This window comes from Homalodisca vitripennis, chromosome 3 (genome assembly GCF_021130785.1).
Source record: "Homalodisca vitripennis isolate AUS2020 chromosome 3, UT_GWSS_2.1, whole genome shotgun sequence".
Lineage (NCBI taxonomy): Eukaryota > Metazoa > Arthropoda > Insecta > Hemiptera > Cicadellidae > Homalodisca > Homalodisca vitripennis.
Window position 1 is genome coordinate 107,664,884 of NC_060209.1, and position 72,089 is coordinate 107,736,972.

Here is a 72,089-nt window from a genome sequence, read left to right on the forward strand (position 1 = left end):
GTATCGGGTAAAGTATAACTTGAGGATGGTAAGGGATTAGATGGGTAGGGTAGGCTAAGTGAGCCTAATATTCAAAAACTACAGACCTATTATGGCCTGGCCATAAGGCGAAATGTGCAGAATGTTGAAGAGATGAAGAAGGCAATATGGGCAGTGTACTTTCACACGATGTCATCAAATGATAAACCTACTCATCAGCTATGCCCTAAAGACAATGAGACATGGTGTAAATATAACCTGAGTTTACTGACCAATGAAATGTATGACCATGATAAACATTTTAACATCCCTGAGTGTTATGAGTTTTATAAAACCCATATTCAAAGGCCTTTCAGAAACCAAACTGTTGGAGCGATGTTTGAAAGGGAAAACTCAAAACCAAAATGAGTCATTGAATAGTGTCATTTGGTCCCTAATACAAAAAAGAACTTTTGTAACTCTGCCTACCCTTACATTTGGTGTTTACTCTGCAGTTTGTAGCTTTAATGACGGCTTTTCTAGTAAATTACAAGTTTTGGAAGCATTAAACCTACGTCCAGGGAAAAATTTTGTAAAAGCGACGCAGCGCCTAGAAATAGTGCAAGTAAAGGAAGCGGACAAGAAAGTTCAAGAATTAGAAAAGAAAATATGGAACAAGAGAGTTTTGAAAAGAAAACGCCTTGAAGACATGTTTACACAAAGTGAAGACCCAGATAATCCATCCTACAGCTAAGGAAACTACTAGGCTATGGTAGTTAAAGATATTTTCTTCGACTCCTGTAAGTTGGTTTTTTTATATTTAGATGCAAGTTTTCTCAGCCATTTATGAACTTAGACCTCTCAAATTTTTACCACTTGTACTTTGTACTATAATCTAGGTGCTGACTAAAGGGTTTTACAAAATAAAAAGTATTATCTTAGAAATATATTTTGTGATTTTTTTAGTTTTAAAAAGGTGAATTTTTAAAAATTAGTTTTCTAATACTAAAATATGATAAAATGTAATTTTGGTTGGTCACGAACTATAAAAAGGTGTGCTTTAAAAGACAAACAAAAAATTAAAGCTCTATCATGACTCATTATTTTAGAAACCTGCATTAAGTTTATATGGACTAAGATAGGCGGTAACAGTCCCCTTAAGCCTCAATCTGTCCGTCCTCATGGGAGGATCTTGCGAGGATCTTATAAAACAGAATAAGGGGGAGAGTCATACAGTACGAGGTTGATGGTACTGATAAAAAAATGCAATGGTCACAGACAGGATTTTAACCTGCGCTATCTCTAACTCAGACCCAAAATTCAACGACTTAGACCGCTCGGCCATCGGCACTCCCATAATATTATACTTGTATTTTTACAGGACACAGGAAAACATTTTCAATATATTAGGACATGATAGTGCTCATGGAAAAAAAATTAAAATATACCGTCTGTAACATACTAGATTCTATACTCATAAATAGACTTTATTATTCATTCTACATTCACAAAGCTTATTTTCGATATCTAAAGACGCATTGAAATGTTAAACAATGAAGAACTCACGGCCGCGATAGGCAGCAAGTTAGTGATCCGGGTTCAAGTCCCAGTGCACGGAGGTTCAGAGAGCGGAGAATCAGGAAATAACTCTTTGTGTCTAACAATAGTCTTAATACTGAAAAGTATAGGATTGTTTCCTCTGACCATTTTCTTTCTAAACTGAAATAAAGAATTGCCGCATCAAGAGAATTAGTAGTTTTATGATATAACTGAAAGTAGTGTAAAGTCTAATATACTAAATTCTTCTTTGCTGTATAGTTATTTGGTCATAAATAACTCCTTGCATAAACACCATGAAGAATTTATTCTTGTTAAAAAGAAAGTTTTCTAGCTATGCCAAATAATAGATATTAATAAAAGAAAAAAATTTAAACAATATGGAGAGTATCATACTTTAGTGATCTTTTTGCGCATATCATACTAAAAAACTTTAATAATAATTTATGGTTGTCTTATACGTAAAATAAAGATTAATATTCGTTAGTATCAAGAACATCAAGTATCCGTAATCCATGACCGTACAAAATATGTTAAATGTGTATATTTACCTTACTATTATAATACATACATATATGTGGGCATAATTCCTTATTGAAATTGCTCTTAATAAAAATTTACTTCTAATTATTCCTTAGTGATTTATAATTATGTGAATTATTATTTTGTAACAAGTAATACACAAAAGTGAATTGAATGAAACAGCACAGATGATGCATGTTCAAACTAAATATAAAAATTAATACTTTTAAAATTAAAATTCATAATTTGATACGCATGTAGGCTACCTACATATGTAAAAAACATATTTTGATAAATAATAATTTCAACAAATAAAATTGACACGTACATTTAAAATTATTCATATAAAATAATTGAAGATGTCTATGGTGGTTGTAATATGAACCTTAGAACTAGACTTCTAAAAAATCGAATTTACAGTTATCTCCAAAGAACTAATACATCCTTGTAAGAAAGTGAATACAATAAAATGCTTAAAAATCACAAATTTAACATAAGGTTTTTTTATTACATACATAGAAAACATTCAGACACCATAATATTATACATAAGAAACAAAGATTAAAAACATATATATTACATATATTACACTACAAAACGCTAATTCAAATTATATTTTGATCTTCCTATATCACCTGCATTTTTGTAATTTTCACAAATTTAATACTATTCCAATACCATTACTATTCCAATACTATTTGAAGTAGCATTATTATACCGAAATTTATTTTTGCTTGAGCATATAAATTTTTACGAGAATATTTACAAACATCGCAACATTTTTATTATTTATCTTTATTTAAATAACCTTGCAAAATCGTATGCTTTCTTATCGTATCCAGTTAACTATATTTTCGGTTTCACTTAAAATTGACCTTTAAATTAATATTGAAAACTTGTTATAAATATAGTTTTTGCATAAGGTTTAAAAGGGGATCGGTCTGTCCTTAAAAAAAAAATTACAGTGTCATAAGGACTATACAAATTTCACAGGTCCATAGATAGTTGCTATAAAAGACAATACAATGATTAATTGGCACACGTGGTATTATATCACGGCAAGCCATGGCAGACAAAAAACAAATATAAAGATAAAGCCAGGCTAAGAGGAAGAAAGTGTAGTTAAATAAGATTTAAATACTAAAGAAGAGAAAAATGGTCAACTTTGTTACTCAATGTTTTCTTTATCGTACAACACAATAACATTTAAGGTGCACCTTAACTCTTCAAAGATTTTTTACGAAAATTAAAGAAAATACAAGAAAAAAAAATTATGGTTGCCTGTAAAGTCGGTTTTACGGGCGAAGATTTTACGTGACAACGTCTTTTTCTCAGTTGAATATTTATTGATATGAATATTATTAAATTGCACAATAGGAACAAGGAATTGAATGAAAATAAGAATTGCACAAATTTTAACTATAGAAATATATTTTGTTTACTAAAACATTGTACATAATTTGAAATTAATAAAAATTTGTTATTGTAAATGGTAAAGTTGAATAAAACATTTACTAAAATTGGAATTTGAAATTCTTGCTAAACACAGTTAAATTCTAACTCCGCGCGTGGTGATTGGTCGGTTTAGTTCGTTTGTTTGGTCGCACTGTTATGACAGGTTAGAGGTTATAATTTGTTATTTTAAATGTTTGATTAGCAATACGCGCTGTTTCTTCTCAATCGACTGAATTACGATTGATTGCAGAGTGATTTAAACTAATAATTTACTTAACACTATCAACATTTGTCAATAGTATGACATAACCTATAAACTCAGTTTCTCAACTTTTGTGTCAATCTAACAATTAATCAATCAATCATAGTTTACGATAATGAAATATCAGTGTACAATTATTTACCTTTATTGTTGTAGTTGTTGTAAATGACGAATCTAAGCACTCCACATTTTCACGAATAAACATAGTTATCTGCTTTATCCCGTGCGGCGGACCCACAGTTATCTGCTTTATCCCGTGCGGATCCCGTGCGGCGGACCCACTGGACGGGCATCGTAACGTTACCGGGCGTTACACTTTTTCATGAGTGACTCCGAGCCGCAACCTAATTTAAGACGTTGTCACGTCAAAATACTGCTATATTTATTTAGACAGCTTTAAAGCAAGGATTCCAGAAGTTTTACTATTTATTTCCTTCATTGCTTGAATAATTAATGGAAATATGAATCTTAAGTATGTTTGAAACTGTTAAAAATGATATTTATATTATTTATTAAGATTATTTGAAAACTAATCTAGACTTTTCTAACCGTAGGCAATAGTTTGAAGGTCACATAACGAAATACGAGTATCACACATAAAATGATGGAACAAAATTTAACTACTTAACTAAAGTAAGCTTTCCAATAGTTTACTTTTAATTTCATACGATATTACTTGAGAAAATAACTAAAACAAGAACATTGAAAGTGTAGGAAGTGCCAACAGCGATAACGATGACGTAAGGTTTAGCCTTTGATCTTTAGAGAACAGCTGTATCCCGGGGCGATTGTGTCTACAAAGCAATATCTACGCCCAGCCCCGTGCTAACATGGATGTATAGCGAGCTTTGTCAGATAGTCTGTTGCGGGAAGACTCAACGAGGTTTTTTGCTTGATACTATAATACGCGTTAGAGTAACGTAACGGGATTTAGGACATTTGCCATCGTTATATGTTACACAGTGTAAAACAAAACGTCGATGATTGAAATATATTCTCTTCGACGGGTGTGGTAGGGTGTTAATACATACGCTATAAAGAACAGAAATAAGGAAGGAATGGAAAGGAAAGGGTTCAAAAACAATATTTTGAGATCTTTGTGCCATTTTTGGATTTGGTTTTTACGAGTAATTGTCTAAGGGTCTTTTGTGTTTTAAATTGGTTCTTACATTATATTTTCTACCTACTCCTCTACTTTGCTCCGATAATTTTGGCACATAAGTGATCGACATGTACGTAAATGTATCTTTGTTTTAATTCTCTGAAACATGGATTTTTCTATGGTTTCTTTTGCACTTATTTCTGACTCAGTATTCTATTTTTTTTAGATTCGGTTCAACTTTTATTATTTCTTTTTATAAATAATTTTCACATCGATCAATGGATGCAGAAGTCAGTGATGTAGTCCTTGGGAAATGTAATAAGTAATGACGCTTTCCAGATAGAGTCTGTACAATGTAAATTTTTTATCATATCCTAATAATACAATCATTTTCGCAATCACAAAATATTCCTTAGGCTAAGTCATAAGAAATGAAGACTAAGTCTCTCACAACTGACATCAATCTTTTCTTATATTGTTATAGAGTAATGGATACAAACCACTGACACATATTGGAACGGCCGTTATCATTCAAATTGTTATTAATTCAAACTGTTCTACCTATTAGTAGTACCATATCTGTGCAAAAGTAAATTTTGATGAATTAGAAAATGTTGCAATTAACGCATTCTTCCCTGTTTCCGTGCTTTTATTTTATAGTTCTGAAATTGATGTACATGCTCTATCTTAAAAGAAACAATATTGTTTAAGAACAAAAACAGTGTTCTAAAACTTTATTCCGCTTTTAATATGCCTAATCAATAAGATATAACCAGATTTTAGATAATTTACGACTGAAAAATTTAATTTAAAATAAAAAACTTAAAATAATTTCTAAAAATGAAAAATCCTTTTTAATTTTTATGAGTTCCAAACGTGATACAGCAACTCGGAACAATCCGGTGTAGTGTCTGCATACTTATCATTAATTATATCATTAATCAGGCCGTTTTATTAAACTTACGGAGGGACTTAAATAATGTATGTGGGTAGAAGAAAATGGTAGAAACCTAATATTCAAATATATGTACATATCTGTTAAAAAAAATTCTAAGAATTTTATTTTCCATAGTATCCTTAGAAGCCAAATTCCAAAACTAATTTGACTAATGATTAGCAATATAACAGCCACTATTGCCTTAGCAGGATTATTTTAAGTGCAAGTTCCTAGAATTTATACTGACGACTACAGTGATATAAGAGAGGGAAAAAGCAGTGTCTAATTGTAATGAAACTATTTTGCATTACTCACATACTCAGCAAGTAATATCTTATCTATTATTTCAAACATGGTTAGTAACTATAAACTAAATCATACGCTCAGTTATGTTCTAAGAATGTTTAGCGAATTCTTCTTTAAACACATTTCAAACGAAAACTACGCAAGTGGTTAATTTAATACGACGGCAAAATAATATTAAATTTCTCTTCAAATGATTTTAGTAACTACAATATTTCGCAAGCTTCCAACATATAGTGATCATTGCATATTTAATATTCTTAACATTATCTCTTTTCCAATCTTAAATAGAAATAAAAACCTTTAATGGTTATGTGATTTTAAAATGATAGAATTTAAACCATATTTATTTTGTTAAAAGATCTGTTTCCATATATTTGGAAGTTTTCCTCAAAATTTAACTTTGAGAGGAATTCACACCTATATCTCCTAACACACCATTATATCTCCTATTAAAACTTTAGAACAATATAAAGGGGGGAGGTCCTAATAATTATCTATTCATGCTCTATATTACCATGGAAAATTTGGAATGACCAAGTATTCTTGACGTCACATATGTAATTAGATGATTTGACTAAGCGTTTTTTCATGAAAAATAATTGAAATACTTGAAAAATAAGAAAATATTCCAAATATAACACAACATGAGCATAGATTCAGAAGGGCTGTAGAAATAAATGCCTGGAAGTGACTACCGGATAACGGACTTGTAGACATCGTTGACGTAGAGGCAAAGACGAAACTTCAGGATAGCCACCATTTTTATGCCCTCACAATAATATTGCAGGTCACAGCTTGTCTGATTTCTTGTAAGTTTTTATTCGATCCTAATTTATGCTTCGGTTAATATTTATGTCAAGTGGTTATAAACAAAACAAACAATATTTATGTGTGCTCTCATGTTTGCTCTTCCTCGAGACTCAATTATATTCTAGCCCTATTTCTATCCACGTTATAAGGTCATTATTTAATGGAGATCCTAATTATCAATTCAGTATCAATACATCACTAAATGGAAATTCCAGCTATTGTAAAACACAAGTAAATGGTCCTTGTAAAATATTATTTATACTTACATCAACCTAGTGCATCTTCCTATATAAAGAGGGTAGGAGGCTGGTTCAGCTTTCCCGGCACGTTCACGAAGGGTGTGCTGCAGTGTATAAATTGTATCAAGATCTTTTCTGCTCTTTTCCTGCAACACTGATTGTATCAATGATGTTCTGAGGTAAGGCAGTGTGATAGTTAACGCAATATGGATACTGGTTAGCGACATTTAGTAATACAGTTGAATAAATAAATGTAAAACTTAAAAATAAGGTTTAGCGTAAAGTTAAATAGATAGAACGAATACAAAAATACTGAGATATAAAATTTAAATATTTGTAATGCTCACGGAATATTAATTTTTCTACTTGACAATAAACTTGATTTTATATATACATTTTTTTATTAATATTTTCATAATTTCTGTAAAGGAATACACATTACTTTTAGTATGTATTTAAAAGTTTTCAAGTGACGCTATAACTTATTGTGTTTTTTATTTATACTTATATTTCTTTACTTTGTTCCTTTTTGACGACAAATAACATTCTAAACATCAAAGAATTTTTTTATAACTAAGGAATATATACAGGGTGTTCACCAGTGGGTTTGACAAACTTATGTGTCTGGTATAAATCACAATTTAAAATAAGAAATGTAATATAAACATGAAGCGAGAAATGTCTTATCTAGCCTCTATCCGCTGTTTTATATATTTTATACGTAATTACTTGTAAACATATTTAAGCTAAAAAATTTAATTTAGCTAATAGCTTTGTATGGAAAAGATAAATATTTAAAACAAAAATTGTATTATTTTTTAATATTAAAAAAATGGCGTCAGTTTTATTTGGAAGGTTGAATAACAAAATAAAACAGTATAGTTATAAAACAAGTACTAGACATCAACCAGTTTCATTAAAATTTCAAGGCACTTGTTTCAACGAAATCTGCATAGTAGCGAGAACGACAACTTTAAAGGCACGATTGCACAAGCGGGGAGCAGCTAATACTTTGTTTTTGATAAGCATTAGATTTTTTACATAGGTCATACAAGTATTACAAGATACTAACTAGTATCTAATTCGTTTAAAAATTCAACGGTAATTTTACAACGAAATCCTTGAACGCATAAGCTAACACTTTAAATATATGCACAAACTGGGAGCGATTAAAAATCGGGTTCTATAAACATGACACAAACTCATTTATATGTCTTTTGGATTGTTCAATAGGAATCCTCATTTGTAAGAATATGCAAGTTTTCAACCTTTCTCATAGTAAATAAATACGTGTGTACTTAATTTTTATATTTATCTATAACGGTTTCTGAGTCTTTACGCAAGGGGAAAACATACTCAATTATATCACCTACTGATTAATATACTACTGAGCAACAAACCGAGCTGTATAAGGAAATATGTTAAAGCTATCTGAGGTAAATATTCATTTCATATCATTGAGAATAAATTAAAATCTCCGTTAAATAAAGATAACATCTTTGAACCCGGTCAGTTTTCAAAGAATATAATTACTTACCGAGGCTTACCTAAACTCCCATCCTCCATCATTCCGTGAATTATTATTTCAAAATGTAATCATTCGGCTAATCCGGTTAATTGAATTCTAACGCTTATAAAATTAAGTTTTATATTTCTCTTTTAAATTAATTACCAGTGCACAGTTTTTTTGCTATCCAATTATTCGTTGGTATTTATTTTACAATGTATTTCTACTAATTACATAGCAATGTTTCAACTGTATTAAGTAAAACTTTATGTGTTACTAATTATTTTATTTGGTATTCAATTTGTATTACTCGTAATTTCAAATTTCCTTAATATTTAAATATTTGAAAATACTATTCAAAATATTTTTAATAATATACTATTGTGAGGAAAGCCCTAATCACGGATGCGACGATATTGTTTATTCCGATTGAAGGACATTCCAAAATCATCATACTCTGAAAAGATTTGTTATTAAATAATAGAGAATATAAAATACTATCTCTTCTACATTTTATATTTGGCAACGTAAAGATAATCATCATTTAAATTAAAACTAATGATCACTTAATGTAACTGTTCTGGTTTGGATTTCCTAATATTTATTTACACTTTCAGAAACTCCATGTAAATGAGTTAACAATGTTATAATACATGAAAGTACAAAGTCTGCGCTTTTAACTCCCTAGTTTGTATATATATATATATATCTAAAGATTTCGTGATACCTTCAAAAACTCTTATATTCCGTTTTAGAATATTGAAATTACTTGAGGATACAGACGCTCATGTCTCATTAATGCCATATCATAATGCCAGTCAATAAGTTATGTAAGACAATTTTGAGATAATAGAAACACTTTCGCTTATTATTCAATACTAGTAGTAAGGTTGTCTACATGTGGAGGAACAGCAAATTCTTAAGTAAGCTAAAGACGCATACATCTATTCAGTTTTGGCAAGATTATGAAGATGAAAGTGTCTGTAGGAGTCGATCTGCTATCAATTCAACGTCGTATTAATCAAATGTGACAATCGAAAAGTGTCAGTATACACTACACCATCCGAAAGAATAAACATTACGACATGATCAACTAAGACTTAAAATAAATAAAATATATTAGAAAAACCAACAGCAACAACAAACTTCTATTATATATTTTATTTTATTATTAAATTAAATTTGTTGGCCTCCATTTAATAGAACACTAACATTTTGCTCATGTTAGAAACAAGTTAACTTTACGGAAATACCAAATTTATTAAAACGTGTTTTACCTTGCTGGATGCATAAACGCAAATGAAGGGAAGAAGGAGAAACAATCAGGGGTGACATATAATAAGGTAGGTAACCCTTAGTAACCACTGATTCTATTTAATTTATCCGACCCCAACACTTTGAATCGGTGAGTGAACAATATAACAACCTTTAAAAGCTGCTGCAGATCTGTGGTTATCTTACGTTTTCACCTGAAACAATTTATGAAATTATTTGCTAAATATTTCAGATACATTAAACAGTTTTGCTTATGACATAATAAGAAAATTACTAAATTATTGAGCAAGTTTTATTCGTAAGTTAAATACAGATGTACGAGTATATATCTAATTTAGCTTCTGACCGTAGTTTATGAAATTATAATTGATGACAAGAATGTAACTACACGTATATTATCTAGTTTCTCTCCATTCACAACGACTACTATTCGTTTCACAAATATCCTATCACTCCGGAAACAAGAGCAGTTTAAGAAAAAGAGCAGTAATGTTAGTACTAAGTGTCATGAGAAATTTCTCACCTTCTTGTTCTAAGAGAAATACTATATTTCATTTGTGTCAGATTACATGCTTAACAATCAAAAATATTAAATCCTTTTGAGTTATCACTATCCACTATTCACAATAGCAAACAAAATTCTGTCAGGTTATATTACAGCTGTATTTATACTGATATTTGCTTTGCATGTATCAATAAAAATGTACACTGAATGTACGTTATGAATTTTAGTGATGTTACAGTGCTGGGTGCCAACTACCTCCAATCTAGAAAGTAGTAGATTCGTTTATCAAATGGGTTTGTTTAAGTCCATAAGTGGACCATTATGTCCAAGTATGTCCAGTGTATTGGATATTTCTTGTTATTGGGTTGAAAATATATAAATTTATACATTTTTAGTTTTTGCTTTGGCTAGATCAGAGCAACTAGTAAATCTAAAAACGTTGTCATTGTTGTACACATGTGTTATCCCTTTTATATTAAAGACTATAATAAAGGAAACTGTGAAAATTATAATTTTTCATTCAACAATAGTAATAACTATTAAACAGAGGTTGTAATATTAGCAAAGAAGTGATGCATATGCTCACTATGTACAGATTACTAGTAGAAAATGTTTTCATAAAAATGACATAAAGCATTTATTAACATGGGAGTAAGAATTTGCATGTTAATGTTCGGAACGGAAAACTATAACCATAAAAATAATTGTATTGAATACTCCCAACGAACCCCATGACTATAACAGTGCTAAAAATATTACTTTGATTCTCAAATAATTATCTAATTATTTCTCAATATTCTTCTACATAATTTGCTGAAGTAAATTACCTAATTAATGTTTTGTGTATTTTGAGCACCAGGATAATTAACTAGCAAACAATAATTAGCTGATGGATGAAATTGTTATCCTTCATCAACACATGTTTTATCGTGTTCATTTTGTTAACTCATGCTCCATGACACTGTAAGATGTTAATATTTGTTATTTAGGTTTGTAACACTCTTAAGGAAACATTTACTATATTTCATATCGTAATAACACAGTGCAGTAGTTGTGTATTGATTTTTTTATTTTCAGCAATATAGCTGGTCAGTTCCAGACAACTTATTGAACTATGATATAAACAGTCCGATGTTTCGTGGGAATTCGTGGGTTCATATTAATCCTGTTTTAATAAAAGACACACACTACATGTATACAAGAGTAAATTACGAGAGGGAAGTAGTTAGAAGTTGCGAAGATGTAAAAGAAATTTGGAACAGCTTTGTCAGAAACTTATTAGAAATTAATTACTGCAGTGCAATTAGGCTTCATTACAATTTCCTAAATACATTAAAAATCATTTTATTAATAGTAACGCCTATCTTTGTATACATACAACATGGCCTTTAAGTTTATATTTATTTATTTAGTGTTTTTTTTTATTTTATTTAGTGTAGATCATAAAAACCTCTTTTAAATAAAAAACTGTTTGAAGTAAACTATAATTTGGGTTTTATTTGAAGATGCCTTCAGTTACTACTTTAAATCCCTATAAATTCTCTTGAAACAATTAAAATATTCAAATTTAGTTTTTTGCCTTCAAAAAACGTTTGTGGAGCGTTTACCTACCTACAAAAAGTTAAAATATATCCCAACCAAAAACTATTTACACCACCTTGAACGTTTCTGTATTTTTAATAAATTATACCAATAATGGGAAATAAATAAGCAGTGGCAGAGTTTACTAGGTTACTCAGATAGGCACGTGGTATAAGAGTAAATATGTGTTCATTTTCGATTTCAACAAAATAAAATAAGTAAAACATTTACATATAAATGTCGTGAGAAAGAAATCTCCAAGCAAAGATCCAATCCAAATACTCTTGCCAACGAAATCTACCTCAGTATAGCGTTAAATCACGCCTTTTAAAATGGCTGGAGCAGGCATCCGTTTATGACGCGTGTCATCTTTTGACAGATGACTTTACATTCACCAATTCTATGGGTATAATCTTTTGGTAATCATAAAGATGGAAAATATAAATATGCAGTCAAAATATATTGAGTATCGAGGTTTGGATTTTAATCACATAAAACACGGACTTTCAACGCAAAGTGTGGTATAGCGTTGATATTTACTAAGAAAACCGAGTTGCGCCTTCAATAATGCAATAGTGACACAACCACTCTACAAGTAGCTTACCTTCTCACATCCGTTCAGTCTTGTTCCCGCCTAGTGGTTTATATCCATAACTTATGGGTTGTTAAATATAGCAAATTAAAGCTATTTTAAATTTGAACATGTTGTCGTATGAATAATCTAAAAAACAAGGGTTTATTCTGTCTTGGAATTGTTGAAACATTTACCTTGTAATTTCATAATAATTTACCAATTCAAATTTAGTTTTTACTCTGTTGTGGTCTTATACTCGAAGCACATCAAAAGCTTAAAACAGCAATATCTTATAATAGCAATGGATGATATAAACAAAACAAACCAAAGGTGTTCATTTATTAGTAGGTAAGTCTTAATCTGAACAGAAAATAAGTGTTTATAATACATGAATTTTTATCATGGACAAAACTTATCACTGAACTAGTAATATACATACAGAATTAACGTCTTCTTTCTACATTCAAATTTTATTTAAATTATAAAAGCTTTAATATTCTTAAATTGTGCATTAATAAATATTATATTAGAATGTTATTGATTATTTAAACAGAACTCTACAAGAGGTCAAGCGATGATTGGATGACCGATAATTTAATTAATACAAAAGGGCTTATTATTTATGAAAGAGGTTTAAATATCTGTAATCGATAAATTCTCTCGTCAATATATTTAAACTTACTGTGGAATCAACAAACTTTTTCATTATCTTAAGAGTTTGATCCATAGTTACAACCGTTAGTATACATAGATCTGTCAAGATTGTCATCTGCATTGTTCTCAAACCAATAAATTTGGTTTTATTCACTTATATTAAATTAAATTCTATAATTTATCTTATACTTCTAAAGTTTTTAAACATGTCATACATTTTAACCTTAAACTTTATACTACGTATTTTTTACTGGTGAATGTTTACGTCACCACATTTAATATGCACCCCTATTAGCAAAGAAATTATAGAAAATCAACATTGTATCTGGTGGCAGTTAAAATTTTCACAGTGGTTCATTAGTTATATTAGCCACGTAATATAATGTAGTTTTAAATAATTCTGTCATAATTTGCTTGATCTCATAATGTAATACTCCTACGCTGCACATATATCTCCGTTGTGCATGAATGTTATGTTTCAGTAATTAATTTGCTTTAAAATACTTTTTTGACATCGAAACGTTTAAAATAACTTCTCTGACAACACCAGAATCATCCCACAAACGTGCAAGGGTTGGTATCGTTAAAATAGAGAGGCTCATAACTATAAATTTGAAATAATGCAGGTTCTTGTAAAAGTTTGCTATCTAAACTTTATTTTTTTCGAGCTACAGATGCAGTACAGTCACTTTATTGGATTTGTTCAAACTGAATCAGTTTTTAATGTAAAATTTATTACCATACTAATATCTTCAACTTGAAACTTGAAAGTACGTTCTATAACTATTACTTCCACAAAGTCGTAAATAAAATTTTGGGAGTGAAATAAAAAAGGTTGTTCTTTAAAGTTTGTTTTTACGATGGAAAAACCGTGTAGGTAACATAATTTTTGGACATTTCCCTTCATTTAGTGATAGAAGAAATCTGTAAAATTATGTTTCAATATCTGCAATATGATATCTTCCTCGGGTGGATTATTAACCCATCTCATAATGTTATTTCTATAATTACGATGTTATTTAAGGATCACTTGTTATTTTAAGATTTCATTCAACTGCTATTACCTGTAGAGTAGCAAGTTAAATATTTTCAGTTCTAGGTCAGTAGTGTAATTCAGAAATCAAACACAAAGTTACTATCTAACATTTATTATACATTTAAAAATAAAACCTATGTTATAATACCTATGTCTGTGGGCTTTTGACAGAAGTAGCTCTTAAGTTCTTTCTATGTATATAGATTTCTTTGATAGGCATGGTAAAATCAATATGCATGGCATGGTTTCTTTCTGAACATGTTAAATTTAATTCACGAACAAAAAACATTTATATTCCGGCACAATACATTGTTCTCTTGTTTTTACGTTATACGAGACAGTACAGTGTAATATCTATATATTATGCCATTATAAACCAGCACAAAACACAGTTATTTCGTTAAAAACTATCAACTATCAGAAATCGGCAACATTTTTCACAAAAGCGGTGTCATCGGATTGTATTGACAAGCACTTCCCACTAGAGACGTCACAGATTGGCCCAACAACCCAGCCAACGTCAAGCTGACATAAATTTGATGGATTGTAATTTCTGTCAGTGTTGCACACTGTTTCCACTCCTCTGTGTATAACCTCAGTTGCTTTAATAAATACATTATGCGTTACGCACCAAATAAATAAGTAATATAGTTTAATTTTGTGCTATAATCATAATATTAAATAAACTAATTTTTATTTTTATTTTAAAAGATGTAGTTTATATGTATAATAGCCAATAAATTCCCTGCACAATAATTTAGGGATGTAATATTATACTACAAATTTATTAAACCTCTACACAAAGTAAGGAAAAATAGATTTTTGAAACCTTAAGTTTCATTAAAACATATTTGATCTATGTAGATATAAATCAGGTGACAAGTGAAATCACCGTCAGCCATATACTAAACAAATAGACCACCGGCCTTCTCAGATCTGATTATTAGTTTTTTTATTTTTTTTTATTATTATTATAGTAAAAATATGTGAGATATCCAGTTATTGACTAGTACTATCAACAACACGCATTTACACTTGTGAATAATACAACTAAAATGTATTATATAAGGAGATGGTTTATGTGCATAAACATAAAAGTATATATTTAAATAATATTTTAAAAGTTTCTGTTGTTATTTTGAGGTAAATAAACTGTAGTTACGACCTAAACGTATATACGATTTGAATTAGTTGAGCACACAAAACAAGTTTGCTCCTAAATGGAGTTGGATTCTAAATTACCCTCCGAAGTGAAAGCAAAGCTTTACCTTTAAAATTGTTTCCGGTAGATTAAGCTCACTGCGCGATAATTTATTGATAAACTGCTCTACACGCAGGCACCACTTTAACTTTAAATACAGTGTTTTGTTAGGAATATAACCAAAGCATAGTTAATACTGTTTTTATGTAAAAACTGAGACATTAATTAAAGTTATCAGAGTCATGACTAATGCCTTTTAAAGATTAATTAAAAAAGTATATTTTTTTCGACTATACAAATTTAGTAATACCAAAAATGTTTTGCCTTTATTAAAACATGTGTATAAAAGACAGTGTCTCGTTTTAACAAAACTTTGTAAAAAGGCTTTCCCCAATTTAAAACTGGAGGAGTACGCCACATCGCGTTTTGTGTACCAGGTTTCGCAGAGGCTAAATCCAAAACGTCTAGTTTATATACCTCATTTCATTAATGACAGATATTTTACATCTAAATAAAACGAAACGGAAATAGTGTGACTCTATATGTGGGTATATATATATATATATATATATATATATATATATATATATATATATATATAAATGTAGTTGATATATCCCCACGAGTGATAGGATTCACTTAAGCTAAGCCAATTAGGATTAAATTGTTAATTTCATTAAAATTCAAGACTCTCAAAAGTTTATTCTATTATAATAATTGCATTTAAGTGAAATAAAGGTTTTAATAATACATGTTTTGCAATTGTTGTATTTTTTAAGGCCAGAATACGGGTTTTACACACTAAAGATTTTTTGAAAATAATAATGATGTAGTAATCTGCATTCTGTTCATTGTAGTTTTGTTTGTTTCGTTCTTCCGCGGTTCTGGTTAGAAATATGAAACAGCTGCCCTTTTACCAAAGTCAATGGGTTGTAAGAATGAAATATTTTGTGAAACTAATTAGACCAATCACGGTGCAGCAGTTATGTTTTCTATAATTAAATCAAAATTCATTTGCTGTTTAAATGACCATACTAACCCATTTGTTGTAAGAGGAGCATTAAGACAAACAACATCCCAGATGATGGGTGGGTAACAAGATGTCTCCAAGACGACTCCAATAAAAGTACGGTCATATTTATAGCTTGTAGAAACTGAAATTCCCAGTAGAGTCTGCTTTATTTGTAGGTCTTTCAGTATTTCATGACGACTTATGTGGTCTCTTAGATGTTAAAAATCGGTCCTACCAAATTTTCACTTTTCATTATTAAATTTAATACCAGCTTCTTATTTTGTCATCAACGGAACTTATTTTGTCTTTTTAGTTGTTTATCGAAATAATTCCTAACACTATGATGAAGTTCATATTTGTTAGCGTTTTAGGTTCTAGTCGGGTCTTGTATTAGTGTTACGTAAACACTGTAAACTTTACATTTTAATAAAAGATGATACCTGAAACTTGAACCTGATTTCTGAATCATAGCCGTTATTGGACTATTCAATGGAGTTAAAAATCACTTAAAAGTACACATTATGAATTCGAATTGTGAAATACTTTGCTCTTGGTTATAATAACAGCTTTCGATAAATTAGTTTTAAATAAAAATGTCGATATTTGGAGGTCTCGGCAGTTACTTAAAGTAGTACTGTTGTTAAACCAGATGGCATTAAATATATAATAAACATACATATTACACAGTTATAGTGAAGACGCCGCAGAAAGCAGTTGTGCACAGGCTGCTCTACTTTGTGTTTAACTGTGTGTTGACTGCTGTTATGCCAGTGAGTTTTTAATGTTTAAATTTATATATGGTTGTTTATCTATCCATGGTGAATATATTCATTGAGAAAAATAAGAATGGTACGTCCATTATTGCCATATTATATTAAACCTAACCTTAACATAAACTCGCTTAGTATATTTACTTTGTTGGGAAAATGGCCTTAGAATATAGTAAATGGCTAAAACTAATTAATAATAAAACTAATGGAATATAGAAATCAATTTAGAATATAATGGTCGTAATATATAGCTTCCCAATAAACGTTTTAGTATGAGGGCTGAAGATATTTAAAGTCTGAGTGGCCATGATAGAGTTTGGCGATGTGAGCCGTGTTCACTGTTCATCTACTCGAAGAAAGAGCATGATGTTAGAATCGACTCAAAAAATGGTAACTATGATAATAGTCTTAAATTGTTTTATGAGCTTAAGTCAGATTTTAAAGAGGTGTTATAAATGAAGTACCAAGTAAGAAGTGGTAATATAACATAGAGAATGAAAGAGTGTATTATTGTTGAGGTACTTACTTTCAATAAGGCCCGGAAAAACATGCAGTGTGTGTAGATAAAAAAGAGGAGGGTCGCTTGGAAGAACGTCCACTATGAATGTGTGAGAAATAACAGTTGAACGGATAAATTTACTCAGCAGTCAGTGATGTAGTCGAAGGGAAATGTAATGAAAACTGACTCTGTTCACAAGCAAAGTTACAGTTCTAATATAATACTCATGTCCTAATAAAACAGTAATTTAAAACAATATTATTTTAACACAGTCAGTAAACAGTAACATTTTATGTAAGACCATTTTATCGAAACGTCAATATGAGTGTGCGTAAATATTTTCAAAGTTTAATTTATAAAAATTAATGGTATGCTAATAGTTTGCATTTAAATAAACTCATATAATTTAAATAGTTAGTATAATTAAATTAAATTAGTATAATTAAATAGTATAATTTAAATATAATAGGAACTTCATTCTATTGAAAGCATATGAGCATACAAATTGGTTTCTATATTCGTAAAATTGAGTTGGTTGTAATGATTTAGACATTATGTTTGTTGACTCATTAAATGATTTTATTTTATTTTTTTCAGAACTTTTTAGAACCAATATCTTAAACGTACAAGATATTAAATAATTGTCAATGTTTCATACGATGGTTGATGAATGTGAATTAACAAATAATTTTGCAATGAATTCGAAGTACCCCATATTGAAACCTTATCTCTTTTCAAGAAATGTGTGAGTATAAAATTTACTCTTATAACCCGAGAATAGTTAAAGAACCGGATAGATCCATGAAAAAACACCAACTCTGAACATTAGTTTAATTTCAAAAAGTTAAAATTACGGCAATTTTCGTGTTCTCCACTCCTTTTGTGTAGATATTTGATACTTATGCTGTGAATGGCCACTATCATAAAACCTTACAAGGTGTATCAAAACATTTAAGAAGAATCACTGTTGTGAGCAATAGTTCTTAATAATTATGCTATTCGGTTTTGTTCTACTTTGTATAATAAGGAATATATATATATATATAGATAAGTAGATATGAATGTGAGGGTTCTAGCTCACTTTTGGGACAGTCAGAAAAATCAACGTAAAATACTGTTTAAAGGACAATATAAACTAATCTGTAACTCACGAATGAAAAATTAACCGAATCTATAGCTGTTTTACTGTTCATTGTAGGCTTCTAATTTCTAAGCTGTTTTAATGAAAAAATCCAGAAATCTCAATGAAAAATCTATAAACGGAAATAATGAAATTTGCTAACATTCGCTCAACAGAAAATAAGACGATTTTTACTGAATTTCTCTAATATCGTTCTTAATCACATCATAGGCTAAAAATTTCTCAGAAACAACCACAACCACATAACAAATCGCGTTTTGTAACAGCTTTTTGAAAATCCATATTGATAATTATATCGTTCTTTGAACTAGAAATATTTGTCAAACTCTTTGTTGTATATCAATGACATAAATGGTCTATTTGCTATAAATTCTTTGGGGTTGTAATACATTTCCATATTTTTGTAGTAAACTTTCTTTAAAATCTTGATACATCTGATACATGATTCTGAAAAAGACCTCCGGAAATGTTTAAATTTTGTAATTCATCTGGATAATAAGAACCGTTCAATTTTACTCTGATATTTTTTACATCCAAACTATCAAACTTTGAAGGATTTTTTTCTTGATTATTCTGTCTATCTGTTTTGAAAACCGATGATAACGAACTTGGGATTGAAGATATTTCTATAAATATTTGTGATATCGAACGAATAAGTTGTTCCGGAAATACCTTTTTGTTCCAATACATTGCCAATCTAGAAAATTAAACATAATGTTTTGAGATTTTATAATTTCATCAATCAACTGAATTTTACTCGTGGTTTTGTAATCAATCATCGAACTCTAATGAAAAACTCGTTAATTGTAATTTTGCCATCAACAGGCATAACATTTCCAGTTGCAGTCTTCAGAATCACATCATCGTCTTCAGCTCTTATGAAACTAATGTAAAATCCACCTTTTATAGATTGGAAAAATTTACATTTTCAAAGAATCCTAAGCCGAAATGTGCTAAATCACCGACCGCTTCAAATTGTCCAAATTTAAAAGTTGATTCAAAACTGTTTGAAAATACATCACTTTTGGAATAACAAATAGTTCCTTTAATTGTGCTTAATTGGCCACAGTTTTCGACTTCTTCTATCAATTTATTGTGTTTTCTTACTTCAATCTTAGAAAATAAAAACGGTATAAAATTATCGATTAATCTAACATTATCAGTTCCAAGATATGCTTGACCATCTTGTTTTGTTAAAGTTCCAGAAATATAAAACTGGAAGTTAGACGAGCAAAAGTTATCTCCAAAATCAATATTAAACTCAGTTCTTTTATTCGGTTCATTCAAATGTTGTTTACTAATTGGATAGAAATTTTTAAACTCCGCCCTTTCAATATCACTAGCATATTTTCTGTAGTCCGCCATTTAATAAGAGAAAATTTAGAAATTTTTAAACATCGTGTATCATTTTTTCATCGATCTAATGTACGTTTTTATAAGAAAAGATATAAATTTTAGTAAAATAATTAAAAAGATTAGAGTCATTTTTAATGATCTACTTCGTCATATTCGGGATTCTCTTCCTTAAACTTTGCGATCTCGGTCACATATTTCAATAAAATTTGCACAGGATAGTAACCGCTATCTATAATATTGTTCCAATCAACTGTATCTTTATTTTCATCCAAAAACTTTATACTCAAGTGTTGATAGAGACAAAGAACAGACATATGATCTTTTTAATTGATAATGTATATTTTCTTGAATGAACTCTGGGGACAGATTTTGATATTTTAGCAATGTTATACCAATTCAATTTGTTTACGTATAATCTCATCATATCTTCGGATAATTCATATTTTTGAGAAATATCATCCCAATGTTCTTTTTTCAAATCTCTTTCGTGTTGCATTATAAAAAGATCGAAAGCACTGTAATGTCCCGCCATCTCTATTTATTAAGAAAAAATTTCAAGTTTTTATAAATTGGCTCTTTTTTTGCGTTACATCAGCACATTTTCCAGAAATTCTTTTAAACTCCATTGATATTTGCGTAATATTTTATATCATTTGTTGCAGTTTTTTCCTTACACCTCACACAATATATGAGCGCCATTTATAAAGGAGAAATTTTGTCATCATAGCCGCCTAATCCATTAAATCTGATGTCGATGGCTCTAAAACTTATAACAACATCTTCTTTAAATTTATTAAAGTTTTCTTCTAATTTTTTGAAATTTGACAGCATAAGAATCATTGTATTCAACAAATTTATAACCAATATTCTCAAAAGTTTTCGTAGCATCTAAACTAAACTTATCAAAAGACTCTTAAATTTAGTAAGTTTTTCATTAATTTCCCCAACTTCGTCTTACTGATCTTTTACTTCTTTCATCAAGTTTTTCATAGACTTCTGTTGTAAAATCTTTAACATGCTGTTATGATTCTCATAATTTTGTTTTTAGTTCATTAAACATTTTAATAGGATCTTCTAATTGAATCATTACAACAACATCAAATGGATTAATTCCTTTACTAACACCGCTAATTCTTTTTCCTTTAAAATCTTAAGCATTTTTAACATTCGGATCATGTAAATCAACAATATCGATGTTTTCTGATAATTTTAGAGGTTTTTAAAATTTGTTCTTTAACAACAACATCATGTTTGTCAATACCAGGTCGAACACCGACAATTCTTTTTTTATTAGCTAAACTAACATAATTCTTTTCAACTTTGATCGCTTCAGTAATTTTATCAGCTTTTTCGATATGAGACATTAAATTGGTAAATAATTTTTTTACACCATCATCAACTTCTTTTTCCAATGTTTTTATTTTATCAGCAACTTCATTTGAACTCATGAAATTTGCAAGTTTGTTATCATATTCTGCTTTAAAATCTTCAATCTCGACAGCAAACATATCTGAATCTGGAAGGTTTTGTAATAAATTTTCTAACTTGTTATCAAACTCATTTCTCAAACTATCAAAATTCAAAACTATTATCTACATTTTGAATAATTTGTGTTCCAAATACGTCAAAAATATTTTTGTGAATCCATATTTATTAAGCAATAATTTGTTAACAACTTCTTTAAAATCTTTACCATTACTCAGTTCATTCAAAACAAAAAACACATAAATGACCACAAATTGGGGGATCTTTATAGTCTTGAATCTGAGAATCATTGTAGTAGACGCGCTTGATTTTTTCAAATATTTAATCAATTCTATATAGGTGGTTTGACCTCAATTCTTCCATACGAATCAAAATAACATGTATTCTTATCATTTTTTATAATAACAAACCCAATGCGTTCCACTTCCCATAATCGAGTCTAAATTCACAATTCCACATTCAAATTTCTTAACTTTTTCAGGTAATGTATCGCGCATAAAAATTCCTCTAAAATGTTTAATATTTTTGCAGATTTCTTCCAATTCTCGAATGTTAAGGGTTCAAATTTTTTTCCGATGTTTGATTTCACGTAATTCAAAGTTTTTTCATCTAATCCAGATCCTGTAACATCTTCCAACTCTTTATCTAACCAATTTAAAATGTTTCGAACAATAGGAAATCACATCCTTTTTAACGATTGGAGCAGCTTTACGAACACATAAGGAACAACATTTTTAACAACTGGAATATTTTCTCCAAAATCTAATAAATCTTTCAAAAGTCCACCATTTTTAAGTTCTTTCAACTGATTATAAGAAAATTCTATTCTGGGTTCCTTTATTGTTTTTCTTATGTTTTTCGAGTTTATTGTATTGTCTATTTGTTAAAAATATCTTATCTTCGCCATTTTTTAGTTGATCTATTTTAAATTGAATACTAACGGGTATTTTCTTCTTAAAAGCGGATTTTATTTTTTCTTTCTGATTTTTGCTGAAATTTACATTCACCTCCATTTATATAGTTAAAATTTCAAGTTCTCTTCGATTCCCATTCCTAGTTTTCTCTTCAAAAACATTGCCTCCTGCTGTTGGAAGCGCAACAAATCTTTCACCTAAACTAGTATCTTTTGATAAAAATTCTATCCATTGCCTTATCTTGCAAAACTTTATCTGCGATATGTCTGGAATTTGTGTCTCTATGTTTTGCATAAAAAATATCGTGTTCCATAGCAGCTTGATCTAAATTTATTTATACCAGGATCTCCTCTTTTTAGTCTTTTTTCGAGTTTTGTGCCAGGCCCCCCAGATACTGATAAGTTGGTACGTGTAATTCAAAAAGGTAAATTGTTGATAAAATCATTCAAAAGTCCACTACCCTCAATCATAGATGAACTTATTGCCGGCAAAACTCGTTTTAAATATTTAATTCCATCAGGTTTTTCAATCATTTCGTCAAGTTTGTTCGAAATAAAATCTTTAATCGCTTTCTTTTCGTTCAAAAAATTGTTGTTTCCAGCCTTTTCTTGAGCATAAATATAATTAATAATTCCATCGAGTTTTGTCAAATCGTCGATATAATCTGTACTCAATCTTATTATCACTGTATTTTTCATATACCAGATCCTTCGATTCGTTTTTCCCAAATTGGTTTAATCAAATTGAGATATTTTTTTACCTTTACTTGACTTAGGCTTCTTAGTAGATGGATCATTATTTTTTGTAAATTGGAATCAGATTTCCATAAAATTTCAGTATACTTTTTCAAGTCTTCTTAGAATATAATACCGTCTTTTGGAACATCAGTGCCTGTTAATAATCTCCATAAAACCTTGAGTTCCCTTCATATGTTTTTTCATTAATAATGATATCATTATGCTCAAAATTCACGGGCCAAATTTCCAATCATAAAACTTTTCTTTTTTCTGTCCCAATACAAACCAAATTTATCATCCTTTGCTCTAGGAAGAAATTTTTTACCAATTTCACCAATTATTATATCCGTTGTTCCAGGACTTATTTGGGTTCAACTATGGTAGAGTCTTCAATGATTCGAGGTCTAAATGGTGTTGAAGATGGTAATTTTGGCAATTCAAACTCAGATTCTGGTATCGAAATATCAGCAAATTGTCGTACAACTGGAACCAAATTCATCAAATTTTGATTATCGCTTAAAAAATTTTCAATTTTGCCCTCAACATTTTTTATTGCAGATGTTACAGGTTGATTAATTTTTTGAATAAATTCTTGTTCTTTTTCATCAATTCGAATCTGTTCTTTAAATTCTTTGATTAATTTCTTTTCTATTTGATCAAGTTTTTTTGCTTCTTCTGAAGTTACGTTCGCCATTTATTTAGGAAAATTTTGAAACGTAAACGTGGAACGTGGAAACGTGAACACGAAACGTGAACACGGAACGTTAAAACGTGGAAACGTGAACACGAAACGTGAACACGGAACGTAAAACGTGAACGTGAAACACGAACGTGAAACACGAACGTGAAACGTAAACACGAACGTAAAACATGAACGTGAAACACGAACGTGAAACATGAACGTGAAACATGAACGTGAAAACATGAACGTGAACGTGGAACGTGAACGTGGAACGTGAACAGATTTACCGTTTTTTCTGTTATTTTCATAATGGTAAATAAAAGTAAAGATAATGTTAAAAATAATTGTAACAAATATTTTATCGAGACCACTGAGCAGCATTTATGTTAGAAAATTATATTCAAATATTTTCCATTTTTAGGCTTCAAAGTTAGATTAATAGTTAAAAATCCATAGTCTTCTTTCCAAATTTTATCACACAATTCATTAAAGTGGTTTAAAACTCATATCAGATCCAACATAATTGTTGTAAATCTTTCTCGAATAGTGATCGTCTTGCTTAAAAACACACAACAATATTCCAGGTTATTTCTTATAACTTGTTTATCAACCTTTGAAAAGCATTGAGAAAGATAGATACAAGATATGTTTTTGTGACGAGACATTACGAAATATTCCTTAATAACGTCCTGATTTTCCAAAATACAATCATCAAAAAACGATTAACGAATTGGGTTTACATTCGCTTAACGGAACTATGTCCTCTCAGAAGCATTATAAAAATGTGATATTTTTTTGTTTAAGTTTTTCTCAATATTTTCAAATCTTTCTTGTAATTTTTTATAGGCGTCTTGTTCTAAAGATTTACTAAAGACGTACAAATTGGAATAAGGAATCAACCTATTGTAGAATAAAATTCAATAATAAAGTTGTTTTTCCACATCCACTTGAACCAACAATTAACAATTCTGATTGGTTGATCTTTCTTATTTTCTTCAAACGTTTGAAGTTTTATCTGATCTTTTTGCTTTAAAAAATTTCTCCATTTAAATAGAAGATTTTCATCTTGAAGCAACGCTTGCGAAAATGAAGCTGTTCAAGTTGACTTCAGAAAGCTCTAAATTAGTTTTAAACTTGGAACATCCTATACAACTTAGAGGAAGAATCAAATTATTTTTATCGGTTTAAGCGGCTTTTATTCTGATAATTTTGTAATAAATATTAGTGAAAAGTTCTCCTTATTGCATAGGATTTAGTGAGAAGAACATAACAAAAATACTATGGTTTAAACAAAGGATATTATACTTTCGATCAAATAAAAAATTCCCTTAAAAATTATCTGAAAACATTCAAACAGTCAGATAAATCTTTAAACTTTGACGAAAACAAGTTTGAAATGCAAAACAATTATCTCTCTAATAAAATTCAAATAAAATCACCAGTAAGAATAATGTTTTCAGCAATTATTGTAGATTTATTAGGGTTTTGTTCAAGAAACTATTGAGCCAAATCAGGTATATTTAGGAAATAAAACGCCAAAATTTAGACCGTTCGATGTAATTGAAGTACATTGTAATCTCGTTGAACCTAGTTTTGAAAAAATCATACCGAACATCTTCACAAAGAATCTGAAATTTTGTACACTTTTTTCCCAAATGTTGCTTATGGATCAAAAAATCAGTGAAAAACCAAATGAAATCGATTATATTCCAATTAGAAAAAATATTAAAAGAATTCAAAAAATCGTTCTGACTATTCAAGACTCTGAAGGAAATCTATTAAATAATGAGAGTAAAACAACAATATATTTAAGATTGTCGAAAGAATGATGAATCAAGGGGGGGAACGAATCGTTCTTACCTTCAAATTTTCAAGAAAACAACTTTTGAATGTATAAATTACAAGAGTCTATCCCATAGACCCCTTAACAATCTTCATCCTGACCCTGTTTTTATCAATGACTCTGGACTTTATACTGAAATAAAAAATTACTAGTTAAATTTTATTTCTATCTAAATGGAGTCAGGTTGTAGTAGACCTACTCAATAATCAACTAAAATTCAATAACAAACATATCTTTACGATTGTTGACGAAAACAATGTGATCTGGTTTAAGGCTAAAGACGTAAGCAAAAATTCTAGAATATGAAAATACTATGCAAACGATCAGAATAAACGTTGACGAAGATGATAAAAACTTCTATTTTAATCTAAATATAAGGGGGGCTATAAATAGCTTACCTTCAAACTTCCAAAAATAACACTGTTTTCGTTAATGAATCTGGACTTTATTCTTTAATTTTGAGATCGCATAAACCAGAAGCGAAATTGTTTTAAAAATTGGGTTACGAAAGAAGTATTACCTTCCATTAGAAAATATGGTGAGTACAAACTCAAAAACGAAAATAAGCAGTTAAAAGATGAAATAAAACAGTTACAAATTTCAGGTCAAATGAAAATCCTTGAAAATAGAGAATCAAGAATTGCGAATGGAATTAATGAAGAGAGATATGGTATGTAAAGATTTTGATAAGAAAAAAACACCATGTTTTTGTGTTAATTAAGAAGAATCACATGTGGGAATATCCTTATTACGTTATCAGAGCTCAGAAACGAGAAATACCAAACCGATTAAAACATCTAAAAATAAAATATCCTGAATTAGAGATTTTGTTCATTGATGACGAACCAAATTCTATCAATCTGTATAACCAAATGAAAGAATCTTTGAATATTTTATACAACGGAAATCATTTTACTACAAATATGGCAGAATCTCGACTGATTTATAGAATATTCTAAATTACACGATGAAAATGTTAATAATTTTATTAAACTCTCGAATTATTGATATTTTGTTTGTAAATGTTTTTTGAAGATAAGGTAACCATTGAATGATTCGGTCCACACTCGCAAAGAGTCGGTTTCTTTTGACTTTCTCGTTTAATTCTTCTAGCACAATCTCCACAAAAAGCCTTCTTGTTATCTTTACTATAATGCCAAATCGTATAAATTTGGAAATATCCTTAATTTTCTTTACAAACCAACAACATTTTTTCTCTTCTAACGTTTATTTTTCTAATTTATCGTATAATTTCTCTTGCATATTTTTTTATGACAATCCTTACAATAATAGTATAATCCATCTTTGGTAATTCTTATTTTTATGAAAAGCTTCAAAATCTTTAAATTCTTTGCACCTTGAACATTTCTTTTGAGCCTCCATTTATATAGAAAAAATCTTTGACTTTCTCAATTCATATTCATAAAACTTTCCGGTTATTTCTTCATTATTTAAATCTTTTATACTATAAGTTACAGGATCTGTGTTATTAATTTGATAAATCACAAAGATTTCTCTTGACCAATTGTTCTTATATTTGTTCTAAATGTTTGTTTTTTACTAACAATTCTTTCATGATCATTGACTTTAAAATTTTAGTTTTCGTGTGAATTTCAGGTGGAACATACTTGAAACGGTCTCTAATAACTCCTTTTCTGCATCCTTATCTACGTCTTTCGGTTTCATTTTGATTGTGCTGTGAACTGTATCGTTATAATTTGTTTACGATTTTTGAAGAATATCGATCCATTTAAAGTTTTTATTATTCTCAAAAATTACTTTCATTCTCTCATTTTGAGTTCTTGTTATATCTCTCTACAATACTTGATTTCTCTTCGTTTTCAGTATGATAAATCTTAATGTTGTATTTCCCCAAAACATCGTTAAATTCTTTATTTTTAAACTCTAAACCCTTATCTGTATGAAGTAGGTTAGGAGGTTTTGTGATTGATCCTTATGGGCATCTTTTACTATATCTTCGAAAGCTTTTGAAATATCCTTGCCGTTTTTTCTTTTGATAGCTCTTGACCAAGCATATTTTTGAGAAAGTATCAATAACATTTAACATATACTTAAATCCATCATTTTGATCTGAATAGTTAGACATTATAACTAAATCTGCTGCCCATAAATCGTCAATTCCTAATGTTATAATTTTTCTCTTTTTTAAACTTTTTTCGTACTGGTGCATGAATTTCTCGAGCTTCAATCTCTATCTCAATCTTTAGTCTTCAATTCTTGCTTAACAGGTTTTTTGGATTTGGATTCTTTATAAACTTACTCTTGTTTGTCTTACATTTTGAACATTTGCAGCAATTCTATACAATCCATTTGAGTTTGAACGATTTTTGAATCTATATTTTTCGTTTTCTTTTTACACTTGTGACAGTGAATTAAATCATCTTCCATTTACATATCAAAGTTTCCAAGTTTATTTAATTCGTCTAATATATCAGATGTTTGCTTCATTTTTATAGCCATACGGTACTGTTATCGATCTTATTTTCTAGGACAATTCTCTTATCATCTTTAGCGTTCAGTGCCAGCTTGTTTAATTGGTAACAGTGTACAAACTCATGTTTATAACTTTTGATGGCTGTCATCTCCCTAAATTCTTTTTATCTTCGAACAAACATCTCTTCAAGTTTTCGATATTTATTGTTTTATTTTACAACGCTTCTCTTAATTCCTTTACACCTAAACTGGGTTTTTATCTAGATATTTGTACGTGTATATCTTAGACCTTAAAACCACAAAATTCTTCTAAAACTTCGCTATTTAACTCATCTTTGAATTTCCCTATTACCTTCTTATTTTTAGTAGTGAAACATTCATGATCTTTTGGGATAATCACTTGTATCAAAGTCATCTATATTTTCTTTAATAATTTTAAAAGGATCTCGTTTCAATTCTAGAAAATAAACTGTCTGTATCCATGTAAACACAGATTCAAATCTGGATCAAACTTCTTTAATTTGTTGTAATAAAAACTCGTACATTAGCAATTTTGAGAGGTCGAGAACTGAAAATCCTATGTAAATCGGTTTGTTAAATTTAACCTTTTGTTTGTACATGTGGACTCGCTATACAGTTGTCGTCAAAGATGTTAAAGCATTTGAAATTCGTTTTTCTTAGCTTGTTTCATTGAAAATTCTTCATTTCCAAGCTTAATATCACATCTGTTTCTCACATTTTCCATAGATTTTCCAAAAACTGAGTTGTTCATCAGCTTATAAAAGTCCTTTTCAAAGTCGCTTGTAGCTTTGGTTCTCATGTTTGTGTTAAAATCAATGTATTCTTTCATGAAAGGTTTCTGATCAAACGCAATAACCCTATTCACATGTTTTAAAATCATACCTTGTTCTAGATAGAATTTCAAATTTTCTAGAATGAACAACATATTCTGTTTTGTTTAAAAGAGTTGTGCAAAGTTTGTTGTTATAATGTTCTGGAGCAAGAGGTAATCTTTGTGATGTTCATGCAAATTTGTTGGATATTCAAGATCAACTTCTAAAATATATCCATAATCTTCGTCGCCAGTGAGTTCCAAAATGTTTCTTTCCATTCTGCTGTTGTATACGTTTTAGGATCCCATCCACTTGATTTCGTTATATGGTAAATTTTGCATAAGTCCATACCCATAAAGGTTGTTTGCATCGGACGTACAACAAATAGTTTTTGGGCTTTGTCTTATCAAAATCTTTTAAATATTTGTTATTTGCTTTCACATATCGTTTAATACACTGAGAAATGCCTCCGCGAATACCTTTTTCGATCATCAAAATACATATTATAATCACTAATTAATTGTAATTCTATCTTCGTTAATTTTAACATTAGCATCCCATGCAAGACTGGGAGCTGTTAGATAGTGTGCTGGATCAAGTTTTATAGCAATTCAAACAAATATTCCTAATAAATTTTCAAAGATATCAGCGAGCAATAGAACATCTTGAATGTTTATAGAGATCGGAGTAATTTCCTAGATTTTTTACTTTTAATTTGTTCCATACATTTAAGTAGTGTTGAAAATCTTTCTCAGATATGCTCTCGTCTGTCAAAAGTGAATAGAAATCTTGAATTCTCAATTCTTCTGTGTTAATCAAGTTTTTCAATACTGTCGATAAGATTCATAGGGAAATATTCCTTTTCCAGATAGAATTTTAAAGAATTTCTTCTTCGTCATTTGGTTGTCTATCTAGAATTGCGTTCAGACCATCTTGTATAAAATGATTTGTATGTTTGAAATCATCTTTTTTGAGGTTTTTAGCTAACTTTTTCTATAGACGATGCCATAAAATCTGAACGTATCTACGAAAGAAAAACTTGATGAACTTTCTTGGTTTATCATCTTCAAACTCATACCCATATCCAGAATTTACAGAATAATTTATATATTTTTCGTCTGTGTTTTGCAATCAATCAACGTTTCCATATTGTTTTCGCCAATTCTTTTATGTACAAATGAGTATCGTAGTTACTCATATTGTGACAGAAAACTGGAATATTTTGAGGAAACTTGAGATTCAAGTTACAAGATTAAATGAGCTGAACCTCTAAATTTACCTGTTAAATGACAGTGATCTCGTACTTTTTTTCTTGTTTGATTATCAAAACCCTCACATTCACAAATATGACAAAAGACTAGAATTTTGGTTACGCTAATTCTTCTTCTTCGGTCAATTTCATAGGTTTTTTTTGTTCTTAGAATTATACTTTTTAGCTATGTATTTTGATATTTTTATTGAGCTCTTCAAACAATTTTGCATGAACATTTGGCAAATCTTCTTCATTTTTTGCTTCTATAACATATAGGTTTGTACATGCGATTTGTCACATTTGACACTAAATATAGAGTAAAACCTTAAGGAATGTGCTTCTGAATCTTGGTTGTAGTCGACTTTTGCGGATTGTTTTTGCATGTGAGAATCTTCTCTAATATGCTTTCAAAATCCATATAAATAACGTAAGGATGAGAAAATTTCTTTTGATAATTAATAAATGTTGTTGTTTGACCTGGAAACCGGCATAATTGGCTTACAAACTTCGTGATTTTTACAAATTTCTAAATGGTCTGTTAAATCTCCAGATTTGTAGAAATGGCTTAAACATCTTCTGCATAGAAATTTTTTATTTTTACACTTAGATAACTGAGAGAAAACGAGCTTATTTAAATCTGTTATCAAAACATAATGAGATTTGTCATCTTGTTTAACATACAATAAATCGATTTCTAACTCGGCATCATAAAATTCTGAAATTTGTAACGGAACAATATTGAGTTTTTCATCAAAACTATAGACATTTACAGACATTTTCGGATAATTATACTTTGCTTTACTGCTTCGTTTTTCAAATAATGTATATCTTTTAAGGACATTGGATACTCGAAACCTGAAAATATCTCGTCATTTACAAATTTCTCGTATTGCTTTGCTCTGTCAGCATTCTTTTCAGGTTTTTCAATAGCGCATCGGATAGAATAAAACAAAACAGAAATCATCTTTATTTTTGATATTTACACAAGCTTTCTTATCTTTGATTTTCTTTGGCAAATCGATATATGATCTGCCTGCGTTCATTATTTCGTGTTTATTAAGGCTCAAAACTAGTTGTTTGCAGCTTTTAAATGTCCATCCAGAACCTCGATTTGGATGATTTGTCTGTTCTCGATGTGTTAATTTATTAAATTGTTTAGAAATAAAGTCGTTTACATCAAAGATCTCGTCTGCTTTTATAGTAAAGTACATTGGACAAGTTTGTGTTTCACCGTTCACTAAAGTTCGTTCGTATTCGCATTCTAAAAGAGAGATATCCTTTACTATTTTTCACAGTTTCTTGAAATTTTTCGATTAAACTTTTAATTTCTGGGCGCAAAATAGAAAGATATTTGTAAATTGACATGAAATTGTCGTTCAAATTTGTTAAAATGTATTGCTTAAATAGACCGTGTATTGAGGATAAAACTTCTACATCAATGATATTTTCAGGTTTCTCATTAAGAGTTTTGTCAATTTCTTCGATCATTTCAGACTTAGTTTTATCGTATGTTTCAATGGACAATTTCTCAGCAAATGATTGAATTTTTTCATCTTGAAATAGATTGAGATCTTTTTTACTTTCCTTAAAATTTTTCTTTAGTTCACGCAATTTTTCTCGTGTGACCATCGATTTGATTCTCTTTAGCCCAAGTCCTCAAATAATTTAGTTTCTTTATTATAAATTTCTTTGTTCTTCAAATGATTTTTCGACTTATAATGTCGGGTAAAATGATGTTCGAAAACATCTTTTTTGCAGTACGGGCAGGATATCTTTTTCCTCTCCATTTAAATAGGGAAAATTTGAATCTGCCAAGTTTTACTTTTTAGTAAAATATCTTTTTTTTTAAGCTGAAAAAATAGCAATAATTCAGTAGATTTCTAAGGATTTTTTATCAAAATTTGATAAAAATCAGCACAATTTATGGTTGAACAGCCTTTGATTCTTCTATTTAAAGAAGAAAAATTTGTTTAACTAACACTTTGAAAAGTACAGATTTTTACTAAAATTTGATACAAATCAGCACAATTTATGGTTTTAAACAGCCTTTGATTCTTCTATTTATATAGAAAAAATTTTATTTAGAGATTTTTTAAATTTCAATTTTGTAGTGATTTTTTCGAGAAATATCGTTCACATTATCAACTTTAAAGCTAAAAATTCGCAATAATTAGAGAAATTCAGTAGATTTTCAGGATTTTTTCAAAAAAACTCTAGTATATATGCACCTTAAGAGCTGTGGTTTTGACCCTAAAAAACACGTTTTTAGGGTCAAAACCCCGGTTTTTTGTGTATTTTGGAAGTATAGTGTTGATTTTTCACCTTAAAAGTGTAGAAGTATTAATTTTTTTCTATGTAAATGGCACTGTTACAAGAGTTGAATAAGGTTGGTGATTTAACATTCAAAGAATACAAGAAATTAATAGAATTAGAAAAAGAAAAATAAGAAATACAAAATTGTGAATTTGGAGAAAATGAAAGATAAATTCGGGTTTACAATAATTGCCGAGTTGGAAGATTGTAAAGTACACTTGCCGAACAGATTTTTGACTGTTTTGGATGAAAAAAAGATTAAAGAATTGAACAAAAATGAAAAAATTACACTTGGTTGTTACTGGAAAGAAGACTATTAAAGATAAAGACTGTGTTACAATTAACTTCGTGGAATAAAGATTTCGAAGATTTCTGGATTTTTTCATTAAAACAGCTTAGAAATTAGAAGCCTACAATGAACAGTAAAACAGCTATAGATTCGGTTAATTTTTCATTCGTGAGTTTACAGATTAGTTTATTGTCCTTTAAACAGTATTTTACGTTGATTTTCTGACTGTCCCAAAAGTGAGCTAGAACCCTCACATTCATATCTACTTATATATATATATATATATATATATATATATATATATATATATATATATATATAAAAAAAACCAAACATATTTTCAAACTACAAACGGAAAAGTGTGACAAATGTATTTAAACAATATGTAAGAATAAAACTGCTTAAAATTAATTTTCTAAAAACCACATGGTATTTAAATTTATTCGAGTGCCAAGTAGGTCGGACATTGTAATTCCCTGGAATCCCTAATATATTCTACCTACTGGAACAGTATTACAATGTATTTAGGTTAATGCAATGAGTGTATATATTCGAATAATATGTGTGCAAAAAAATAATATACAAAATTAAATGACTGGATTTTTCGTAACATATTTAGAAGCCAATTCTTTAATATAAATTGTATTACTAACTACGTATATAAAGGTCGTTATTCCATTAGCCGGATGATTTTTAACGCAAATATCTTGAAGTTACGCTGGCAATTACACTAATATTTAATGAGAAAATGTATCGAAATCTAATAAAAGTATCTGTTTGCATAATTCAGATACTCCTTAATTAAGATATTGTTTGCTACGTCTAACATTGCTTTGTATTTAAAAAATAAATCATAAGTCCAGACATGGCTTAGGAGTATTCAATGAGTTCTTGAAAACCAACGCAAACTAAAATTACTCAACTAGTTATTTTATTACGATGAAAGAATAATGCTTGATTTCTTTTAAAACATATCATTAAGTAAAATAAATCGCAAACTTCTAACAGTTATGTAGAAGAATATTGTGTAGTGTATTTTCTTAAGATAGTACTTTTTCTTTGTCGATACTATGGTATTATAGATACTAAAAAATATTTTTTGTCATTATATCATGAGTGTGGAACATTTTAAATTGCATATAGCTGAGTGGGGAATTCACACGCTAATATTATTGATAGGAAACAAGAATAATACAAATTTCCACGTATGCCAGGAATTTATATCATAAAAAACAACAAAACAACTTTTTGTAAAGTTAGATAAGAATATTACACAGTTTAACGTTACACACATTATGCATTTGTCACAATAACTATATACAATCAACTATACAACTGCATCAATTTAACTATATACTTCAAAATGTCACATTAAGAAGAGTTACGGAGGTTAAAGATCTGGGCATTCTTCTGACTGCAAATCTGGATTTTGGAGCTCATATATCAAATGTGTGTGGAAAAGCTCTTAAAACACTTGGGCTTGTCAATAGAATTTGTAGGCAGGGATTGTCTGCCTCTTCTCTCAAGACTCTTTATGTTGCTCTGGTCCGACCAATAATGGAGTATTCAGTTGTTGTATGGTCTCCTCATCAGATTGGACATTGTTCATCCTTGGATGCTGTGCAGAGACGATTTATTAGGATGATTGGAGTCAAGCTCGGATACAGATACATAGAGGTTGACATTCAAGCAATGGAGCGTTGTTTAAATTTACCAACTCTTTCATCAAGAAGAACGCTCATTGACTTGATGTTCCTTTACAAAATTCTTAATAACACCATTGATTGTTCCGAGATACTTCAAATGATTGATTTCCACGTTCCTCGGTCGGCGAGACATTTCCAGCTGTTTACCATCCATCATCTCTCGACAAACTACCTTTACCACAGCGCTATTCCAAGATTGATGAGGATTGGAAATGCAGTCTAAAAAGTTAAGTTATAAAAAATTATTCTTGTTAATTCTATTGTTGTTACATTTATACATAGTCTACTTACGTTTTCCCTTAAGAATATTATATATTTAATTGATCATTGTTGTTCTTGTTGTTTACTGTTAATTTGTTATTGTTTTAGCTGTTTTGTTGATCTGATTAATTTATAGTTATGATGTGGATGTAATTTTGTAAAACCAAATATTGTAAAAAGGTGTATTGCCGTTCATTGTAATAAATAAATAAATAAATAAATAAATATAATGAAAAGGTATTTATGAACAGACTTATATAATGCATTTCCTTTTTATGGAATTATAGTCGTCATAGAAATCGTTATCTTTTAACCAGTGACTATATTGATCCATGTAGAAACTGGGACGATGTCAGCAACAATGACGGGGTCAGACTTTGGCACCTCAGGGGTTTCTCACGGTGCCATCCGCAAACTGTCCGTAGAACATACCCTTGTATACAAATGGGTTGCCAAAATCTTCCTGCATGGACAGAATTTAAAGTCGTTTTAGAAGGTATTGATATTGTAGTGCATTGAACATGGTGAATCTTTGAGAGCAATTGCAATAACATTATGGGTTCAGAAATGGCTATTACTCGTGGTGCTAGAAAGTTCTGTATGTCTGTCTCACTATCCGGCTATTTATCTGCCCATAAGAAATCTCGAGAACGGCTCGAAGGTTCTAGACATTTTGAGTTCACCGATGGTGTAAGACAATCATATTATTTGGCTGTGCACTAGCAAACATTTTTAAAGGCAAACATTATTCATAATCATGATGGTAATGAAAATATTGCAGAACAAATTCTCTAACCTGAGTACAATCACATGAAATTTCAACACATGACATTTTTAATCATAAAGGTAAAAGGACAAAATGGAGTAGAAAGTAAATTTTAATTTCCAGGATCTGATTTTACCGCACTCTTGGATTTTAGTATTTAATAGCAAAAACTTCTGATATCGATGCAACAATTCTACAAATACAAACTAAATGTTATAGAACTTACATTTTGAATTTAACCCTAGCGAAACCTATAACAATCACACCCATTATTGCATACTTAGTGGAACATTAAAAGATATTTATTGCTCTATTCCCATTAATAAGATCAATCAATTTCATATTCAAATAATATTAAGGAATCTCAATTAATCTATTACTTTAAGTCGTGTAAATGTCATACTTTAAAATCCAATACAAATTAATTTACACAGACTTAGTATATTTATCCCACGATGAGTTACATGCAAGTTAAGAAGAGCGATAAAACAATGGATGAACCTTTCTCTGTCTCTTCACAGAAAACGATAGAAGCAATAAGAAATTAATAATCTCTTACTTTAATTCAAGCTACTCACCAAACAAAGCATTGTCTTTCCCTAGTTGTAGGCACAGGCCATCCTAGGTGTCCATTTAATTGGGTAGATAGCTTTGCAGATCGACACGGAAACCCACTTTATTCTTCCTTGTCGTAGTACCTTGCCGTATGCATTAGTTGCGTTCCATGCCTGTCCGAAAACAAACCCGAGAGAAATAATAACCTATACCATTTTCTTTAATTATCTAATTTTGTATATTAATACAGTTTTTACCAAGCACTATGATAGTATATAATTGTGTAAATAGTAAAATATCAATAGCCTCTGTATTACTTTTAAGAGTAGTATACTATTAAACTAGCGTGTTAGAAATAATAAAAATTGCAAACAATTATTTTTTATTCTTTAAGCTACAAATGAAAAACATGATTGCCCTGTGGGCATTGTTTAAATTCTGCTGCGAAAATCAACTTAATCCAACCCCAAAAGTTTTAACGCAAATTTCTCAAAATTGACCTCTTTCACATTGTAGTCATGTTAGCAGTCTGCAAGCAAAACCACAAAGCCAGTTTCGAGATGCAAAATTACCGTAACGAAATTTTCCTTTTATAAATTAGGTGTTTTGTCCAATAATATTGCTTAACAAGCAAACATTAGCAAAGGTTGTTGAAAAGAGTATAAAAAATGTTTCTAGAATACTATGAATGCCTGTGGACCCGATTCGTGAAATCAGAGTGCATAACAGTTACTTATCATCATATCTTAGTTAAGTTAATCTCTTTATCATCATTTTGTGTGACCGGATATTATCTCAGACAGGTCTTCTTGAAAGCTCTACGTTTATCCTCTTTGCGTGATATAAAAAATAAGAAATGCTAAAAACACCAAAAGAAATGGTAAACATGTTTGTTGTAATTTAATGTAATCTATGGTCGTTACGGTTAATCTTCCATTTGTTTTATTATGAAGATGCAATTTTGATAGTTTTTTATATGCTGGTTCTATCCAAAACTCCATTTTCTATATATGTAAATGTATTGCTTACGTCTTTGCCCCAACCAGCGACCATCTTGTTGGTGTTGACCTTGGGTGCCTCAAAAGGTAGCTTGACGGGTTTGATCTTGTTAGACCACTTGAGGGCTTGAGGGTGCCGTTAAGCTGAATACAGTCGTAGTTTTAGTCTTCAGATAGGGCGTAACTGGGATAAAAGAACAAAGTCTTGCCGCCAAAAGTGGTACCCGACGTTCCGTCATTACTGCCTGCCACCACCGTTATATCTGATGGTTTGAAACTGAAATCGTATAATAAATACAACTATTTATGGTCTATAAAAATAACAGCTTATCTTATATTAGTCTAAATTGTGATGCAGATTTTTTTTGTTTATCACTATTCAATCAAATTATTTTACCTATAACTAGAGTAATCCATTAACGTATATTAATTTATTATTTAATGATAATAATATTGAATAATAGTATTTCACCATCACTCTGCTGTTATAGATGTTGATTGATTTGATGATCTTTCTTTCTATTGAAAATCTGTTTCTGTCATCCCTATTGACAGGCAAAAAATAGTAGTTAAATAGTACAGAATGTTATAGTATGAAATAAATAATGGCAAGCCTACAATTTTGTCTTTATTGTTTAAAAATATGTTTAATATGCTTAATTAATAATGTTCATATTTCTTTCATCACAGGAATCTAATCTTCTATACACATACAAAGCTTAAATAATATATACGTATAAAGCTTAGGTGTATTAACAACGATTTATATTCTAAGAACCAGACTTGCAATGACTATCATAATATAGTTAGATTTAAAATGTATTATGAATGTTAGCAAAAAGATTTTAAAGTTTCTAAAAATATATAAATACCAATAATACTAAATATCCTACATACAAGATATCATAGCTATCATATAGTAATGTATTCCAGTTACTTAGCAACAGGAAATTCAGTAATAAACTTACCCGAAAACACAGGCGGCTAATGTCACCACCCATTTATTGTTGATGATTGTTCACGCGCATCGAAAATTCCCTTTCAACCAAATGGCAACCTGTACATTATGACCAGATTAACATTAAATTAAAAATTGCATTGCAGCAGCTTCAATATATATATATATATATCAATTATTAGACTTCATGATAAAAAGTTCCTTTAATATTTCGGCTTTGCCGTTTTCTAAAAGGTATAATAAGGTATAATAAAAAATAAAAAGACAGCAACAAAATTTACAAAAGTAAATAAATGAATAAATGATATTATTCTTTCTCTGTTCATGATATTATTTATTTCTCTTTGGTGTTAATCACATGTACAAAAATTCCTGTTTATTTATTTATGTCAATTTTTATTTATTTACTTTTGTAAATTTTGTTGCTGTGTTGTTATTTTTTATTATACCTTACTATACCTTTTTAAAAACGGTAAAGCCGAAATATTAAAGGAACTTTATATCAAGAAGTCTAATAATTGATATAATAGAGCAATTCTGCAAACCCCTAAATTGAACAAATTTGTATTAAAGGTGTCTGATTTTTAAGTATTTGTACATGGAGACCAGAATGTCATTTACTTATTATTACTTTCATCCTAAAATTGATGAAATCATTGCAATGTTCACAACACCTATTTTTGGACTCCAGTAATTGAGCAACACTCGTAAGGAAACGACACAGGTAGGTAAGTACACTGTAATAGAATTTTTTTTATAGGTTTCTAGATTGTTAATCAAGATTAAATATACGGACATAAGTACCTTTTTGGCAGTGTGAAATTTAGTATTTATCTGAGCAGTCCACCTAAAATAGATTTTTTGTATTTTTACTAAGGAATTTTTTATAGCTTGAATTAGCTTTTTGTAAGGAATGATACATAACATGTATCTATTTTCTTATTGTAATTTAGCTAAAATGTTATTTTATACGGCTTGTACTTAATATTTACAGCTTTCAAGATTAGCATCATTTACTTGTAGAGAAAGGAAAACCATATTCTAAGAGTTACAATATATATTTTAAAATACAAGATTACCAACATTCAGATAATGGTATGCCTTTTTCAAGTGTGGTATCCGCACTACATATTTAAATGGCATCAAAACACTCGTACTTATGGAAATGCAACTGATAGGCTTAAGAAGAACTGTCAGAAATACTACTCCCAACCACTCTGATGTGTTGTTGAATTCGGATACTATGGAGTGGGGTCTGATAATTTCAAGCAGCAGATGATAACTTCTTGATTAGATAAAGTTTAGTGTATGAGCCATTCAAGGACATCGCGTTACGAGTGCACAGGTTGCGTACAAAAATACAAAACATGGTTTATCTTGATATCGATAGAATGATTTACTCAAATAAAGAATTAGATGGTCCGCCACTCTAATTTCGGTGAAGGTTGTAATGGGAGACTGTTGTAAAGGGTTTAAAATGTGAAATAATATTTGTTAAAGTAATTATTAGTTTAGGAAATTAAAAAATGAAACATAAAGTTCGTAAACACATGTTAGATATACGTATGATAAGTGGTGACTATTTGAAGTTATACTAAATAGGTTCTTATCTCTGTTTATCTCGTTGTATGGTGATTATGTAACTGTTATATATTTTTCTGACGGTGAGTGTTAAGTATATTGACCTAGGAAAAAATAGTGTATGAGAAAATTACGTTTTTGAATATCTAACCCTGATGAAACCGTCCAATTTCGTTCTCCACCCAACGTAGCGTAGATGACGTTCATTTTTTGCCTAGGAATAGAACTGATAGTTTAAGATTTTATAGCCTTCATTAAAGATTTTACTTGTGGTTTAGCGCGCTAAGAATAAGTTACATTTCACACGCTATAGTAGTTTGCCTTGTTGCTATGATATAAAATAATGCATACACGGTTAGAGAAGCCTGCATTAGTAAAATATGGTATACATTCAGCTTATTTAACCTTCTTTCATCTCAATTATTGCTATGGCTGTTTTATTGTTATTGCATCACCCCGATCAAGAATTTATATACATAATTAAAATTTAAAAGTTGTTTTCCTTAAAAAAGCTTTCCATTTATAATAATATACTTTGTATTGTATTTTGGCACTATATTAACGTTTATTTTGGTAATATGATAAAAAATATACATATAGGGTAGGTCTGAAAAGTCTACTTTGGTTAAAAAGCGACTACTCCCGGTGATTGTATTATAATTTCAGGCTAATCAAAATCTAGTACCGATAGTCTATTAAGTGTATAACACAAGCGTTTGATAAATTTATTAATTTTTTTAGTGGAAAGTCGAACAAAAAATTAGCTCTTATAGGGTTACAACCCATTGTAAATACCTGTGGTAGGTATATCTGGCTTAAAATGCGTTTATTTTATCTGTAAATAATGGAGAGTGGGTGTGGTGTATAGTAAGTAAAATTTCAAAACCATAACTTAAACATTTTTAGATTGTTTCAGGAAGAACGCGTGAAATTTGACTATTAACTGAGCAAAATATTTAACAATACTCCAAAGGCATCTTTCGTGATTTTGAACAGTTTAATAACTAAAAATTATTTCCCAAACAATTAAAAACGTTGTTTTTAAATTTAAATATTTGGTTAAAATAGAGTTATTTCAGTTTAAGCTACTGTGTATAGTAGGAAACGGTACCTTTGTTATTCTAGAATACATATTTAAAAGCTCAGGTTAGGTTTAGTCATATTTTATCCAAGATAAAGGGAGAATAAATTAGTTTGGTGAACTTGTAAGTTGTAATATGGATAGGTACTATACCTCCCTATGGAAAATGGGTAACAACGAATAACCGCAAGGGAGACGAACTTAGTATGAACAACTAAGTAGATGACGCTAACTGTAATTTGCAAACTTTAAAGTCCCAGGGGCTCGATCATTTAGAAATCCGTTGGTACCAGCTGAAAATGATAGCAATAAAGGTATGTACTATATATCCACATAGAAGGTGTGTAACAAGGAATAACGACAAGGGAGACGAACTTATTATGAACAACTAAATAAATAAAGCTAATTGCAATTTACAAACTTCGTCTTACAGTCCCTCAGGCTCATGGAATTTCCAACCGAAGGTTTACTAGGCTAATTTCATATACGAGTATACGGGTGTTTGAAAAGTATGGGTACGGCTTAATATTTTAAAAACCATAGGAGATAACATCTTTCAACTTTGCACAGTGTCATATGGTTATGTGAACTATTTTTCCTTGCTATTACCATGACATGCCAACCATGGGGGAACGGCCCACAGAGGAAAACATGGAAATCTTAAACTGAAGCATGGGTCGAGTGATAAATAATAAATAAATGACACAATAAATACCAATGTTTTTTAGTTTTATTTGTTGTGTTATAAATTTATGACATAATTTGCTAATTAAAAAAAGTCAGTGAAAACACATTGGTTAGTAGAGTGAAACGCCGCCTACCGCATCAGAATACGACGTTCCAGTCAGAAATGGCAGCGCATAATGTACTTCACAACGTGTACCTAAAACAGGCCGCAATTTCTGATTGGATAAACCTTTTGAGATGCGGTTTGCGGCATTCAACTCTACTAAGTGAGCTCTTTCAAATGAGGTATCACTCGACCCATGCTTCAATTTAAGATTTCCATGTTTTCCTCTGTGGGCCGTCCCCTCCATGGTTGGCATGTCATGGTAATAGCAAGGAAAAATAGTTTACATAGCCATATGACACTGTGCAAAGTTTATAGATGTTATCTCCTATGGTTTTTAAAATATTAAGCCGTACCCATACTTTTCAAACACCCTGTATAGTATGCATTGCATTGATTTTGAAGTTTGCATTTATCACATTACAAGTAACGATTTTCAGACTAGCAATGTTGAGAAATTTTAGACTTTTCCAATAGTCCTTGTATGTATTGTCTTTAGGTGCTTTGGTTCTCACTTTTAATGGTATTTTTGTTTCGCCTATGCGTTACCTATTACAAAGAACAGTATAATATGCTGTAAACACACCTTTTCAGTGTTGTGCGTCATTTTTTGGTTTAGGTTTTTATGAGACATTCTCTAAGAGTGTTTTGTGTTCTAAATGCGTTTTTAATATTATATTTCCTGCATAATTTTATAATTTTCTCTGATAATCCCGGAACATAACTATAAATCCGTGACATTTCTTGGAAGGTACTTTATAAAAAAAAAAAAAACTACAAACCAATAATTGTAAATATAGCTCCTGTGTAAGTGACTGTGTATGGAAAATGTGTTTATAAATGAGAAAACTAATGCTTATATAATAGCACTTGAATAATATAAATTTTCAGGTAATAATATAATTTATATACACTTAAAATATAAGACAAACATAAGTTTGAAAGTAAATTTACTGCATATAACAAATGAGAATTAGGGTGTGCAAAATAAGATTTCACTTCAATTAATTAATTAACATCATTAGGTAGAGCTGTTATTACGTATTGGGATAAAGTGTTGAATATTAAGAACTAGTATAGACTCAAACTTCATTTTGCACATACTTTCCATAAGGATATTTATAAAGACCACTCACCTAATTCTATGATTTAGTTTTTCCATGGCAAACCAAATTAATGCCTTATGGATTTTTATATTTTTTACAAATAACATATTTCTAAAAGCTAATGGAATCAAAAGTTTGTTTGATGTGTGTATTTTAGTGTTTTGAATTGGAATCGGAAATAGCTAGTAAATATAATCAAATAATATAATTCAATTAATCAAAATAACAACAAACTTAAAATCCCACCTTAAAATTTGTGAATAACTTGCAAGTGTACTTATGTAAAGCATTGAATGTCAGAAACTGGTATCGTATGTTATTGTATACTATACGTCTATGGTGGCAAAAGACAACAAAAGGTGGGATTAGTGAGGGACGCTCACTGAAAAGCTCTGAACGGCAATAAATATATTAAAGAGGCTTGATTGAACATAACGCAAATATGTCAACTGTTGAATAAAATAATAATTTAGCGTTCATATCCAGAGGAAGTGGATCAGCGGGGAATTAGAAGACGAGAATATAGTCCATGAAAATGTTTCAAGTGCTGCACCAAAAGGGCTATAGTGTATAGTAATGGCGAATGCGAGGAGCACAGAAATACAAGGGCCCTCAAGCTGACCAGAAGTGGATACATCGTACTTTTACATACCTTATATTTATATTATTCCACCATCGCCCTTTCTCTATTGACACACACTGCTCTTGTTAACTCTTATCTGGCCATATTTAATTATTCTCCTATAGAATTGTATATACTGATATTAGAGATGGAAAGTGTAGTATAATCGAAAAATGAAGTGTGTTATTGGGCTTTAAATAAGACTTCAATGTCAACGTAAAGAGATAACTACAAGTAAAGATTATGTAGTGAAATTAGATTTGTACTGGTTCATGTCATGTTTAACGCGTGTAGAAGCATACATGTTTAATTTGATTTACTTAAATCTCTGATGCTACATTTGAATGTCTACCTCAAAATCTCGATCGAGAAAATATATAAAAATAAAGGTCTCGGAACCATAATTCAGTCCAAAGCGTCTAATTCAAGCCCTTCAACTTCTAGTCTACGGTATTCTTATTAACGAACGATTTAATAGTGTCTACATCCACCGATTAATACGGTAAAATAGTTGAGTTAGTCTTGTTGTCTTGATAAAATATATAAATAAATATATACATACACACAGCATGTATATATAATATAATGTGTGTTATTTGTCAAGACCCACTTGGTTCAAAAAGTGTTTACTACCAACCTTTGTATATTACAAAGGGGTCTAACATATTTCAAGGTTCATAGTCGAATTTGCCTTTTATAACGATGCAAATATATATATATATATATATATATATATATATATATATATATATATATACATACTAAGACTGCTAAGACCAAAAATTTACTGTGGTCTGAAAGTATAAATTCCTAAAATTCCTATACAAATTTATATATGTTTGAAAATAGATACATAACATATCTTTCACGAAAAAGCGTCTCTTTCCAGCGATATTTTTGGTGATATGTTTTACTTTTTCTCTTTATCATGACCAAGAAAATATATTTATAAATGAGCTTAATAGACTGCATTGTTTATAATCTTCTACTTATGTTGCTTGTGTTCTGCCTCCATTATAAGAGGTAGAGTGAAGAATGCTATAAACAACGTTAAATACAAATTTATAAATAATCATTTATCATTATGGATTATAATTTTTCCGTTGTATGTCTTGTTGTTTTTCGAACTGTAGTCTAGACAAGAATGGTTCTTTGAGGCTTATTTGTGTCCTGTTAGGTGTTTTTGCTGAATCCACAGTAAAAATGGCATATCCAACGTCAACGGACCAACCAGTTTCGAATACCTTGCGTGCTTTTCACAGCTTTCATCATTAAGGTAAGTTTATAACAGCGTTTAAATAATATTTCCAGTTTATAAGAAGTTACAAATTCGTCACTGGTGAAATTTGTACTCTAAATGAGGTTGTAACTTTGTGTTGGCCACATGCATAGCAATACTGATCAAGTACTGTGTACTTAATATTTTATAAAATTTTAATTAAATTAATTGTTTCTGCCTCCTAGTCGAATTTACTGTCAGTTAAATTTGGATTGCCTTTTATAAATAGTATGATTATTTTTCTGAATTATAAAATAATACAGGAAAGTATTAAGATTTTATTTAAAAAATCTGTCTTAGACTACAACAAATATTTAAAAGAAAACTATCTCAGTTGGTCTATCCGTTCTCAAGATTAGCTCTTACCAACAAATTTAGCGATTTCTCAATTATTTATAAGATTAGAACTCAGTTGCATTTGGCAGCGTGTTCTCCTCGAAACCTTCCATCGTCTCTCATTACCAAATAAAATATAATGATTAAAATACAGCAACTATTCTAATTGTGCTAATATATTCGTGAACATTTTTAAACACACGTTGATTTGTTCTTATAACTAACTTGCTAAAGTTTTATTTGATTTAGATATTAATAAACCGTCTATTCTACTCACACTGTAGATGTATTGAAATTATCACAATTGTTTTTTTTTTGTAAATTGAAAGTAAAACGTAACCTATGAGAAATTTGTTAAGAAGTTTAAATGAAACATTTGTGTACATAACAAATACTCAGGGAAAGCTTAGTAATTTTTTGGACCCCTTTGAAATCGCGGTTTTAACTACAGGGAGTTATATTGAATTATTGAATATTTAAAATCTTATGAACCTCTATTCTTATACGTTAATAAGGCACAGGTTCTATTTAAGTAAATAGGTTACATGGGATGACTATGTATGTATTTTTATTGAGAACGTTTTGAATATGATCATTGATTTACTCAATTGTTCAAATATTCACACACTGATTTGTAATTTACGCTTAGAAGAGCAATCTAAAGTCAAGAGCTGCTATACTGAATCTGTCTGTGCTAGCAAGGCGCGTCCGATTATGCGGACAAAATATTTCAAGATTGCATAAGTCTTTTGTTGATAAAGTAAGATAAAAAGACTAAGAATTCAGTTTCATATTATGGATGTAGTTAATTTTCAGTTTCGTAAACAAAAGATAATCTGCCTATTCCATACAATCCATTAACCATTTATTTATCTATCATGTATATTTATTTTATATTCAGTAGCCTCAAGAAAGAAAATAATAATTAGTAACAATTAGTAACTGACGTGTCGAAATAGGTGCTAATATTTATGTGAATTGCAGATCTCGTTTTAAATAAATTAAATTAATAAAAAAAAAATACTAGTACTAAATAATCATGAATAAAAATACTAAAACCCTAGTAGTTTAAATGGTTGGATGTATATTTATGTAAATACATGTATTATAAACAAACCTTTAGGGCACATACAAGTTTTACAGATATAAATAGAGTTTTATTATTATTATCTCCATAGGTTACTGGCATTGTGTATATGCAATATTCAGAGCTATAAGATCAAAGTGGTTTTGACATAATCTTATTAATATACTATGAACAGATAACTGAAATAACCACAACTCTTAAAAAACTGTTTAGTTTCATATGTGTCTATTGATTATATTTAATTGTTGTTTTATCTATAACAACAGCTAAACATTTCCTTTTTAAATGCTTTGTAAAAAATCTCATATAAGGAAATAGGATTTTTCCTGACATTTGCTATCGTTCAGTGATACAAAAAATCAGTTAGACTAAGTTTCGAGATTTGCAATCTGATTTCTACTTAAGGCACCTACAGAAGAGATCAGATAGCAGATCTAGAAACATACAGTCACTGATTTTTTGTATCACTGAACGATAGCAAATTTCCAGAAAATCCTGTTTCCTTTACAATCCTTCCATCCTCAAAAAACAAAAAAAGAAATCTCATATACTGTATACAAAATATCCTATACTCGTATTTCGTAAACACTTGAAATAATGTGTGTCTCTGGTACTAATCCGTAATGGAACAGTTGTCTAGTCTGAAAGTGCCAGTAAGGCCAAAGTTAAAGCGATTTATCAATAAATTACTGTGCAGCGGACCGAACTTAATCTCCTGTAAACAATTACAAAGGTGAGCTTTACCTTCGCCCCAGGGAGTAATCTGGGGTCCCACTCCATTTAGTTCCAGACTTGTTTTATTTGTTTCTCATCCTATGTCGTATTAGCAGCGTTTTCTACAAAATAATTATAATTGGAACAAAGCTCTCAAACAAACTATATCTTTATTTCTTTTTATACGTGTGAGTTAAAATTATGGATACATCCTGTTTTAGTTTGTCATGGATAAATATGGAGAGATAGAACTACGGACATCTTTCTATGAAATTGAAGTGAATGTTCAGTCACTGTAGCAACTTTGCACATTTCCCCAAAATATATACGATTGTTATTATATATGTATATTGAAAGAAACACATTTATTTGATATAGTTATTTTATTGTTCCATTAAAAATATATTGTATAAAAAATTTTCAATCACACAATTTGTCTGGTTTCCAGGTAATAATTATTTTTACCTACGTTCAACATCTGTAAATTTTAGTTCGTGGGATTCATACAGTTTAGTGAGTTAAGCACCATAAATTATACACTGCATCGCTATACACTGCTAATATAACCCAATAAGATATTATAAATTCAAATAGTAACAGCATTACTTTTTTCAGTAACATTTGGTATGTTATGTAATCAACCTTAGTTATTTAATTGATGACATTGATAGTTTGATTAAAAAAGTAAACGTTATCTAAAGGGGCTATTACATGTTTACAGTAAACGGCTTTGAGCTACGTTTTTATTCAGCTAAGGGAGAAAAATACCAAATCAGTTTTAATTGATGAATTAACCTATAACAATTTAGTGTAATGAAATATTGCTTTCTTGGAAACTTAACTGAAAAAATAAATGACTTATGCTTCCTAATATAAGTTTTACATTAGATGATTTATATATTTGATAGTTTAATATTTAGGCTTATGCTTCATCGTAACAACTAGATATTACATTCTATGTTTTTGCAAGGTCATTAGAAGAGAAATTAGTGCCTATTAAACTTTATCAATGTTATATATTTTTCTTATGATAGGGTAAGTAATCTTATTTAATACTGAACTTTCTCTACCGTAATTTCTACTTATGCAATCCCCTTATGGAGTATACAAGTCTCTCCTAACAGAGCTTAGGGAGTCTTAACTGAAAGCTGATTGTAAAATTTAAGTAAATATAGTTATGTGTTCTTTGATATATGGTAAGCTTTATTGCAAGGTTCACTATAACAGTATAAATGCCATTGTATGTTAATAGAATAATATATGTTCGTGAGTGCTGTCGTTATATCTTCTGACTTACACATATAGAGTATTAGTATGACATCTATTTCCTATACATCCGAAGCCCAAAGTGTGATGACAGGAAGGCGTGATCTCACTCTGTAAATAATCGCCTCGGGAGACTCGTGTTCTACGGAGATCAAAGCATAAACAAAGGATGTCATCATCTTCACTGTTGGCCTGACTTCATGTCTGTGTTATAGGAGGTGAAAATGTAACTCTTCATACATAAATTAAAAACCAACATTGGTAAATTCCTTATAAGTTTTCGTACGTCTCTGCGTACTTCTTCAGACGTAACATTGAATATTGAATAAATATTTACAAAATTGAACTACTAGACTAACTAGAAATATAAAAAAGAAAACGAACTAAAATTTAGTAATAAACAGTAAAAATTCCTCACAGCTGATCAGAAATACCAAACAGTAAAAAAACATATTTTTAGAAATTAAATAATGGAGAAACCTAAAGAATATTTTTATTTTGATACAAAACGATGAGTAGTTTCACTCCTTTTCAAATAAAATCTATTTATGTTTTCATTAGTAAGCAATGCAACATTATTGATGTCTTTAATTTGTAACATTTTAAATTTGGTCCTGATTGTGTGTTCCCTGCGATGTACAGCGAAGGGCTTGTCATCTCCATGAACAATACTATAAAGGTGACCAGTCATTCTGATACGAAGAGGCTTAGATGTTTGGCCAACATTTTGTTTATTAAACAAATTACAATTTAGCTAATGTAAACGGGTTTGAGCTACGTTTTTATTCAGCTAAGGGAGAAAAATACCAATTAAGTTATGGTTGTACCCACAATCACTTATAATTTATTAATTAACCGATTAAATAGAACTAGATTAATAGTTGTGTTTAGACAGGGTTTCTAACCTTTAAATGTTTTCCCCCGATTTTTGTTTTCAAGATTGGTTTGGACTAACATTTTTTAAGATATGATGGTCTTCTAAAGATGACCCTAGATGGTTTTGAAAATATAACATTAGTTTCCAAAGATGATTGTGTAATATGAAGTAGTTTTAATTATAAGGTTAATTTAGTTAATTCCGGGGAAGAATTAGGTAGTATCGCGAATTTTGAATTTTCGCGGGTTACGTATATTCGAATTTCGATTTTTTTGTGGCGTTATGTCGGTACATATGTCTCTCACTTATGTTGACATTTTCGGCCATTTTGAATGTTCAGTTAATTGTTGATAGCTTCTTTGCTTTCACGTGTTTTGGTTCGTCTTCGATTTTTACCTATTCAAAAAAATGGAACAAAGAACCTGTATCAAATTTTGTATGAAAAACGAAATTAAGTGCGGGGATGCATTCAGAATGTTGACTGTGGCATACGGAGAAGCTACTTTGGACAAAAGCAACGTTTATCGCTGGTAAAAAGTGTTTTCAGAAGACCGAAAAGATGTGAACGACGAAGAGCGTGCCGGACGCCCGAGCACTTCAACAACAGACGAAAAAATTGATGAAGTGAAGAAAGTGGTATTGGCCAATCGTCGAATCACCGTTAGAGAAATTGCCGAGGACCTAGGCATATCGATTGGCTCGTGCCATTCGGTTTTAATCGATAATTTGGGCATGAGACGGGTCGCCGCAAAATTCGTACCAAAATTGCTCAATTTCGATCAAAAACAGCATCGTATGAACATTGCTAATGAGATGTTGGAATCTGTCCGCGACGATCCGAATTTGCTCCAGAGGGTCATAACTGGTGACGAATCGTGGGTTTATGGTTATGACGTGGAAGCCAAAGCTCAATCATCTCAATGGAAGCTGCCGCACGAACCAAGACCGAAAAAAAGCACGCCAAGTTTGGTCGAATGTGAAAGTTTTGCTTAAAGTTTTCTTCGATTGCAGGGGCGTGATGCATAATGAGTTCTTGCCACAAGGTAGAACGGTGAATAAGGAATATTACCTGCAAGTTATGCGCTTCGAAGATTGGAAAAAACGTTGGCACAAGTGTATAATATCCCAGGGGGATTACTTTGAAGGGCACAAAATAGATATTCACGAATAAATCAATAATTTTATAAAATACACAAAATTTGCGATACTTTTTGAACATGGGTTGTATTTATGTTCATCGAGAGGAAAAGATTTGTTGACATCTATTTAACAATATTTGGTTTTTTATTTTGGTATATATATATATATATATATATATATATATATATATATATATATATATATATATATGAGTTGTTATTAATAACATTTTAATATGTAGGATGTTGAAGATACGAAATTTCATCTTTAAAGTATGTTGTCAAAGTTCCTGAAGGATATTTTACGACAAAAAGCCACACGTGGTAAGTAAGTTGGTATTTTAAATACTCAAGGCTGAAAAGTACCTTACTTTACTTAAAACTTTTATACTATAACACTAATAGTTACTTCAGATTCGATTATAAATACGGAATAATTTGTTTGCGTGATAGTAATCAATTATTATATTTTAGTATTGTTTTAAGTGTTTAATCGGTATTGGGTGCAGCAATGTACTGGATATTACAATAAGACAAATACTCTTTAGTTTTTAAAGGACTTCTTAATCCCAATACAAATGTTACATATATTTCCAAAAATAAATTCGGATTATTGTATTGGGAATTCCGAAACTTGCTGTGAATGGGTACTTTTTCGATAAGAATACAATGGAAATAAAGGAACACGTGTTAGTGTAGGTGCATCTGGGTAGAAATAAGTAACCATGCAACAATATGAAATGTGGTATATCAGGTGAAGTCAAGAAATATTTAAATCACACCTTTTGAAGAAGTACGCTTTTTAATCTAGAAAATGAATGTTTTCGGCACATAAGAATACATACTAAAAACGCAATAACAGTTTTGTACGAGCATTTCAAAACAATAAATTTAAAAATCTATAATTGAATCTCAATATCATCAGAGACACATAAAAACAACTACACATAAAAAACACGATTAGCACATTGAAATATATGAATTAGTAACGTTATTTACTACCAAAAGTACAGTTTACATGGATCTGTAACATATATTTTGAATTAATTTTATTACTAATGTATGGTTTTACACTAGGCTTTATTGCTAATGTATGGCTTATTTTGAAACCATTGCCCGGGATATTCTAGTCGATGGTTGCCACAAAAAGAAGTCTAGTAGCTTCCAGAGCTAAAACATTTCCAGATTATGCGAGCTCCAATGTCCTAGAGTTCATGGTGGTTGAGAGATCTCATATTGTGAAAAATCAATCCACGAATCTAAAATTTCTCTCTGATGTACAAACTCTCTCAAATTAGTAATGGATAAGCCTTTTATACGATTTTCTAAGTTATTAGGCTCACATTCTGTCGTGTGGCTTCAGCACGGAATTAATTTCTATCTCAGTACTCTGAAAATACTTTAGGAAAATACTGCTATTTTAATTGGCATTTCTATTATTTAGCTAAGAGGTAGATAAGGTTAGTTGTTGATGGGCTATAAGAATTTAGCATATGTCATATAAAAATGTGTAATAATAACATACCTTTGTAGACTTAAAGTTTTACAAAGTCAGTTATGTAACACTCCTTCCTTTTCATATATTACCATACATACTGTTATTTAACTCATAACAGTTTTGACGTAAATCATATTTTTTAAATATTTTGCAATTTTTATAGTTGAACACAAAAAGCAATATAGTACGAATTATTTAACTTTATAATGAATCAGTAGATGAAGTGTAAAATTAAATCTCAGCTACTCGAGAAGTGTATATAATTCAGAAGTCAATATACTTAGATCTCGGAAGTATAGATTAAAATTGGTATCAACAATGATAATGACAGACTAACGCTTTGTTCAACTATAAAGTTCCCGGGACTCAATATATATATATATATATATATATATATGTATGTATGTGTGTGTGTGTGTGTGTGTGTGTGTGTGTGTGTGTGTGTGTGTGTGTGTGTGTGTGTGTGTGTGTGTGTGTGTGTGTGTGTGTGTGTGTGTGTGTGTGTGTGTGTGTGTGTGTGTGTGTGTGTGTGTGTGTGTGTGTGTGTGTGTGTGTGTGTGTGTGTGTGTGTGTGTGTGTGTGTGTGTGTGTGTGTGTGTGTGTGTGTGTGTGTGCGATCTGGGGAGAAGGCGTTAAATTCGGTAAGAATTATAAAGAGTGTAAACGAACCACAGCTTTGTTAAATTACATGGTTGAATTACACTTCACCAGTTGTTGCTTAACATTCATTGCTGATATTGGATGCTATATTCCAAACCTATAGCTCATTCCGTTCTCTAGATATCTTCAAGTCAGGTAGACAAACGTACGAGTATATCATACAGAAAAGAATTGATTACATCTTCTTAGCAGGCAAAAAAAATACTATTCCAAACTGCTAAGAAACTTTTATGGTTGGAAATACAATAAAATAGTTTCTTTTTGTCTATGTAGAAATTAAGTTTTATGCAAAACTGTAAAGTTGCAAATAGTTTTTATCGAGATTAGTTGCTAAATAATAAATTTACACGTTTGTTTATTGAGTTATATCTAATAAGAGTGTTTGAATAATAACAGTACCGATGACGTAAGGAGGCACATTTCCTAGGCCAATTGAAAATTATGTGTAAAATACTTTTATGTATAGTGTTTTTATGTAAACATTTAACCAGTATAGGAAAAAGATAATATAAATTTGACAGTACCATTTGCACGCATGTAAATATGTTTTGGAAATAAATTATGATTCAATTCAATATGATTCTATTCAATACTTTAATATATTCTCAATTTTTGGTTTGTAAAGAAATAATATAATACACGTTATGATATGTTACATATTACAATGTAATATAAGTGCACTTAGCTTGTTTACAAATATATTTATTCTGATATTTATTTCCTCTCCATCACCATTACCCAAACGACCAATGCAAAACTATTTAATAACACTCAGACAAATCCTATGAAGGGACATGCACCATAATCAAATTTCAAAAAAAAATCAATGTTGCTAATGTACAAATGAAGCTGAACCAAAATTTAAAGAAAGTAGTTTAGTTCGTTTTTGAGACATCGTGGGGAAGACAGACAAAAAAGCAGAAATTAATTCTTCTCATCACCTTTGCTCACGCTCAGCCAGGAAAATCTCCATGAAGGTTGTGGGATACAACCGTTTAATATACGGGAAGAAGGGACATAATTTCTGTAACATTAATGAGGAAAGAAAACATACAAGAACTTTGTTAAATTATTAAATTCCCAGGGAGGGTTGCGAGATATGATTACGAAAAATTGTATATTATCCGAAAAGAAGGTAGTAAATTCATTAAGAATAGTAATGAAGGTAAACGAACCAGAGTGTTGGTACATTATTGATTACCCAGAGATGGTTGCGGGGTGGACCATCTGGACCATGTAGGATCTGGTGAGAAAGGAGTATATTCGGTAAGAATAATAAGGAACATAAACGGACCAAAACTTAGTTCAAGTATTATATTCTCACGGAATGTTCCATATAGTATATGATCTGGAAGGAAGGGAGTAAGATCGGTAGGTATAATAAGAAAGGTCAACGGATCATACATTAGGGAGTTTTGGTACATTATTGAATTCCACAGAAGCTTGCGGGAATAGAGGTGTGCGGGATCTGGGGAGAAGGGTGTAAATTCAGTAAGAATTATGAGGAAGGTCAGCGGACCAGAGCTTTGTTACATTATTAAATTCTGGGAAGGCTGTAGCGTAAACTTTAGTTAACGAAGCGTTCAGTAAATGTAGATACTGTTGTTTTTTTGAATGATAATTAGTTTTAAATTGAGAGTCAAATATTGGAACATTAATATTTAATATTCATTTATACTGTTTTACCTAAAAGTATTGCAATTAAAATTCGTAATGAAGGAAGTTATTATTCAGATATATCATTTAGTCACTGTTGACTAGCCATGGAAGTATCTTATATACATTTAATTACCCAGGCTTAAAGTTGATTAGTATTCCTAAGAGGGTAGTGAGATATAACTCTAATATTAATATTTTTTAAGTGGTTTGGCTTCCAGAAGAAAATTATATTTACTTAATATTTAATTTATTTGCACTCAAATCTACAGAAATACTCAACAAGAATTAAACTTTTTATCAATTACTTGTCCTAGTGAGTCTTAACTAAACCTTTCCTATCAGATTAAGTAAAATATAATTGTTACTCAAATACCTATGCGACTACTCTACATAAGTGCACCTGTCACCAAAAAGGCTGAAAAAAGTACATTTCTGAATGTCCGCACGATATCTCGATAATATGCCGATATATACAGAGTTAGGCAAAAGTGTGGAAGCAGCTGAATATCCCTCGAACGGCATGCTCTACAAATACAAAATTCAGCACACTATAACAACTAAAATTATGTGCTTTTAATGACCTTTGGGACTTTGCCCCTTTTTCCAAAATGGGGGATTTGGAGGGTAACTCCAAATTTTAAACGGCACTCCCCATCACCCAATACCGCATTAGAAAGGTCTTGTTAAAAGAAGACAAATGGTGAAAACTAGAGATGTCTATCTTGTCCCATAACACAAATACCCTTATTTGAATAGTTTGCATAATACTCATTTTTATCTTCTTAACCATATCATCAAGAAGACCTGTACTCTGAACGTTTTTATAAATTATTGTATCCTTATAATATTACCTTGTATTTGTTACAATTATAAAAAGAATTACATTGTTCGATTAAATTGTGTGCTTTTAGAAAACCAAAATGCCTTTTCAGTCTAATAACCGTAAGCCATAAAGTTAGCCTGATCTTACTTGTTTTGGGAAAAACAAGACTTAAACCTTATCAGTTGCCCTGATACCTGAATGCCCTTTGACATGTAGCTGTAAGCAGTCCTACAGTATTATTCCAGTGAAGAACTGTTTCCAGTGACAATGGAGCTAATTGAAAGTGAGCGTATTACTGTATTAATGATGCGAGGTTTTGAGGATAAAAATAATTATATCTTACGAATAAGTAAGAAATTTGTTTAACAACACCTTCCCAGATCGCAACCCTGTATCAAAATCTGTCGTCTATAAAACAGTTCAACGTGTTGAAGAAACTGGCAGTGTTTGGGGTCTAGGAAACGGGCTGACCTTAGTTCGTGTGAACCACAATGAAGTGGGAAAGTACCTCTCCAGGGGCGGCACCACCAAGGTGTCGCTCAAGACCGAAGATCCGAATCCAACCATCTAACTAATGGTTGGGGTCGGATAAACGCTTACTTAGCGTCCTGTTTGAGGTGGCCCTGCTTTCGACAAAACCCCAGGATCTAGGGTAGTGCCTCGATTGTGCACTATGCGCGGTGACGGCCCTCGGCGCCGCGCAGTAATGGTACCAGTCCTGGTCCGCCTGGAATCGCACCACACAAAAACTTGTTTTTGACTGATGGCACCCCAATCCCACGGTTTGAGGCGACCCGTGCCTAAGGGATTCATGGCGCAGGGGTTTTGCGTCGTAAACGGGGATCATGGGGATCAACGTCCTTCAGATCAACCTGCAGCACAATAAAGCTGCCTCGGCTGTATTCTGCAGACGTTTCCTGTCGGAGCTGGTTGCATCATCATATCTACCGTATGATGATGTGGATTCCACGCCCTCCAGGGAACTGGCTGCCTTGGTGAACCATGTTGGGAGGAGTGGATCGGAACTTGGGATGCGACGCCAACTCGCACAACGAGGCGTGGGGCAGCACCAACACTAATAACAGAGGTAAGTTACTTCTAGAATACATAATGTCCCGTAGTCTAATGATTGCAAATGTGGAAAATGTGCCCACGTTTCGCACGAGGACAAGAAGGGAGGTGTTAGATGTGACCATGATGTCAGAGGATATGGCTGGTCGGATGCATGGCTGGCATGTGTCTGACGAGCCTTCCCTCTCTGATCATGCTCACATCTGTTTTAAGATCGGTGAACAGATGCTGTAAAACGTTCAGTATATGAATCCGAGGAATACAAACTGGGTATCATACAAGGAAAACCTCAGGGAACAGCTGGATTCTAATTCCACTAAGGGGAAACGGATTCAAAGCGCGGCGCAGCTTGACGAATCTGCCGACAGTCTTACCTCGATTGTGGGCTCCTTCGATCTCAGCTGCCCGGTTATCAATAGAAATAGATCAAAGGTAGCCTGGTGGAGCTCTGTACTGGCCTCTTTGAAGAAGAGGGTCAGGGCTCTATTCAGGAGAGCCAAAACTTGGGGCACTTGGGTCACCTACCACGAGGCTCTTGCACTGGACAACCGCAAAGTTCGTACGGCTAAGAGGTTAGCCTGGAAGAAGCTCTGCACCGATATTGACAGTGTGCAGGGCTGTGCAAGGCAACAAAAGCTATTAGCAAAGAATCCCATCTCGACGCTTGGTAGTCCCAAGGACGATCAAGGTGTTTACATTACTGAACCGGAAGGAGTTCTAAAAGTTATGATGGGAACACACTTCCCGGACTGTATTGTTTATGAGGGTGATCAACCACCCGACAGTGAGGGGAGACATGTGGGCCGCGCCACCCTTTTGCAGAGGAGTCTGGCGCACCGTATTGTGACCTTCAGAATGGGCTATCAATTCATTCAGTCCTTACAAAGCTCCTGAGGGTGACAGGGTGAAACCAGTTTGCTTGCAGCGGGGGTTGGATATTCTCCTTCCCTAGCTTGTAACATGTTATTTTTTTAGCATACAAAATTAAATTTAAATTAAAATATTAATTAGTAAAATTTAAAAAATTAGAACAGACAATTTTTTTAATATTACGAATAACGACTTGAGTTTTAGAATTATCATAAAAAGGAGCGAAATAATTATTTTACTGACGATGAGTCAGACGCTATCTGGCAGGTCCGTGCCCGCACGGATATCGCCGCTTCCCTCCGATCACGGCGAGAGGAGAAGGCTTCCCCCACCCCCGCGATCGCGCGAACCTATATAATGACGGCCGATTGAAGACACGGAGAGACAGCCAGTGATCGCGACACCCGCCGACGACCGCTGCTCACCACTACTTCGACCCCTTCCCCCGACCCCCGCTCGCTGAAGCGACTACATCGCGACTCGACGCCCGCCGCCGATATCCAGCACCAGGTAAGGAACAACGAACCTGTTCCTTACTAAAGTGTTTTATCTCCGCCATCAACAATTCTTCCAAATTTTTTTTTATGTGAAACAGAATTTAATATTTTATTTGTCATTTATGAAAATTAATCGATCTGAAATATATTAGTAATGTTTGATGGTTATACATTTATTTGATAAGATAATTGTTTTGATTTTAAATATTACTCTTAATAATTTATTTGATATTTAAGGGTATCATTAAATTTTAATTAGAATATATTTGACTTTCTCAACTTACTGAAACTTTAATTACTTTTTCAACTTGAATTACTAAAGTTATTCTTTTCTTCAATTTAACTTATATTTACAATTTCAATTACTCAGATTATTTTTTTTTTGTCATTTCGACTAAATTTTAATTACTGTGTTAAAATTTTCCTTTCTAAATTTTTTCAGATCTCGCATTTCTTTTCCTGGCGATCGATCTGACACCTCATCCTGAGTTTCCTTTACAAACTTTCCTACCGATGATCTCCTACCCGGGAAAAAATACAACAGTCGGGACTCGCCTTACCACTGCTTTCTTTCCGGGCGATTGTACTGGCATCCTATACCCACGACTTCCTTTTATAAATACTTTCTTCCCACCGACCCCGTCCTCATAAACTAAATCTTATGTTCAATCGATGTAAATTTTTATATTAGGTATAAAGTTTTCTCGACCATCATTCTGTTGTCTGATTATTACCACATTTCCTTGGCGAATCTCTAATCTACGCGGAAATATTTTTCTTTCTTATTGAAGTTTCAATCTAATTTTCATTTTATTAATTATTTATATTTTTGTAAGTGATTATCTTTATTTTTCTCCTTTATCTATTTCGGGACTCGCAACCCTTTCTTTTATTTTTGCGAACGTCCTGACACCCTAACCCCGATAACCTCCATCAAAAATATTTTATTTAACGATATTTTAGTTTATTTTTCTGGTGAACTGTGCAGATAGGGTGAGTGTTCAATTTTTCTTTGATATTCATAGAGCCCTAATATTTATAGTAATTTAGCTTAGTAGCCTTATTGCATAGTTTAAATCATTTACCTTTATCTTAGCTTGCATATGTTAGGGTAAATTCTGCATGGTGTGTTATAAGTGATTACTTTGTTTTTTTTTTATTTTCCAAAATTATATGCCTGAGAAAGTAAACTTGATATTTTATTTTGGAGCTATACACTTGCCTACAGAATAAATACAGCTTAGTATATTTTTTTATTATACATTCATCTAGCTTTTGCATCCCGTAGAAATATTTTTTGTTAATGGTTAGTGCTTGCTTTATGTATATAGTAGTTGCACTGTGATATTGGTGCATGACTAATCCTTAATTTATAAGATTGTATATTTGCTATTGGTGTTATTTGAATATTGCTTTTGTTTGCCATTGCTATTCATATTTTGCTTTGATTTTGTATTTTGCTTCTACTAACCATCATTATTTAACCGATTAAATTATTCCAACCCCGGGCTCTTACAATAATTACTGTATACGACTCCCCGACCAAGTTATCAGTGGAGACTACTCAGCTTACTTGTAATTCCTCACTGACCGACGTATTAATAAACAATACAATTGTTTTCGAAAATCGAACTCGCTTTGAAACAATAACTTTCCTAGAACAAGAAATTTTTTATTTTTCTGAGCAAGATTATTTTTTTTTTATTTTTCACGTCTTCAAAATTTTATTGGAGTTGACGTGATGAAGTAAGCCCAACGTTATTTTGGAAGTATCAATTCCTTCCGCAGGGCCCTCTGATTCGACTCCTAACAATAAATAATAGTTGTATGAAATTCTCGAACCCTGGAAATTTCTAACCCAGCTCGACTGGCTAATCTGGCAAGTTGCGAATATTTTCGCTTGCCCCGAAAATAACATCGCAAAGTGGCGCCCGAACAGGGACTGTAATATACGTTAATTTACGAACTTTACGATTTACTTTACACTTTTTTTGTGAATATACTTTTACAATTTACGACTAAAAAATTTGTTAAAGTTTTACAATAACTTTTTGTTTAAGAAAATTTGATACGTACAATAATGATGTACTTACTAAACATCTTTCTCCGCCCTTATCAAATTTTATTCTTTATGTATGTAAACGGAAATGATGGACAAGGGGACGCAAACAAACGAAAAACAACCACAACCACTACGGACTTCAACTCGTATTACGACACCACAGGCTTCTGGTGGTACAGTGCCAAAAATGAGTCCTCCTACAGTCGCAACATCAGTCGCACCGATTACTACCACTACTACTGCTACTATTACCCGCCACCACTACTACTAGTACTACTGCTACTACAATGGGCCTACCGATCCCTCCTACGACTATTCCCCAATCCCCAAATTATGCTTCCTTCCCCTTCGGAGAATGGTGCTCGTGTGGGCTGGATTTATAAACTACAAAAGAACGACCTACAGGAAGAGTTAAGAAAATTTAATCTGAATCCGATGGTAATGTGGCTGAACTACGAAAGCGACTTGTAAACTTTTCTTAGGTCTGGAAAAACACCTCCTGAACCTCTTCCACTAAGAACAGAATTATTGTCATACGGACAAAAACCTCGCGACCAATGTAGTTTCCTCAGCATTAGGACCGAATTAGTGCCTCTCATGTTGATGGTCATATACAACATGAGGAAGTTAGCATTCGAGAAATGTTAAACCTCCCTCCTACAGCTAGTTTTTAGACTAGTACAGGAACGATTTAGCCCTTTTAATGCACGAAAAATCTGTAAATGCCATAGCCCCAACAAACACACAAGACATAACAACACCTCACCCGTTGAGAATGCCGACAGCAAGATCCCTCACAGGTGATGAGCCTTGTGACCCGAATTTTGGATTGGACAGTAACGCTAACATGGCAAGCAGGCCTACATCTGAACTTAGACAACCGGATATCTCTCCATATCTGCAATCAAGTTCGGAAATGGAATTTGAGATTCGATGGGATGGAGACCCAGTCTCTTTCATTGAGCGTCTCAATGAACTTGCCGAATCTTATGAAATACCTCCCGATCGGCTACTAAAAGCACTACCGAACTTTTTAAGGGAAAAACGCTCTTTTCTGGTACCGAAATAATAAGTCATTTTGGACAAACTATGACGACTTTATAATCAGCTTCGAAGAGCAGTATCTTCCTCCAGATTACCGACGTAACTTGGATGAGGAAATAACTCGAAGAACTCAGGGCGAGAGTGAGCCAATGCGAAAATTTATTGTAGCCCTTACGACTCTAATTCGACGACGTGGGTGGCTTCTCTGTAAACCAAACACTAAACCGATTATATTCAAACATGAGACCTGAATACAAATTGACGATCAGAAGGGAAAGTTTTCACTCGATTAGTGAATTAATTCATCTTGCCGAAGGTTATGAAAGTTATTTGCGAGAGAAGAATAGTTACCGACCTCCTCCAAATCCGGCTCAATCCATGGTACCTGAAACAGCATACGACACAAAACGTAGAGTTTTTAAGTCATACCCAGTTCAGATGATAGATAAGCCAGAACTGTATTACGATAAACCCAAATATTTTACCGATAAACGAAAGGTTCGAGCCCTCTACAACTGTCCCGACCTAACACTACTCAGCCAAGGCATCTTACTACAGATACAACGACTGCCATTCCTATTTGTTGGAATTGCGAAACTAAAGGGCATAAATATCACCAGTGTCCTCTCCCTAAAACCATTCGCTGTTTTAACTGTAAAAAAATAGGAATCCGAACCGTCCAGTGCCCTTGCAGGCAGGGAAACATTTCCGGAGCCCGGAGCGTCCAGAGGTGTCCCGGGACTCTGGGCAACAAATCACCTCAATCGAATGGCCCAAGTGGCTCAACCAAATAAAAGAATTTAACAAAAGCAGCTGTGCCGAAGTTAAATCGAATGATCCTAGACCATTTGTATCCATTAAGATTCAAGAAACTACCTTTTGTGCACTGCTTGATACGGGATCGATGGTGACTATTATAGGGGAAAGAGTAGCTCATCATCTACTACAGTTAGGCGTTAGGCCTAAGAACGTAAAGGTTAATGTTAATATGGCCGATAGCACAAAATAGCCAGATATCTCAGGCTTCGAATTTAACTGCGAGATAGCCGATATTAGAAATAAGGTACGCGCCCTGTTTCTACTAGGCTTAACTTAACTACCGCCGATGATTTTTGGGTATGGACGTTATAACACCTTTAAAAACTGATCGATATCACTCCTCATGAAAGTACTGCAGAAACAGTGACTAGATGCGATAATTCAAGAACTATTCATACTGATGCCGTTATGACACTAACAGAAGTAGAAAGTAAAAAACTGAAAGAATTCCTTGATTATCAGTTGAATTTGTTCGATGGTTTTTATTGGTCGCACGACATTAGTGGAACATAAAATTCGCCTTCAAACTGATACACCCATAAAACAGAGGTATTATTATCGCAACCCGGCAATGCAGGCGATCATTGACAAAGAAGTTGACAAGATGCTGGAGTCAGGCATCATTGAACCATCATCTAGTCCTTGGAGCTCTCCACTAGTGCTGGTTAAGAAATCGAATGGAAAAGTAAGGTGTTGCATCGACTTAAGGCGAGTTAATGCGGTCCAGTGAGAAGGATGCATATCCCCTTCCCCAAATAAGTTCGATACTCCGACAAACTGAGAAATGCTTGCTATATATCCACGATCGACCTAAAGGATGGCTATTGGCAGGTACCTCTCGAAGTTAACAGTAGACCAATTACGGCTTTCACTGTTCCGGCAGAGGGTTATTCCAATTCAAGGTCATGCCATTTGCTTACACTCTGCTCCGGCTACCTTTCAGAGATTGCTAGACCAAGTGATAGGACCTGAGTTTGAGCCTTACGCTTTTGCATATTTAGACGATTTGGTGCTGGTATCCGAACTTTCGAAGAACATTTAAAACTTCTCAAAGAAGTGTTCGAACGCCTTAGAAATGCAGAATTATTACCAAATATGGAAAAATGTAACTTTTGTAAAAAAGGAGTTGAAATACCTTGGCCACGTAATAAACGAGAGAGGAATCCAGACGGATCCAGAAAAGGTTAAATAAATTGTAGATTTTCCAGCACCTAAAACTGTAAAACAAGTACGGAGTTTCTTGGGACTTGCGTCTTGGTTCAGACGATTTATCGAAAACTTTGCAAACATATCTAAGCCATTGACGAAACTCTTAAGAAAGGGGAATAGATGGGAATGGGACAGATTCTCAAGAACGAGCATTCAATTCCCTTAAAGCAAAACTTTCTACCCGCACCGGTCTTAGCCTGCCCTGACTTCAAGGGAAACTTAACTTTTACGGTCCACGTGGATGCCTCCAATGAAGGTTTTTAGGGGCTTCGCTTACCCAAACTATTGGCAAGCGGGAGAAGGTTATTGCATATGCGAGTCGACTTTTACACGAGAATGAAAAGAAATTTTTCCGTAACCGAAAAGAATGCCTAGCTCTGGTATGGGCCGTTCAAAAATTTCGTCCGTACCTCGAAGGGTACAAGTTTATTGCGATAACTGACCATCAAGCTTTAAAGTGGTTGATGAGTTTGGAGAAACCATCTGGAAGACTTGCTCGCTGGATGCTGGAACTACAGCAACATGACTTCGAAGTCCAATACCGCAGGGGAGTCCTGAACCGAGTAGCAGACGCACTCTCACCGGTATCCGATCGACACGTCAAGCTGTGATCCTGTAGTCGGTTCAACCGTTGGTTGTAGCACCGCCAACGAGAGTTCGAATAACTCTCGGAGGCAACTATCGCTCAAAACCAAGGAACCAAGGCTAGAAAAAGCTTCAGGCGAACTTTATGCCCGATTGGCACTCGAAAATGCTTCGGAAGGTATCTGCAAGTCCGAATAAATATGCAGATTACACCATTCGAGGAAATAAACTATACCGATAAAAAATCGATAAATCATCTACCGACCCAAAAACAAATTGGAAACTTTGCGTACAAGATTCTCTAAAATCCGATGTACTGAGAGAAAATCATGACAGCGCAACAGCTGGCCATTTAGGTGTAAACAAAAACGATTCAGAAAATCAGCGCCAGATACTTTTGGCCTGGATGGAGAAACGACATTCGAAAATATGTAAAAAACTGCGACACTTGCCAGAGATACAAGGTGGAACAATGTAAACCGGTGGGTAAAATGCATTTCAGTCAGACGCCCCCAAGGACCTTGGTTCACAGTAACCAGCGATCTGATGGGACCTTTACCTCGATCTCGCAAAGGAAACAGATTTATCCTAGGTGTTCCAAGATACCTTTACCAAATGGGTAGAAATTGTAGCACTACCATCAGCAACTGCTAAGAAGGTGGCAGAAAAGTTCGAAGACCTTATATTGATGCGATATGGTGCTCCAGAAATAGTATGACAGATACAGAAAGTACTGACAGATAACGGAACGCAGTACCTCTCGAAAATCTTCCAAAAACTTACAAGTGATTGGGGAATAATTCACAAAACAACCGCACCTTATAGTCCGCAGAGTAATCCAACAGAGCGAAACGAACCGCGTATTAAAAACTATGATTTCTCAGTTCGTGCGAAATGATCATCGTAGTTGGATCAACATTTAAATGAATTTAGATTTGCGTTGAATACATGTTGTAGCGAATCAACAAAATTTTACTCCGGCCATGCTCAATTTTGGCAGAGAACTTAAAACTCCAAACTGTATCTACGGTCAGGTATTAGAGAATGCCACTCAAGGTGCTGTTAAACCTAGCGAAATCGATATACATGAATCTCGAATGAACTTCATGCTAAAAAAAAGGAAAAATATAAGCTAAACATGGAAAAAGCACACACTCGCCAAGCTCATTACTATAATCTCAGAAGAAGAGATAACAGTTTTTGTAATAGGCCAACAAGGTTTGAGGCGCAGCCATACACTTTCCTCAGCGGCTGAGAATATAGCAGGAAAATTGGCACCAAAGTTTGAAGGACCATACATCCTATATAGAAAAATAGGATGGAATATATTCGAACTTCGAGATCTCCAAGGAAAAGACGTAGGCCGAGCCCATACGAAGGATCTGAAGGCGTACTCTTCCTTGGAGGCACACTAGATCCCTGTGTTGCCCCGTAGTGTGCCCATAGTTTCCTTTCGACTAATCTGTTTTATTGTATGATTTCTTGGTTTGCCCGATGTGTTTATTGTTTTGGCGCCAAGAGTTGCTTTAGTAGACTAGTATTCCTACAACAAATCACCTTTCTCTCCCCAAATTATTCCTAGTAAGACTGCCACTCCCCTATACCCGGCGTGTGTCTAATATCCTTCCCTTAGAGATTTTATATTTTCGAGTTCGGTTTTTGTTGATTTTTATTTGTAAAGCGATATTTGATTTTGTTTTATAGTAATTATATGTATCGTGAAAGACTGTGCCCATAATGTATTTTAGTGTAAATTTTAGTTTTGTTAAATAATTTTTTTTGTTTATGCAGATTGCAATTTGTTTTTAGTTATATTTTCTTACCAGAATATGTTATCATTTTATTTTATTTGTTGATTAAAACATTAATTTCGTACGAAGGGAGTCTTTAGTTTGCTTCATTTCATTTCAGAAACTTTCAAAACGGATACAAGAGGGATTAAGCTGCGGTAACCTTTTTTGTTTATCTATATGCAAGTACCACATTTAACTTTTTTTGTCTTTTTTTGTTTCCCGAAGTACAGATGGGGTGTAACATGTTATTTTTTTAGCATACAAAAATTAAATTTAAATTAAAAATATTAATTAGTAAAATTTAAAAAATTAGAACAGACAATTTTTTTTAATATTACGAATAACGACTTGAGTTTTAGAATTATCATAAAAAGGAGCGAAATAATTATTTTACTGACGATGAGTCAGACGCTATCTGGCAGGTCCGTGCCCGCACGGATATCGCCGCTTCCCCTCCGATCACGGCGAGAGGAGAAGGCTTCCCCCACCCCCGCGATCGCGCGAACCTATATAATGACGGCCGATTGAAGACACGGAGAGACAGCCAGTGATCGCGACACCGCCGACGACCGCTGCTCACCACTACTTCGACCCCTTCGACCCCTTCCCCCGACCCCGCTCGCTGAACGACTACATCGCGACTCGACGCCCCGCCGCCGATATCCAGCACCAGGTAAGGAACAACGAACCTGTTCCTTACTAAAGTGTTTTATCTCCGCCATCAACAATTCTTCCAAATTTTTTTTTTATGTGAAACAGAATTTAATATTTTATTTGTCATTTATGAAAATTAATCGATCTGAAATATATTAGTAATGTTTGATGGTTATACATTTATTTGATAAGATAATTGTTTGATTTTTAAATATAACTCTTAATAATTTATTTGATATTTAAGGGTATCATTAAATTTAATTAGAATATATTTGACTTTCTCAACTTACTGAAACTTTAATTACTTTTTCAACTTGAATTACTAAAGTTATTCTTTTCTTCAATTTAACTTATATTTACAATTTTCAATTACTCAGATTATTTTTTTTTTGTCATTTCGACTAAATTTTAATTACTGTGTTAAAATTTTCCTTTCTAAATTTTTCAGATCTCGCATTTCTTTTTCCTGGCGATCGATCTGACACCTCATCCTGAGTTTCCTTTACAAACTTTCCTACCGATGATCTCCTACCCGGGAAAAAAAATACAACAGTCGGGGACTCGCCTTACCACTGCTTTCTTTCCGGCGATTGTACTGGCATCCTATACCCACGACTTCCTTTTATAAATACTTTCTTCCCACCGACCCCGTCCTCATAAACTAAATCTTATGTTCAATCGATGTAATTTTTATATTAGGTATAAAAGTTTTCTCGACCATCATTCTGTTGTCTGATTATTATTATCACATTTCTTGGCGAATCTCTAATCTACGCGGAAATATTTTTCTTTCTTATTGAAGTTCAATCTAATTTTCATTTTATTAATTATTTATATTTTTGTAAGTGATTATCTTTATTTTTCTCCTTTATCTATTTCGGGACTCGCAACCCTTTCTTTTTATTTTTGCGAACGTCCTGACACACCCTCACCGGCCCGATAACCTCCATCAAAATATTTATTTAACGATATTTTAGTTTATTTTTCTGTGAACTGTGCAGATAGGGTGAGTGTTCAATTTTTCTTTGATATTCATAGAGCCCTAATATTTATAGTAATTTAGCTTAGTAGCCTTATTGCATAGTTTAAATCATTTACCTTTATCTTAGCTTGCATATGGTAGGGTAATTCTGCATGGTGTGTTATAAGTGATTACTTTGTTTTTTTTTTTATTTTCCAAAATTATATGCCCTGAGAAAGTAAACTTGATATTTTATTTTGGAGCCTATACACTTGCCTACAGAATAAAAATACAGCTTAGTATATTTTTATATTATACATTCATCTAGCTTTTTGCATCCCAGTAGAAATATTTTTTGTTAATGGTTAGTGCTTGCTTTATATGTATATAGTAGTTGCACTGTGATATTGGTGCATGACTAATCCTTAATTTTATAAGATTTGTATATTTGCTATTGGTGTTATTTGAATATTGCTTTTGTTTGCCATTGCTATTTATATTTTGCTTTGATTTTGTATTTTTGCTTCTACTAACCATCATTATTTAACCGAATAATTATTCCAACCCCCGGGCTCTTACAATAATTACTGTATACGACTCCCCGACCAAGTTATCAGTGGAGACTACTCAGCTTACTTGTAATTCCTCACTGACCGACGTATTAATAAACAATACAGTTGTTTTCGAAAATCGAACTCGCTTGAACAATAACTTTCCTAGAACAAGAAATTTTTATTTTTCTGAGCAAGATTATTTTTTTTTTATTTTTCACGTCTTCAAAATTTTATTGGAGTTGACGTGATGAAGTAAGCCCAACGTTATTTTGGAAGTATCAATTCCTTCCGCAGGGCCCTCTGATTCGACTCCTAACAATAAATAATAGTTGTATGAAAATTCTCGAACCCTGGAAATTTCTAACCCAGCTCGACTGGCTATCTGGCAAGTTGCGAATATTTTCGCTTGCCCCGAAAATAACATCGCAAGCTGTGCAGACTGTTCAGAGCCTCCGTGGCTCTCAGGTACATCCCACTATCCTGGAGAGTGTCCAGAGTGGTGTTCATACCGAAGCAGGGGAGGGCGGGCATGGATCGGCCGAAGTATTTCAGGCCGATATGCCTGTCCTCCTTCTTTCTCAAAACCATGGAGAAAATGGTTACCAGGTTTGTTTGGGAGGGAGCTCTTTTGGAGTGACCTCTGCATCCTATCCAGCATGCCTACACTCCAGGAAGGTCATGCGACTCGCCCCTCCATCAATTGGTATGCAGGATTGAGAAGACGCTGGCGGCAAAAGAGGTAGCCATAGGAGTCTTTTTAGACATTGAAGGAGCCTTTGACAATACAACCACTCAGGCGATTATCAATGTGGTCTCAAGACGTGGTGTTGATGGTCAAGTGTGTGACTGGATAGGGGCCTTGCTCACGGACAGGGTTGTTGTTACAACCCTCATGAGAACAAGTGTTAGTGCGAAGACTACAAGGGGCTGTCCGCAAGGCGGCGTCCTCTCTCCTCTTCTGTGGAACCAGGTTGTGGATGACCTGCTAAATTCTATGAATAGCATCGGTGTCTTTGCACAAGGGTACGCAGATGATATTGTGTTTCTTGTGAGTGGCAAGTTGTTTCTTGTACTAGCTTTATGTTTCCGTGGTCAGACCTGCAATAATGTACAGAGCTGTCGTATGGTGGCCAAAAACGGAGGACAAGACGGTGGTAGCTCGTCTGGCGAGTATCCAAAGGATGGCCTGCCTTGCTATCACTGGGGCCTTTCCTATTGCGCCAGGCGCGGCTCGGGACTGCTGTCTTAATCTCGCCCCCCTGGACATTATCACTCGAGCTATGGCCAGGAGGAGTGCCTACTGTCTTCACCAGATGGGACTCTGGTCGGGCTGCAGCGGTGGGCATTGCATAATTTGCACTCTGATACAGGAGGATGTTTTGCACATGATCTCCGATCAGATGCCACAACAATTTTCCTTTGACAAACCCTTTAGGATTATTTTACCCTCAAGGGATGATTGGTCAGAGGGGAAGAAACATCTTCCACCAGCGGAGCTCGAATGGTTCACAGACGGCTCTAAAACAAAAAGCGGCACAGGCACTGGAATTCTGGGAGTGAGACCATGTTGGGAGCTGGTGGTCCCTATGTGTCCGTATCCGACAGTCTTTCAAGCGGAGGCCGCAGCTATTATGGAATGTGCTCTTGAGAATCTTCGTCTGCGATATAGGGGCAAGACGATTAACATTTTCACGGACAGTCAGGCAGCGCTGATGGCGCTGGATTCGTGCGTAATCAAATCCAAACTGGTTTGGGATTGCTATCAGGCCGTTTCGTACCTTGTCAGAATCAACAATGTAACCGTTTGTTGGGTTCTAACCAGGGCTCAGCGACAATTATGACAGGCCTTCAACCGTTCTGTTGTGTTCCAAGGTGTGAATCCTCTAGGGTTGTCTCGAAATGGATTCGCGCGGAGCATGGGAGAAGGTGGAGGTTGCATCCGGGTTTGAGAGTGAGTAGAATGGTATTACAGTCACCTTCCTCCAAGGTGGCTTCGGACCTACTCTCATTAAACAGATCAATGTCTTCTAGGGTCATTGGTCTCATTACGGGGCATGGTCACCTGAGGAAGCATCTTCACAGAGTTGGCATCCTTCAGGAGGATCCGCTCTGTGGAAGGTGTAATGAGCAGGAGGAGACTGCTGAGCACCTGCTCTTTGATTGCCCTGCAATAGCATGAGAGCGGTATGCCTTCTTTGGTAGTTTTGACAGGGGTGGTGAATTTTCCCAGGAGGACTTGATAGGTTCTTTTCGGCGGTTTGTTGAACTGCTGAAGTTGTAGACTGGTGGGCCTCATAGTGTGTTTCCGGGGTGCGCAAAAAGCCCTTGAGGCTTAAGTGCATGGCAGTAGGCCGCCCCAAAGGGGAAAAAGCAGTCCTTCAGTATTATTCCAGTGAAGAACTGTTTCCAGTGACAATGCAGCTAAGTGAAAGTGAGCGTATTACTGTATTAATGATGCGAGGTTTTGACGATGAAATTATATCTTACGAAGAGGTAAGAAATTTGTTTAACGACACCTTCCCAGATCGCAACCCTGTATCAAAATCTGTCGTTTATAAAACGGTTCAGCGTGTTGAAGAAACTGGCAGTTCTGTTGGCGAGAGAAAAGAAGAGACCTGGCCCGTGCCGGCGCACAGCTGTGTACTAGTGTGTTGCCGCCCGGTAATTTCAGGCGCTTCGCCCCACAGCCAACCCTGCGAATTGTTTATCCTAGCAATGGAACAGTGAAACAATAATGGAATTACGAAACAGGGCGCGGCAACATACTAGTAGTAACGCCTGCAAATTTCAGATAGGCCAGAATCCAGGTCTCTTCTTTTCTCTCGCCATCAGTTAATAACCGTCCCAAACCTGGAAGGCCAAGTTTAGCTTTAAACGGGGATCTTTCATTGGATTATTTACAATTTGTAGTGGAAGAATCTCATGTTTCAACAACTCCGATCTCTCAAACTGTCGGTATATCTAAAAGATCGATCCTTTGAGTTTTGTATCAAAACAATTACAAACCGTATAACATGCATGTAGTCCAAAAACTGTCAGAAGATGAACTGCCAGAACATCCAGAAAATCTTAATGTATGGCTTTGGATCGTAGGAGGACAGTTCTTAAGACCATTTTGCATTATTTGATATCTGAATGCTGATGGTTATCATAGGATGCTTGTAGAACAGGTTGTTCCGGCGATTTTACCAATTTTTGGACAATCTATATCAAGTTTGGTTTCGGAAAGATGGGGCACCTTCACATTATGGATTAAATGTCCGTGCTTACTTGAATTAAATATTTCCAAATCAATGGATTGGTACAAGGGGTGAAATAGAGTAGCCCTCAAGATCCCCTGACTTGATTTTTCGTGGGGTTACATTGTCTGAAAAACATAACCTCTCGAGGAAATGAGAGAACAAATTGCACAATTGGTCCAAAGCGTTTCCCAGAATTCTATTGCACTCGCTCTTTCACATTTCTACGCCAGGCTACACTGCCAGACAGCCCAAGGAGAGTAGTTTGGACTATCTGTTGTTGGACCATATAGTTGGATAATCTGCTTTGATTATCAGATAATCCAAATATGTTTTTTTTACCTTATCCTTGTTTTGTACGGATACGAATATGATTCGATTTGTTGCATTCAAAAAGGGTATTTTTGTTATGGGACAAGATAGACATTTCGCATGATGGGGTGTGCCATATGAAATGTTGGGGTTACACCCCATATCCCCCATTTTGGAAAAAAGGGACAAAGTCCCAAAGGGCATTACAAAGCACGTTTTTTAGTAAGTTGCTATAGTGTGATGAATTTGGTTTTTGTAGAGAATGCCGTTTCAGGGATATACAGCCGTTTCCACACTTTTGCCCAACCCTGTATATAAAGGTACTTGAAACTTTGCATGAAGCTCCATTTCTTTGTAAACAATATTGACTTCAATGCTGGTGCATGTCACTGCATGGGATTGAACTGAACGTTAGGAGACACTTTTAATTTTGGTCTTATCTTTAACCATTATGGCAATCTCAGGATAAATAAATTTGTAACTAAACCGATCACAATGATACGACGTGTTACAGTTACATCATTAGCCTAATTAACATTAGATGCTCGCGTGAAGAGTTTGGAACGTCGCTACTCGCGTGGAGTACTATTACTTTTTTGCTTTTAATGTGTAGATTAACTAAACACTTTATACGGTAGTTAGGGATTCATAAATAACTATATACATGTGTCTACATAAAATAGTGTTCCATTTTATAAGGATATAACTATAAAAAAACTTATTAAAAGTAAGTCCATACTTCTGTTGTTATATGTGTTCTACAAAAAAATTAATTAAAACCTTGGTATGATCCTTAAAATCTTGATATTAAACATAAAAGCACCGTTTTTGGATTAAAACATCTTACAGTAATGTTGAAAGTAATATTTACAAGAAACATGTGAACATTTTTAGGAGTGTCGACCTTGACAGTCGTGGGTAGTACTGTGTTGATGCTCTGGACAGGCACACTTACTGCAGCTGTAAACATCATTCAAAGGATAAAATAATAAAATGTACAGAGGGTTATAGTTAAAACTTAAAAATATATACAAATTAACGTTACAACAATTAAATTTGCTCTTAATGGCAGACAAATCCCGATGATATATAAGGAGATCGTTGGATTGGATATGATGATCCTGTACTAATGATCCAAGATGTTCCACCTATAGATTTTTTGGGAGGACATCTGAAGCAATTGGTATAAGAGCAATATTTTTTAACTAATTATAGAAATAACCTAAATACACTCTAGAGCCTGCAATTATATTCAATAACGACTTTTTAAACACCCCTTTAGGGGATGTCCTTTTCCTTTTTTTAGGGGATTATAAAAAAATTCCCTATATCTTCTCTATAAATAATTAATATTAAAATATGACTCGTTAAAATGTAAGTTTTTACATATGATAAACTGTTTATTTTTACATACAATTTTGTCTAGTTTTAATTATTAGACATACATTTTACAAATGAATACCTTTAATGATTTTTAATAATGAGGGAAGACAACTGTTATAAAAATGTTTTTCAGAGTTATCCTTGCCTATATGATAAAATATGATATTTAATGTGATTAGGCTTGTGACAGGCTACATTGTTATTATTTTATTT